The 71,238-nt window shown below is 37.3% G+C and overlaps 5 protein-coding genes across 8 annotated transcripts in view; 2 read left to right on the top strand and 3 right to left on the bottom strand.

Moving 5' to 3' along the window:
* Positions 1-16,983: 16,983 nt before the first annotated feature.
* On the top strand, positions 16,984-30,346 carry LOC21404392 (acetyl-CoA carboxylase 1). 4 transcript variants are annotated; one of them, XM_024171907.1, is made up of 32 exons: positions 16,984-17,302; positions 18,025-18,403; positions 18,782-18,988; positions 19,120-19,278; positions 19,397-19,489; positions 19,593-19,688; positions 19,905-20,078; positions 20,416-20,509; positions 20,618-20,805; positions 20,926-20,976; positions 21,096-21,135; positions 21,260-21,384; positions 21,486-21,602; positions 21,699-21,773; positions 21,858-21,914; positions 22,045-22,149; positions 22,529-22,615; positions 22,721-22,912; positions 22,986-23,174; positions 23,391-23,501; positions 23,607-23,675; positions 23,795-23,971; positions 24,077-24,154; positions 24,275-24,397; positions 24,911-25,180; positions 25,269-25,609; positions 25,938-26,175; positions 26,287-26,639; positions 26,729-26,942; positions 27,356-27,532; positions 27,631-29,784; positions 29,929-30,346. In XM_024171907.1, exons 2-32 carry the CDS (start codon positions 18,056-18,058, stop codon positions 29,983-29,985), a joined length of 6,759 nt encoding a protein of 2,252 aa, XP_024027675.1. In that variant the 5' UTR covers positions 16,984-17,302; positions 18,025-18,055; the 3' UTR covers positions 29,986-30,346. The 4 variants fall into 4 exon arrangements, with proteins under 4 accessions (XP_024027675.1, XP_024027672.1, XP_024027674.1 ...); XM_024171904.1 differs by having other exon boundaries at positions 23,589-23,675; XM_024171906.1 differs by having other exon boundaries at positions 17,924-18,403; positions 23,589-23,675.
* Positions 30,347-30,411: 65 nt separating this feature from the next.
* On the bottom strand, positions 30,412-33,430 carry LOC21404391 (uncharacterized protein At4g37920). The gene is made up of 6 exons (XM_010107579.2): positions 33,205-33,430; positions 32,143-32,555; positions 31,891-32,059; positions 31,436-31,680; positions 31,048-31,235; positions 30,412-30,887 (listed from the first exon to the last, which is right to left on the bottom strand). Exons 1-6 carry the CDS (start codon positions 33,359-33,361, stop codon positions 30,728-30,730), a joined length of 1,332 nt encoding a protein of 443 aa, XP_010105881.1. The 5' UTR covers positions 33,362-33,430; the 3' UTR covers positions 30,412-30,727.
* Positions 33,431-33,435: 5 nt separating this feature from the next.
* On the top strand, positions 33,436-35,779 carry LOC21404390 (pentatricopeptide repeat-containing protein At4g18520, chloroplastic). Its single transcript, XM_010107578.2, has one exon. The coding sequence runs from the start codon at positions 33,706-33,708 to the stop codon at positions 35,554-35,556; it is 1,851 nt and encodes a 616-aa protein (XP_010105880.1). The 5' UTR covers positions 33,436-33,705; the 3' UTR covers positions 35,557-35,779.
* A 1,032-nt stretch (positions 35,780-36,811) lies between these two features.
* On the bottom strand, positions 36,812-65,409 carry LOC21404389 (tRNA modification GTPase MnmE). Its single transcript, XM_010107577.2, has 9 exons — positions 64,924-65,409; positions 64,694-64,832; positions 64,369-64,490; positions 64,000-64,203; positions 38,751-38,810; positions 38,373-38,493; positions 38,017-38,135; positions 37,688-37,915; positions 36,812-37,136 (listed from the first exon to the last, which is right to left on the bottom strand). Exons 1-9 carry the CDS (start codon positions 65,386-65,388, stop codon positions 36,942-36,944), a joined length of 1,653 nt encoding a protein of 550 aa, XP_010105879.2. The 5' UTR covers positions 65,389-65,409; the 3' UTR covers positions 36,812-36,941.
* Positions 65,410-70,800: 5,391 nt separating this feature from the next.
* Positions 70,801-71,238, bottom strand: part of LOC21404388 (sulfate transporter 1.3) — a 7,681-nt gene continuing 7,243 nt past the window's right edge. The window contains exon 17 of the mRNA XM_024171866.1: positions 70,801-71,238. This exon is cut by the window's right edge and continues 77 nt beyond it. Within this exon, the coding sequence (XP_024027634.1) occupies positions 71,169-71,238 (70 nt within the window). The 3' untranslated portion in view covers positions 70,801-71,168.

The following is a 71,238-nucleotide window of genomic DNA, read 5'->3' as shown; positions in this document are numbered from 1 at the left end:
GAGGTCTGTTTTGCGCAGGCTGTAGCGTCCAAGCGCGCTGCAGCGCACGCTTGTGTCCGCCCACTCTTCCCGAATGTGTTTTAAGCCAATAGTTTTGTGATATCAAAATTGAGAGATATATTACAATCTCTCTAACAATATATATATATATATATTTCAATGTTGAATGTATCTCTTATCCTAAAAAATTGCTTCTATAAGTCTTATATATATATATATATTTAAATGTCAGTCTTATGTTCTTCAAACATGATTAGCACAGTAGCACTTATTTATTTATTTATTTTTCATATCTTGTTTCATTCATTTTTCTTCGATCTCAACCTTTGCTGCTTCCTCACTTAATACCATCGAGAATCGTTGTAATCATAGTTAATGTAATAAATAAAACGTTGCTCTATAAAATATTACTAGTATTTTCAAAGAAAGGCAATTAGATGTACATTGGCTTTATCTCTTTTAATTGGAAAGGAATGACCTAGCTTGATAAGCATAATGAATACTAGTTTAAGTAATTTTAAATACATGATATATATATATATATACACATATGTATATATGTACCCATGATGAAACATTTTTGTCTTCAATTATAAAGTGTCATAATATAATGTATTTTTCCTTCAGAAATTTAGAAAAGAATAATAGTATTACCAATAGTATTGGACAAGCTTTTATTGGATAGTTAAAGCATATCATGTGAAAGATAAATGTAAAGCTTTATTAGTTCGCTATATATATATATATATATATTTAAATTCTACAATATCCATTCTTGTTTGATAACTTCTTCATCAGGTTATAATTTGACCTTTTCAGTTAGGAAAACTTACTCAAACGGATAAACTCAAAAGTCATTCATGTTTCAAAACACCACAAGTTTAAGCATGCATATATACGAGGCAGAATATATAGATTGAGTGGAATATGGAGATATATAAGAGTGGCCGCGTATACTTTTTCTGCAATCTTCACTAATTGTACTAAAAATGTGTTACTAGATCTCCAACAAGGTCGAGAAGATTTGAGTGAATTACTTTGAAGGGTCAATGGCTTTTTGCAATTTGGCCAAATTATACTAGGGTCGACCGGGGACATAACTATTGGGATCGAATAGCATCAAGTGCTTTTTATACCTATTTTATTTATGCCCTCTCTTTTTATGTACAAATAAAAGAATGGTCCAAAGAGCTATAAAAAAGGGCACAAATATGTGTACATGTTTCTGTTCGATTGATTTATTATACTTTTTTTGGTTTTTGCCCGCCATTGTGTGTGCTCGGTTCACATGAGATATTCTCGTTTTCTTTTTCTTTCTTTCTTTTTATGTTTTTTAAACAACAACAGAAAACAAGCCGATGTTGAAGAATCTATCATCCATCTTGACTAACCAGTGGATCCATTATAGAATGTAAGGTTAATGCAATTAATTAGGGGTAGTTCCATTAATTTTTTTGATTAAAAAATGGAACGTTGGCACTGTCCATATAATATATATATATATATATATATATCTGTGAGATTGCACCATACAGAATAAAGAGTAAACAAAAAGGAGATTAAGTTTCTTATTAATGGGGATTATATGCAGCTCTACACATCATAATTTAAATCTAATATAAATCTAATTAACTCTAATATCACCTAGATTTAAATTCACGAATGCCATCTTACTTCCTCACCACACTTTCTGAAAACTCCGAGTTTGGTTTATTAAAAATGTTCTTCATTAGTTCAACTGAACATAAAAAATCTCTCGTTTCCTTATAAAACATATGATGGCATGTCTCCTCTTCACCCAGATTGAAGAGGGTTCATAAATAAATAAATCAATAAATAAATAGGAGAATACTTTTTTTAATATTCTGTCATTTTTTCTTTAAAGAAAAAAAGAAAGTGAGAGGAAAGATTAGCGTTGAGATTGGTTTTCTAGAGTGTTTCAAGACTAGTATTGAGTGCCAAAGAAGTATTTTGCACCTTCCCCTTTGTCAAAATGTGTACGTTCCTTTTTATATATATTTTTCTTCGATTTGTAAAAACCTGTACTTACAATTAAACCACCTTTTTCGATGAGCAAAAAATAAAAATTAACCACCTTTTCAAAGGTTTTAGTGAAAGTCACGACCTCGTTTTCATTTTTTTTTTCCTCAGGTACCAAACAGTAGTACTTTAGAATTAAGACTCTTTTCTAAATTCGATCCCATTAATTTAAAGACAATTTGCACAAGTTGGCATGTGTCAGAATCAAGCACCAATTAATTGACATCTACGCGTCAAGGCTTTATATTTGATTGCCACAAACAATTGCTTTTTTCCTTATTGTGCTCGACCAATCGTAGCTTTCAATTAAACAAATATCATGTGGCTGACTCGAGATATTCCTAAAAATAAAAATAATAATAAAAAGACTTTCCCAATGGGGTCAGGGCCAACTACTTCCTTGGACTACACTTAACTTCATGCATGCATGCTTTTTTTGTTTTGTTTTTTGTTTTTGTTTTTTTCCTTCCCATGCCCTACTTGCTGAATTGCTAAAAATTATATGAAGTTATGTGATATTTATGTACTATTTATGTTTCTGTGTTCAAATCATTTATAGAGAAACTGGCTTAGTTTGCCACTTGGTGTGGACTGTGGATTGCGATAAAAATTGTCCCATTTTAGTATGGAACTTACTAGACAGAGTTAGTAATGAAGGAGATATCTAATGCTTAGACACTAATTAACTGCAATCATCAGTGGAAGTATACTTTTAGGTACGATTAATGGGAGATAACAAGCCTTGCATTTTTGTATCCTGGAGCTTGCGGAATCCCCAATGACGGCGATACCATAATTCTTATATCTACACGCGCGTTTTGTATGGTAGGTTTATTTTATTATATATTATGTATAGTTATAGTTTTTAAGATCATGGATACAATGATGAACGATGAAAAGTAACTTTATACGTTTACGAGTAGTAGTAGTAGTAGTATGTTCATTTTTATGATATATAGAATCAATGTCCGTACGACGGCAGTACAGTCAGAATTACTGCATATACATCATGCATTATTATAATTGGGTTTGAAAATCTTGATACTGGTACAGTATATATCATATGTAGCTAACTATGGTATCACATGGTCTAATAAAATTAAAAAAGAGACGACCCTAGTAAATTAAGTATTAGTGAATAGTGACTAATGACAAAGGTTGAAAGATATATGATTAAGCATTAATGATTCTTCTTTCTATAAGCATTGTTGATAATTGATTAGTGGCATAAGCATTGTTGATAATTGATTAGTGGCCATGATGACTTATACTATCATGTTCAAATAAAAAAATAATAATTAGCATGGATAGTCCCTAACCTTTTTAGTAGGTGACAGTTTGGTCCTTTCCGTTTAATTTTATTAATTTTTTTAACATAGTTGATCATGTGCAAGACATGTGATCTTATAAAAGAGGGTATTTTGGTAAAATATCAAGGCAATGGTCTTTTTATTTTTATTTTAAAGGAAATGACAACAAAAAAAAAAAAAAAAAAAAAGGGTAAACTCATAAACTGAGAAGGAAAAAAAAAAAGGGAGAGTCCAAGGGTTGCCTTTAATTGGATTAGAGATGGGTCTCACATACCAAGTTGGAGAAATAAAGTGCTGAAGAAGAGAACTAAAATCCAAATCTTCATCTTCGTCCCAAAAAACAGATCATGACTTCTCTCTGAAACGCCGGCAATGACCTCCAGTTCACCCCTTATTGTCGGCGACCTCCGATTCATGACGGAAAGCATGATTTCTTCGCAATCGTTGACCCACGGAGGAGATCGGCGCAATTTCGTCAAGACCCGTCGCATGGCAAATTTCATCGCAATTCTCGTTGACCCGCAGAGGAGATTGGCGCGATTTCGTCAAGACCTATCCCTATGTGGCGGATTTCATAGCGATTCGTCATCGCTGTGGCGATTTTGACGTGATTTGCTACTACTGACGTCGCGGAGTTCATCGTGATTCGTGACCCCCGACCTCACAATGGTGGTTGCGACTTCCTCGCGACGTCTCAACTGAAATCACGACTTGCGGTGACGGAGGTCGCAACAACTGGGCGGCGAGTTTAGGTCCAAATCCCGGCGAGATCCAGCCAGTTTTCTTTTTTCTCATTTTTTTTTTAGTTTTTAATTATTATTGAGTTGATTTATGTGGGGCATATTTTTATAACTTTACTATAAAAGTGACATGTTTGAAGATCACTTGTATAAAACCATTTAAAATTTGACGGACTTAGACGGAAAGGACTTAATTGCACCAATTTAATGACGTTGGGGACCATTGTGCTAAAATTAAAAAAAAATAAGGATGAAATTGTCACTAACTAAAGAGATTAGGAACCATCTGTGCCAATTATCTTAAAGTAAAATATTAACTGCATGAGGAAGTACTATTTCTCCTTGGCTTTATAGGAGCAAACAAAAACCATGATGCCTATTGCCTTGCTAATGCTACCAGTTCATCATAGTGTTAGTAATAAGGAAACAAAAACTAATAAACTTTTTTTTTATCGGTGCCTTCCCGGCCCACACAAAAAAAGAAAAAAAAAATCACCTTATTGACGAATATTCACGCGTAGGGCTAATTTTTCTATGATATAGTTTGTTGATGAAACGCCTTCATATTTTAATTTCCTCTCTTTAATTCGATTGAGCAAAATAACCGGAATGATGCTTTAGGGTATTTCACAATTAACAACGATGAGTCCAATGAAAATGATAGAAAACTTACTCGAAGTGAAACATTGAGGAATCATCACATAATGTCCTAAATTCAAATGCTATAAGCAATTAATAAAAGTTTTAACCTTTTAGGTGGAGTAATCCATGCTACAACTTACAAACGATGGACCCATCCAACGATAGTTTTCAACTTTTATTTTTTTCCTTAAATATATTAATAATAATAATAATAATAATAATAAATTTCCAAAAGAATATGGACATAGGTTATGGTAGGCCTAGTGGGTCACAGCCAGTTCAGCCTCTACACCTAAGCACTCATATTGCAAGGTTAATCGTCAATGTCAACCACTGTTTTATTTGTTTAAAATTGTTTGTGTAGACACTAGAGCCTTCCCAATTGTTAGGATATGGTCCACCTTGTGGACAGCAACTTGTTATTGAGTCATGACCTTTCAGATTTTTGAGAGTTCTTTCACCGACTTCCCACGTCTCAAGCAATTTAAAGCACCAGTGTCCTCTTCTCTCTCTCTCTCTCTCTCTTCAGTGCCCACATTTTTGTTTTAGGTTAATGACAATTATAATATATTGTTTACCATAAAAAATGATAAATAACCTGATTCCGAGGTGAATTAGAGGAATACCGCCTTTAGAAAATTGATATTAGAATATACTATTTTTTCTAGAAACATTTAAGTTTGATTTACATATAACTAGATTTTAAAAATGGTACCCAACTTCATTTACAAGATCCCCAACTTATAGTCGGATTGAGAGGGATCAAGACAAGCCTTATTAATATGCGGGTACCGCCTTCCTCTCACAACCCATCTCACTATAATCGAGTTATAAAGCCATAATACATATGATAAAGTGGTTTTAAATTCACCTTCTAGGGCGAGCGAGGAACCCGTTTAGTTGGAGGATTCGTTTTCTGATTCGAATCATAGTTCATGGTTCGTTACAGTATTTTTTCTCACAAAAAACACACGTAAATTAAAAATAATTCTAATCTCATGATTTTAATCCATGAACCAAACGGGTTTTACCCATGTCGTTATTGGGTTGAGGCCAATAATTGTTGAGACCATAGTTAGTTTGATTCATAAATTTGAATAGATAATTGAAATACAAATCTAAATTTCTTATAAGAAAAGATTTGAATTGTAATTTAAAACCCACAAAACACACGGGTTACAAGTTCATGGACGAAAACCTAAAAGATTCATTTGTTTTCACAAGGTACGTTCGTTAGTCAACTTTGGGAAGACCTGTAAGCTTGACTTGATTGAGAAAGTGCTTTTAAATGATCTAGATTTGCGACTTGATTGAAGCTAAGTTCTTAGTTCATGATTCTAACTCAATCATTAGGCCCATCTAACAGTTATTATGCTTAACCCTCTTTTAAATAGTAAACACTAGAATATATTAATAATTACCATTAAAATCTACCACTTTTTTTTTCTTTTTTTTTTGCTTCATCTGATGTTTTGCCACGTGTAACAATAAGAATACATTGCCACTAGAATAACCCTCTTTTCAATAGTAAACACTGGAATATATTAATAATTACCATTAAAATCTACCACATTTTTTTTTGTTTGCTTCATCTGATGTTTTGCCACGTGTAACAATAAGAATACATTGCCACATACACAGTTGTATGTATACTATCTAATACTGGTGGGTACACAATATTTTTCTCGACACGTGTGTTCAGTGTTTGTATATGCAATATATATAAGCTTTGAAAATTGGAAATATTGTGGAAGAAGAGCAACCACATCAATAGTGTTGGCTTCACAGATGAGATGTGGGGCCATCATCAGGTTTGTTAGCTAGGAGGTATAAAAATTATGTTACAGGGGTCCATGTCTTATCTTGGGGGTGAGTATTTTGATATGATTGATTGATATATGTCCGCCAAGAAAGGGTTTTGGCCTGTAGGGCAAACGACAACAGTTTTGTGTAGCATAATTATGAGGAATTATTGCTTCTCTTCCTCAGAACAGATTAAAGTGCTTCAAATTTTATGATTATACAATAGGGCCCCATTACGTTTTGGACACTGGCCGGGGCCTAGCTGTGTGCGCAGGCTTAACTATAGTAAGGAGACAAGGTAAGGACTTTTTGCACATAGCATTCCACTTATAATTGTAAAGGACCACGTTTGCTGGTTTGGCGTGTTCTTATAGATAGGTGTTGTATAATTATAAGCATGAATAGTAATTCGATCCTTTGTCGTATTCCAGTGGATCCAGTAAACACCACGCATCATACACCATCTAAACTTAATTTCTTCTTCTTTTTCCTCCTTTTCATCTGTTGGGAAAAAAGAAACTGCATCTTAAGCAGCACATACTGATGACCACAGATGCTGATTGCACCACATTAAGGGATGATTGTTGCATGCCTCGTTCTCCTATATGTTAGAAGTTTGTTTCCTGGTGTTGACACTCAGTTCTAGTAAATAATAAGGTTGTGTTTAGCGCGAATAAATTTTTGGGTATCATTAACAAGAGTGTGGATGGTTTTTTATTCTTTGGTTTATTTTTTATTTATTATTTTTATTTTTCATATTTGGTCTTAGTAGATTCTAAAAGTTGGGGGCGTGAGGACACCCCTATCCTTATTTTTAATCAGCTAAAAAAATAGGATATTGTTGGTTGTCATCATATAACTAGGAGACGTGACCCTACTTATTATTGTTGAGTTCATGCAGAGATAAGAATGTGTTTATTTCTTTCTCTTCCTAGGATGCGTCAAGTGTTCGATTCTCCACAACCCCACTTTGGGACTCTTACCTGGTCAATGTGTTTGTGTTGAGTGTGTGGTGGCATGAGCCAAAATTTACCTATCTTTTAAGTAGAGTTGGATCAATTAATTTCTATTCCATCAGTGAACCCTGAGATTTCCAAAGCGATGAAGGAGATGGGGGCACATGGTACCAATATCCTCTATTTTTTTAGCGAAAAAAGGAGAGACTCTCTCACTTGTGAATTGGAGAAGAAAGGTTGATGAATAAAACCCCAAAAAATAGGGTTAATGAGACATATGGCTTAATTATGTTTGCGGAATTAAAATATGGCTGCAACTTGTAAATATTTTACATATGGCTTGAAAATATTTTACATATGGCTTGATGCATATGTATGATGACATTATTTACTTTGATGATGATATTGTTGATTTGAATTTATTGTAGAAATCAGTTTTAAAGAATATATAAAAATACGGTAGATATTTTATCCTACCATATGTGAGATCATATTAACCTTCTTTAAATGAATCAAATCCCTAAAATTATGACATTTCTTGCTCAATATCAAATACATTAGTATTGAAAAAGCACGATTTAAAATTTTCCCCTCCTCAGAGTCATTAACATACTAGCAACATAATTAAGATACTAGCAAGATTATAATTAAATATATATGATGAATATATCATTATAATAGAAGGATAAGAAGAATAATAATAATTAAGATATGGATACAAACGAATGCAATTTTTGTAGATTGTTATTATAATAATGGATATATCATTATACTAATGCAGATTGACATCACCTACACAAACGATATACAAATTTGAAACGATATACAAATTTGAAACCATATACAAATTTGAAAACAAACATTAAAAGGAACAAGATGATAAGCGTATGTATATGTATATGTATATATACATATAAGAAATTCACCTATGAGAAAAATATACAAATTAGTTACCAAAACTAAATACAGGATAAAGTCAATTCAAAGAGTATTTTTGGATTTTCAAGAATTATAGTTCAAAAAATAATCCATATAAGTAATATTTTTAGAACTCAGTCACATTTTAGTTCACCCCTAAAAAAAGAGTCAGATTGTGTAATTTTTACTTAAAAATAAGCACAATTTCATTTGCCTTAAGGGCTGGCCTTGAGGTAAACCAATATAGCAGGCCAGAGTCCAGTCTAGTTCATCATATAGGCCCACCACGGCTTTACATGGAATCATGATTCGGGTTCGTTTGGTTGGAGAATTCAAACCATGTGATTCGAATCATTTTCGATTTACGTGTATTTTTTGTGAGAGAAAATACTGTAGCAAACCACGAATCATGATTCGAATCAGGGAACGAATCCGTGCTAGAAACAGTTTCACTTTGAAAAGCTGAAAGCAATTTTTTTTTTTTTCTTTTTCCTCTTCAACTTTTTTTTTTCTTTTTTTCCCTCCTGTCTTCTATGGTGCATGCTAGCAATATTTTGTAGTTAAAATCTTTGAACAAGCAATTATAAAGGCTTTCCTCGCCCTCTAATTTAAGCCTTCACATATTCTTTGATCAATATTCAATGATGGTGTTTCTAACATTACTAAGATAGTGCCCGTTTTTTTACTTTTTTTTTTTCAATGATGCCGTCTGTCGCATTTTCAAGACGTCATCGTTTTAAGTATATTGTCGTTTTCTAATATCCTGTCGTGTTTGAGACATGTCGTTTGACGTTATTGTCGTTTTCTTAAAATGATTACCTTTTCGACTGTTTGTGGTGTTGATTTTATTATCGTGATTTCTCAAATGTCGATCCTTTTCGACTGCTAAATTGTTTTGTTTTTCAAGATATTGTTTCAATGTTATTATCTTTTTCTAGGTAGTTGTCGTTTTGCAGACATCGTACCATTGTTGTGCAACGTTGTTGTCGTTCTTACATCATTATTTTTTTACGGTTATTGTCGTTTATACTTTTTTCTTCTTCGTTTTAAAATTTTTTTTTTTCGTTCTTTATTGGACACAGTGGCGGAGGGAGGTGAGGCCAGGGGGCACGTGCCCCCCTGAATTTTTCATATTTGATTTTTAATATATATTTTCTCAAGATACTTTCATATATATACCCTCTTTATCAATAAAAATTTCAAATATATTTTCATAAAATCTAATTTCAAATTATTTTATTTCCTATTGTTCTTTTATCCTTTCCTATTAAATTTACGTTAAATGTACCTAATTGATTTTTTTTCTCTAATTTATTCGTATGAAAAAATGACCTACTAAAATATGCTTAGATATAATCTAAGCTATATAAAAAATGACCTACTAAAATATTTTTTTTCCTCAAAATGTGTCTTTAATTAAGATTTTTTTTTAAACAATTATCTCAATTACGATTTTCTCAAAAATAAATTTTCTACCATTGTTGAAGTAATATGTATTTATTTAAATGTGTCATATAAACTTAAAGATATTTATTCCCCTTTTGGCACTCGCAGCCACAATTTTCTCAAGTATTATGTACCTCCTAAATAGTTTTTTTATCTAATTACTTACTAAAATATTTATTACTCAAGTATGTTCAGCAGTCTATATATACTATTCATTTAAAAATATTAAGAGTCGATTTTATTAACATTTTTAGCGTTTTTAGTATATTCTCCTCCTCAATTAAGATCCTGGCTCCGCCACTTATTGAAAAAGAGAATTCTGTTCTTTTTTTTCCTTGATAAAGGATTTTCTTCCCCCTCCCTCCCTAATAATATGCCAGCTCCGAACTCTGCCAATAAAGAATACTCTTTTTCCTTTTCCCTTGTGGTTCTCAATTTATTTATTTATTTACTATTATTTTGCGTTTTTGTCTTCTAAATTTAAGGACAGAGGACCTTAAAATATAACCGGGTGGGGAATTAAAATATAACCAGGTGTGGAATTACACCACGGTTCTTTCCCCCCCCCCCCCCTCGAAATCACATTCTGGGCTACCAACCAAGTTCGCATTTCCTTCAACATTAAGTGAAGCCGGAAGAAATCTTGATAAAAACTTTTAAAAGTTTATTGCTCTTAATTTTTACCCTTTTTTTTTATTAATACTATTTTTATTCAAATAACTATATTAAAAAAATGTACTAATCTATACACTTTTAAAGGTAATAAGTTCAACAATTTTCTTCGAGCAACTGAGTTCTACTAAAAATTAAAGAAAAGTGCTCAATTTATTTTTAGAATGCATGAGTATAAATTTTAACCTATTACTCTTGATTAATACTCATTTAACTCATATAATATTTGACTAATAAAAGGATATTAATAATACTAAGCTAGGAATATTTGTTTTATTTTTCCTTAAAATTCGTGTCTATATAGTCCCAACCTTCTGTTTTCCCCTGAAGAATAAAAAACGAAGGAAGACATATTAGGTTGCTATAATCTTGGTGACTAAAGGTAAGACATTGGAAAATAATGAAAGATATCATGCAATATAGCTTTTTGGGTGTCGGGTGCATTTGGAATTCGCTCCAAAACGTTTTTGTTTTTTTTGTATGAAAATGAAAATAAAAATGTTTTCATTTTCATTTTGGAATCATTTCTAAAAATGCGTTTGGTAATTTTATTCTAAGATTGATTTTAGTTTAAAAAAAAAACTGAAATTGTGTTTGGTGGTTTAATTTTTAAAAATATATAATAATATTTAAAATTAAAATATATTAAATAAATAATAATATTAATATATTATTAGATCAACAAAAATCACAAACTCAAATCAAGATAATATCACAACCCAGGACCAAACGAACAAAAAACCTGCAAATCAGATATGATAACAAAAAAACTGCCAAAAACTTGCTCCCTCCATCTCTGCAAATTAGATTCGCTGCCGCCACCTCCACATCCCAGCTCTGGCGAGCCAGGCAAACTCGCTGCCAACTTCACGGCCAAGCTCTGGCGAGCCCAGGGAATCGCGCTGCCACCTCTGCGAGCGTGAATCTGTGAAAACTTGCACATCTCCGACTCGCGACAATCTTCAGTGGAGTACGAACCACTAGCTGTCGTCATCCACATCGGATTTGATGCAGATATTCGAGAGAGAACAGAGCGGAGGGAGGAGAGAGAGAGCACGGCGAGAGCCTTCACGGTGTGGATGATAATTGAGTCGAGTTCGCCGGTTCTCCTGTGCGATTTAGAGGAGGGAGAAGGAGCAAAAACAACAGCGACGAGATCGGCTTCTTTGTCTTCACTCGCGAGATCGGAGATCGGCGAGATCAAAAACTCTGACGAGAACCAGATATGAGTACTCCCAATCAATGTCTTCATCTTCCCTCGTGAGATCGGAGTCACGAGTCTGAGAACAACGTCCTGAGTTCGGGGAAGAGAGAGAAACGTGGGGAGAGGAGAGAGAGAGAGAGATCGGAGAAGAGAGCCAGAGCAAAAGAGAGAGATGTCTGAAGATTAGGGAAGAGAGAGAGAGGACCGTGGGGGATAGATGGGAAGAAGAGAGAAAGAGATCAGTCCGTTTTCATTTTTTATCCTCGAAGAGTTCACACTAGTCAAGGGCAGAAAAAAAATTCAAAGAGAAGAGAGAAAAGGAAAACGGAGAAAATGAAAACGGTCTTAATTCGTTTTCAGAAAAAGACAAAAACGTTTTTATTTTTAATTTTTAGAAAATTATTACACCAAACGCGTTTTATCTGTCCGTTTTCATTTTTTATCCTCAAAAAACATTTTTAAAAACGAAAACAAACGGGCACATAACTTTTATCCAGTCTGAATACATGGGCGGGGTCCTTTAGATGATTTCTGATTTATGATCATTCCAATTTCCAAGTTTGTGACAAACCAACTTGTAAAATGTGAAAAGAATGGAATAGATCGAGGAATATAAGGATCCGATTGCATATTCTTTAGTAGTATAGCAGTGTTCTTTTTTTTTTGGGTAGAATAATAGCAGTGTAGTTATACAATAGAAACAAATCAAACAGCGTGCTGATCTACCTACTATGCTATTCAACTAATAAATGACATATTTAGAAAAAATAAATAAAAAGGAAATGGACAAACAAAATGTCGTTTCCTTTCACTGTTAGCCAGGGACATCATGTAAACGACGTGGTCTTTTATTTTGTAGGAAAAAGAGTGTTAAGTGTTCATGAGTATCAGTCACTTTATCGTTTTTTGTATACCAAGTAAGGGACGACATGTCGTTTTAGGTGTGGATAAAAAAAGCGACATGTCGTTTTATGTGTGAACAAAAATGAATGGCCATTTCCTATTTTATGTTGTTGTTGTTGTGTTTTTTAAATCAAGCAATAAACGACATATAGGTTATAGATAGGATGTTCTCCTGATAAACGACATATCATATTATTCGAGTACGATTTTATATATCATGTATATCTACTTTTTTGTTTTGCGATAACCGTTGACGTTCATCTCTTGTTGAACGAAAAAGTGACAGATCTGTTTTAGGCCACGTCTTCTATTCTTCTTTTAGATTTTGCATGTCGAGCAAATGAGATATGGGTTTAGCCCAGAATTTGAAAAAAGTGTGCTTTGTACGGCATCTCCTTTTCTGTTCGGAAAGAAACTTTTTTTTTTTTTTTAAGAGAAAGTAACGTGTAAATTTTAAATTTTATGAAAAAAAAAGTAACGTGTTTTTATTTTATTTTATTTTTTTTACATAGTTCTTGTTCAACAATTAACGACATGTCATTTTTATTATAGGTTAAAACGACATAACATTCATTTTCAATATTTTTTATTAGTTGAACGTAAATCGGTTGGTAGCAGCATTAGCATTAACATTGTTTTCTTCACTCTCTATCTACTTATCTGAGGGAGTTATATATGTGTATATGTTTATATAATATATCAATCACACGGACATATTCCTGTATATATTGATTAAGAAATTTAGGTCTCGTTCATTTCACCGATTCGAGTTTAGAATTTAAATTTTGTTACAGTAAAAAATTCTTAAAAATAATCACATTTAATTTTTTTATTACAATCTAAAATTTTCACATAAAATCACATCTCAATTTAAATTAAAATTTTAACAAACTAAATAAGCTTTCAGTATAAGTCCAGGCGCACCGTGCAGTTTGAGCGTTAATGGTGCGTTCCAAGAAGGCATATTGGAGTTTACTAATCTCATTGCGCTCAATTAATATCATGCTTAGATCACGCCTACCAGTCAACAAAGGCTGGCTGCAAAAGGAGCAACAAAAAATATATAATGATTGGATATGTATGGCATGATCCTTCACCTCTTTTCAACGCTAAATGATTACCAAACACTATCGGACCAAGATTAAAGTAAATCTTAGTTAACTACAAGGCTCAAAATTAATAAAAGGAAAAAACAAAAAACAAAAACAAAAAAAACGTCATTGTGCTATTGTAGTCTTGAAAATGAAATGATGAAGAGAATTCCACCTTAAAGTCTTCCAATTTAAAAGTGGGTGACTACGTGTTGGTGTTAGGTAGCGCAGTACATATTCCTTTTGCAATTCCTTTTAAAATTACAAGCCATTTTAGACCGCACACGTCAAAGTTCAATAAATTGAGGGAGATTTTTGGAGTTGCTGGAGTCTCGAAACGGCTAATATCTACAGCCACGCATTCCTATACAAGTCCAATACAGTTTTATCTGACCCTTCTCTGGTCACAAGCTTTTTTGTTTGTTTTTGGCTCTCATTCCATTTTTCTTTTTCTTTTTTCCTTTTTGGGTACGTACGTAATTATAGCTTTGAGTAGTAGGATATCACACATGTTTGGAGAATTTTTGTAACAGAGTATGAAAAGAAAATTAAAAGTTGTTTAGTTGCAGGATTTAAATTATAATTTGAATTATAATTCATGATTTATTATAATATTTTTTCTTATAAAAAATATACATAAATTAAAAATAATTTAAATTACGTGATTCTAATCTATAAACTAAATTAAACACGATTTTAAACCCGTCTCCTAACAAAACTCTATAAAAATATGACTGGTTTTATAATTATTGGTAGATTTCTATACGGTACATCTGAATATATCAGTTAGCTGGATGGCAGATGCGCCAACTTTTTCTAACGCCATCTATCTGGTACTAAAAAGTTGAAAAAGGAAACGTATAAATTGACTCAAAACTCCTTACATATAACTTTTCGCCAAAGCACCATGCTCCAAACACGTGCCACTATTCTAATTTTAGTGGATGACAAAAATATGGTTGTCCAATGGAATTGTATGTTCATTAACTTGTACAGAACCCAAAATAGATTTTACTTTTCCTTTTTATTTGGAAGTTAGTTCTGAGCAGAAAGAACAAACTATGCATGTGTTACATGTTGATGCCAAGAATTGAATTGGTGCACAAAGCACTGTTTTGCTTCTTATTGGAGGTTAAATTTGAATAGTCTCTCACCTACCTCCTAAGATATTTTGGCAAGCCCTGTTGATCGTTGTATTTGAAAAACTGTTTTGATGTAGTGACAAAGAAGTGTATTTGCTGTAATTAGAAGTGTGGTTGCTTTGTTTTTGTTTTTGTTTTTGTTTTGAATGCTGATTATGAATCGAGCAAAAAAGGAGGTGAGATAAAATGATAAATGGAATGATCTTGTAGGCACCATTTTAACTGTAACTAACATCTTCACAAACAAAATTGGGAATAACAGGATCGAGGAAACATCTTGCTTTTGTTTGGCTAAAACGTTCTTCTAAATGGATGTGATTCCTTTAGGCAAAGACATTTGTCTTTCAAAGCAAGTATAAATCTTTTCACATATAAGGTTCGCTCTAACATGGTAAGTTTTTTTTCACCATTTGATTATTTTGATAGCCTGATCTATAAGTGATAATACTTTTATAATTCTCACTAATTATGCCGTTAAAATTTAATTAAACATCTAATAAGATCTTGCTCTAGTGGGGCAAAGCAATGTGTTATCGTAGAATTTTTCAAATTGTTTTTTCTTTTTAGATTAAAAAAGAACCCTGCTTGACAAAGGGTGCATTTTGCATATTCACTAACTTTTCATGTCAATAGAAATGGGAAGTATAGAATGAGATCAGAAAGCTATGAATCATTTTTGCTTAATTAAGGCTGTAAAGGCTATGTTATGTTTGGTAGCTCCAAAGTAGGACGGACATCTAAAACACAACCAACACATATAGAAGTTGCAAAAGAATGAGATTATAAATCATGATTTCTTAAACCATATATTGCTTCCTTTAAGGGCTCAAACTTGATCATCCAATCTAAGCATGACTATTAGATATTGGAAACAAAAAGGCTTTAATTATATGTATCTCCAAGTAGCATAAATTGATGATCTAAGCGAGTCTTCCATGATCCAATTTCCCCTACTAATTATAAATTTACAATAAAAGACAGACACTTAGACAACGAAAGAGATGGGCAAGGATGGCGTGGACATATTTCAATAAAATAAAATAAAAAGGATGGCGTGGACAGACCTAACTCCCAACCATAATCCGACTCCATCATGCCAAAATTAATACCACTAATCAAAATCCACCTATAAATGCATTGTTGGACTTTTTAAGAAACCAAAAACAAATAAATTTTTGTCCCTACTCTTTCCTTTTCCATTAATCACTAAAAACATTTGTTACCTTGTTTTTCGCTTATAGACACGAATATAAATGTAGGCCTAGTTTATTTTATCAATTCGAGTTTTTAATTCTAATTTTACTATAGTTAAAAACTCTTATAAAAAGTCACATTTAACTTTTTCTGCTACAGTTAAAAGCACTCACATAAAATCATATCTCAACTTGAATTAAAAACTCAAATCGACGCACTGAACGGGGTTGTAAATGTAAAAAAAAATTTACAGAGTAAGGTATGAAGAAAAGCTCTCTCATATCACATCAAAGTTATATTAAATTAAAAAATATAACAATCTAATAACGTCTATTTATTAATATGATATTTTTCATAAATATCCTAATACGTAAATTCATACTATTTGTTGAGAGTAAATCAATTTATATTTTTGTGTAACAATAAGTATGATGACAAGTGTATGAGAAAAAAACAAGAAGTATGACAATTTTGAAGGCAGCATTTATATATTGACCATCAAAATCGTGAGGGGAAGGGTTGGTGGACTACAGCACCCAACTCATAGTCAAGGCAAGGCCACAAACTTGGTTCCTTCATTATGTTATCAAAAGATAATGAAATGTTATCAAAAAGGATAAAAGAAAAATCAAAAGATACTGAAAATGATTACCATAAGGATAAAAAAATAAAAAATTAGATTACCCAAAATGGGAATTTAGGAAGAAAGCGAGTGGAAGTATGCTTTTAACGACAAAAAATAAAAAATAAAAATTTTGGCAATTACTAATTAGACCTCCTCTCCTCCCATGTTCTTTGAACAGTTTTTTTTTTTTTTTAAGAGAGAAAGGGACAAAATGAAGAGAGAGAGAGTGGGGTAGATGGCTGCTACTCCTAAAACTACAAACAGAAGCAAAAAAAAAAAAAAAAAAAAAAAAAAAAAAAAAAAAAAAAAAAGAGAGGACGGGGGTGGTGTGGAAGGAAGGAAGGGGGAAGGTGGTGGCACGTGCAAATCTCATTAAAGCCGTTAAAAACTTGGTCTTCTCTTATAACCAAAACTCACACCTACTTCTCTGCAATTCCTTAATAACTAAATAGAGCTTTCCCCTAAGATTTGTGTGCATGATCACATTCACGCTCTTCTCTTCCGGCTTTTGACTCGAAATGATTCATACCCACAATACCAGTTTGAAGGAATTCGATTAAGAAAGCCTTCTTAGATTTCAATTCCTTTTTTTTTAGATATATCTTCTTATCTCAAGGTATGTGACCCATTTCTAATTATTGGTCAAAGTCTTGTTTCTGCAATTCTATTGTGGGTAGTTTTGTTTAACTTCTGTTTTGGTGATTTGGGCATTTGTTTTTCTTGGATGTTAAGCGTTTCTCATAGCTTAGGGAACTTGTCTACTCATTGTTTGTATACTCATTGTTTGTACTAGTTTTGCACTTCTGAGTAGGATTGGAAATTCCTTTCTTTTATTTTCTTTTTTTGTAATCACCTTTTTTTTTTTGTTGTAAAGTTTTTATGATGATGGTGTAAACGGTACGTTTTGTTGATGCTGCTTTTGGGCAGTGGTGCCTTTTTCGTTGCTAACGATGCTTGTGTGATATTTTGCATCTGAGAACTTCACCTTGATGCTGCGTTTGGTTGTACTTTTATCAAAATTTGATTGAGAAGGAACTATATATATATATATATATATATATTAACAAGTTACACTTCTTTCCCCTGCTCCGGTAGTGATCACTAGAAAAGGTTTATGGTTAAGGAAGAGTTTATGACGGCATGGAATTATATTTTTGTGTCAACTATTATTATGTGAAACCAAACGCAACCTTAGTTCAATATTACAGCAACTTTTGTGTACTTATATGTGCAGCAGAAGTTTGTTGAAAAGTAGAATGAGTGAGGACCAAAAATTCTCCTCTCTCTCGTTCACTATTTAATCCCAGAGCTGTTGATCAAGCAATTCTTACATTGCAGTATTATTTTAGAAGCCCAAAAGAATTCGGCAATGGCTGGCATCGGGCATGGAAACGGATACATAAATGGGATAGCTTCGATCAGGCATCCTGCTGCTATATCTGAAGTTGATGAATTCTGCAATGCTCTTGGTGGCGAGAAGCCAATCCATAGTATTTTGATCGCAAACAATGGTATGGCAGCCGTAAAGTTTATGCGTAGTGTGAGAACGTGGGCTTATGAGACGTTTGGCACGGAGAAGGCAATCTTGTTGGTGGCCATGGCCACATCAGAGGACATGAGAATCAATGCGGAACACATTAGAATTGCTGATCAGTTTGTTGAAGTTCCTGGTGGGACTAACAATAATAATTATGCCAACGTACAGCTCATTGTTGAGGTGTGTTTACTAATATTTACACCTTGTACTTTCATGTTCTTCCTTTATTTCTGTCCAACGTGCAACTATATGGTTTACAACTGCAACTTTTTAGTCAAAATGAGAAGGAATGATTAGAAATATATTCCTAGTAAATTTTATAACAAATACGAAATCCTAGTATGAGAACCTATCAACCTAACATTATTAATTTTTCCGAGCATAATGACAAAATTGATTCCTGAAAATGGCAGGCATATCTTTACTGTCCTGATATGACTGACAATAGGTATCTTGTTTTAGCTCTATTCAAAGTCTGGTGGTTGTTAATTCGATTATGTACCATGACATTGTATTGTCCTTGTATCTCTTATTAGAATGCTGTTATTTGTTATCCAGATGGCAGAGATAACACATGTTGATGCAGTTTGGCCTGGTTGGGGCCATGCATCCGAGAACCCCGAGCTTCCTGATGCACTAAATGCAAGAGGAATAGTATTCTTAGGGCCGCCAGCTACGTCTATGGCTGCATTAGGAGATAAAATTGGTTCATCATTAATTGCTCAAGCAGCAGAAGTTCCCACCCTTCCATGGAGTGGCTCTCATGTAAGATTTGGTTCTAAAAAATAATGCCTGATTTTTCTTTTGATTTCTTTGGTGGGGCCATTCTGCATAAAACATTCTTACAATTTTAATCTTCCAGGTATTTCTGATAAAAAAAGATTTTAATCTTCCAGGTGAAAATTCCTCCAGAAAGTTGCGTTACAATCCCAGATGAAATATACAGGGAAGCATGTGTTTATACAACAGAAGAAGCAATTGCTAGTTGTCAAGTTGTTGGTTACCCTGCAATGATCAAGGCATCATGGGGTGGCGGCGGTAAAGGCATAAGAAAGGTTTGTTTTCTGCAGATGAATGTTGCACTTCTCTGGCAATTTATTTCTCAAACTAAACTTATCTAAAAAGCTAGGTTTAGTTAATCATGTTAAACATACTCCCATTTGAACTTTTCAGGTCCACAATGATGACGAAGTTAGGGCCCTGTTCAAGCAAGTTCAGGGTGAAGTTCCTGGTTCTCCAATATTTATAATGAAGGTCGCATCCCAGGTTGGGCCTCGCTGCATTTTCTGGATGATAAAACTTCTGGTGTTTATCTTTCTTATGCCATTTTGATAATTGACCTCTTATTTTCTTCAATATTCTTCTGTAGAGCCGACATCTCGAAGTCCAGTTGTTATGTGATCAATATGGAAATGTTGCAGCTTTGCATAGTCGTGATTGTAGTATTCAAAGACGACATCAGAAGGTATGCTCTTTTTTGAAGTGGGAAACTTGCATGGCGTGTTTTGGGAAACGACATTTCCTATCTTTATCTTTGCTATTATAGCTTCAAGGGCTATTGGGTACTGTTTTTTTTGGGCTCATTTTTGTATTTTCTTTTTCTGAAACTTGTAAGAGCATTGTATTTTCTACCAGAGGTATTTTGACTTGAGGATCTGATCTGCTCATCTATATTGTACAGATTATTGAAGAGGGTCCAATAACTGTAGCTCCTCTAGAGACGGTGAAAAAGTTGGAGCAGGCTGCTCGAAGGTTGGCTAAATGTGTTAACTATGTTGGAGCAGCTACTGTTGAGTATCTATACAGTATGGATACTGGCGACTACTATTTCTTAGAGCTCAACCCTCGATTACAGGTACACTAGAGTGACTTTCAAACTTAAAGTTTGTCCATGTATCCCTCAGTTTAGTTATTACTTGTTGAAATTGTAAGATAACCTTTGTCGAGTATGTCTCTGATCTTCTATTGTCAATCAAAGAAAAATGTGCTTGTCACATGTTGCTTTCCGAAACCTAGCAGTTTAGCTTTTTCTGCAACTTTTAAAAAGGAATAAGTAGCATATATAGTTTTGAGATAAAGGCAGCAACTAGCTGTGTTGGCTTCCATTGTTGGATATGATAGTATTTCATTTCTCTGACTAGCTATTTGTTGGGTGCAATGCAACTAAATGTTCTTGAATGAATTTGATCTAGGTGGAGCACCCTGTTACTGAGTGGATTGCTGAAGTAAATCTTCCAGCAGCCCAGGTTGCAGTTGGGATGGGCATCCCTCTCTGGCAAATTCCTGGTATATCTTGGCAAAATTATTGGCTTTATTTTTATTTTTATTTTTATTTTTTTATACACTATAAATTTTGGAATCTTATATTCTTTCTTAATTGACTGATTCAAACAGAAATAAGACGGTTTTATGGAAAGGAACATGGTGCTGGATATGATTCTTGGAGAAAGACCTCAATTCTTGCCACCCCATTCGATTTTGACAAGGCAGAATCTACTAGGCCAAAAGGTCATTGTGTTGCTGTGCGTGTAACAAGTGAGGACCCAGATGACGGTTTCAAACCTACTAGTGGGAAAGTACAGGTTAGTTATTCATATTCATCTACACTTTCTCTTGTCTTTTATCCTTTATTTATTTATTTATTTTTCAAGAAAAAGAGGAATTATTGTGAACTTATGTTGAATTACATCACCCATATACAGGAGTTGAGTTTTAAAAGCAAGCCAAATGTTTGGGCATACTTCTCTGTTAAGGTAACTCTAAATTGATTTTTAGTATTAAAGTCAAATTCTCTCTCCTAAAAGAAAGGAAAAAGAAAAGCCTAATACTTTGAATTCTTCAAATAAATTCTAATTACCATTTTGATTTGCAGTCTGGAGGAGGGATTCATGAATTCTCAGATTCTCAGTTCGGTGAGTGTTAACTACTGGAGCTCCTGCTAGTTCTTTGAATCTTTTAGCTGTCTAAATGTTATGACTACTTGTTGAAATCACCTTTGTGTAAGTACGTGCCTCTAAGTCTTTTATCGTTCTTCAGGACATGTTTTTGCATTTGGCGAGTCTAGAGCTCTGGCTATTGCAAATATGGTTCTTGGGCTGAAGGAAATTCAAATTCGAGGAGAAATCCGTACCAACGTTGACTACACAATTGATCTCTTACATGTAATATCCCCACTGATTCACAATACATTTTCTTTTAGTAAATGAAAATAAGAAAAAGAGTTGCAAGAACCCAACTAATACAAAAACAAATGTTAATGCAGGCTGTAGACTACAGAGAAAACAAAATCCATACTGGTTGGTTGGACAGCAGAATAGCCATGCGAGTGAGAGCAGAAAGGCCACCTTGGTATTTGTCAGTTGTTGCGGGGGCTTTATATGTAAGCAAATATTCCATCATAATTAGATGATCTTTCCATGTTTTATGTTTAAAGTCACCTGACTTTTTTTTTTTTTTTTTTGTAATGTCATTTCAGAAAGCGTCTGCTAGTAGCGCAGCAATGGTTTCGGATTATGTGGGTTATCTCGAAAAGGGGCAAATACCACCCAAGGTATTGTAGAACAAAACTCTGCACATAGATACAAGCTCATATATGTGTATATTATTTTCTCAAATTTTTCAACCTTGATTGCAGCACATATCCCTCGTCCACTCACAAGTGTCCTTGAACATTGAAGGAAGCAAATACACGGTATGTACTTAAATGATAGCAGTAAGCTATAAAACTTTTATTCTGAACTTGTCCAAGATTTTTGGGGATTCGCCATCGTCATGTTTATTGACTGACATACATTGCCAAAAATGTGGAAACCTGTTCCTAGATTGACGTGGTACGTGGGGGACCGGGAAGCTATAGATTGAGGATGAATGAGTCAGAGATTGAAGCTGAGATACATACCTTACGTGATGGAGGTTTACTGATGCAGGCAAGCACATTCTTTCAACGGAACTTCATTTGTCACTCGACTTTTACTTGTATATTACACTTCCTATTTGTTCTAGGACTGTTGAATGTCGGTATGAAGGATTGGACTTCTTCTTCTTCTTCCTTTTATTTTTATATTAAATTTAAATATCGGTCTTGCTATGAAGAAACAAATGGATTGTGATGTTAGATTGCTGTTCATTTTTCTCACCTTATTGCAATTAGCACTAGTAGGCCAAGGAGTTACTTTAGTACGGAGTCCAATTTTGTGTGCGTTTACCATAGCGAAGTTAATTCAGTCGGGTTGAAAATAAAGCTAGTCTTTATGCGTCCTACATTTTTAAGATTGTAACGGAAGTATATTTATCTGTTTTTTACAGTTGGATGGAAATAGTCACGTGATATATGCAGAGGAAGAAGCAGCTGGAACTCGCCTTCTCATTGATGGAAGGACATGCTTGCTTCAGGTGCCCCAGTTGACCTCTGCCACACCTTGTTTTTCCCTTTTATTTTCCTTTAAAAATCATCCGCTCGGCAGGATGGCACTAATTGTAAACCCTTTTTGCATGTAGAATGACCACGATCCATCTAAGCTTGTAGCAGAGACGCCATGCAAACTGCTTAGGTATTTGGTTTCTGATGGTTCTCATGTTGATGCTGACACACCATACGCTGAGGTTGAGGTTATGAAGATGTGTATGCCTCTACTTTCACCTGCTTCTGGAGTTATCCAATTTAGAATGTCCGAAGGTCAAGCTATGCAGGTAAATTATTTTCCAAATAGCATGTGTAGTTATTCATATTTTCATAAATGTTTAATGGTCATAATTTTTGTAGGCTGGTGAACTTATAGCAAGGCTCGATTTAGATGACCCTTCAGCTGTAAGAAAGGCAGAACCTTTCAATGGGAGCTTCCCTATCTTGGGGCTTCCAACTGCCATTTCCGGTAAAGTTCATCAGAAATGTGCTGCAAGTATAAATGCGACCCGGATGATTCTTGCAGGTTATGAGCATAACATTGATGAAGTGAGTATTCTATTTCTGTTTTTCCGCCATGAAGAATTAAGTATGAACTTGGAATGCTATTTTAAACTGCAAGCTATCGACATTAATAACTTAGTAGGGGTGGCACAACCTTGTAAACAATGAAATACGACTCTGGTTTTGGTAGATAATAATACCATCTCAAGTTTTGAATTAAACTTGTCTTATCAAAGAGCTTGACATGAAATCCGTCCTCAGGTAGTTCAAAACTTGCTCAATTGCCTTGATAGTCCTGAACTCCCTTTCCTTCAATGGCAAGAGTGCTTGTCTGTTCTTGCTACCCGTCTTCCCAAAGATCTAAAGAATGAGGTAAATTAAATGCACCAGCCCATCTTGATTCTATGCTTGAATAGTGGCTTGGTATTCATATTTCATCCTATGGTTTAATTTGATTAGTTGGAATCAAAATATAAGGAGTTCGAGGCAATTTCAAGCTCTCCAAATGTTGACTTCCCTGCCAAACTATTGCGGGGTATCCTTGAAGTAAGTGCATTTATTTCTCATTTGAGCTCAGTTTTTTCTCTTGTTTTTGTTTTTTGTTTTTTGTTTTTTTTTGGTTTTTTTTCCCTAAAGTAAAAAATGAGCATTTTTTTTTTTGGTAGGCTCACCTGTCCTCCTGTCCTGATAAAGAAAGAGGAGCCCAAGAAAGGCTTATTGAACCTTTAATGAGCCTTGCGAAGTCTTATGAGGGTGGAAGAGAAAGTCATGCACGCATTATTGTTCAGTCCCTTTTCGAAGAGTATTTGTCAATTGAAGAATTATTTAGTGACAACATTCGGGTAACTTGATTCAAATGGTACAAATATGAAGTTTTTCTTTTCTGTTTTGTCATTTTGCTTGTCAGATTCATTTGGGATACATTTTTTCTTTTTTCTTCTTTCCAGGCTGATGTAATAGAGCGTCTTAGACTTCAATATAAGAAAGATCTGTTGAAGATTGTGGACATCGTGCTTTCTCATCAGGTAATAAATTCATGACATGCTTAGTCGTGTTCCAGTTTTTTGAATCTTCTTATTTATTTATTTATTTCAAGTCTTAATGAAAGTATCTTACGTTAGAACTTTGTAATTTTTGGATTGCAGGGTGTCAAGAGTAAGAATAAGCTGATACTACGACTCATGGAACAACTGGTTTATCCCAACCCTGCTGCATATAGGGATAAACTAATTAGGTTCTCTGCACTTAACCATACAAATTATTCTGAGGTTTGCCATTAAACTGAATTACTCGAATTGAGATGAACATTTATAGTTCTCATATGTGATTATTATTATTCTCCATTTAGTTCTTTAAAAATCTAATGTTAACTCTGTCATGGAGGATAGTCTCTAATATTCTTACTAATTTTGGGATCACAGTCTTCTTGAGCCCGTTTGGGAAGTGTATTTGAACCATGATTTGGGTTTTGATTCAAATTCTTTGTGAGAGGAAAACACTGTAGCAGAATGTGTACCAAACAACTCCCTCGAGCCTGTTTGGGAAGTGTATTTGAACCATGATTTGGGTTTTGATTCAAATTCTTTGTGAGAGGAAAACACTGTAGCAGAATGTGTACCAAACAACCCCCTCATGTTCTCTTGCAGATATCATCTTTGTTTTGTTTTGTTTTTGTTTTGTTTTTTGTTTTTTGTTTTTTTGTTTTTTTCTTTTTCCCTTTCCCTACAAGCTATAGCCTTATTAATGTCACAAACAAGTTCTGATGTCGGTATCTTTTGCAGTTGGCACTGAAGGCAAGTCAGCTGCTAGAGCAAACCAAATTGAGTGAACTTCGTTCAAACATCGCGAGAAGTCTTTCAGAATTAGAGATGTTTACTGAGGATGGTGAAAGCATGGATACTCCCAAAAGGAAAAGTGCCATCAATGAACGAATGGAGGATCTTGTAAGTGCTCCTCTGGCAGTTGAAGATGCCCTTGTAGGTCTGTTTGATCATACTGATCACACCCTGCAGAGGCGGGTTGTGGAGACTTACGTTCGTAGATTATATCAGGTATCATGGACTGAACCCTTGTATTTTTATCTGTATTTTATTTTTATTTTTAAAGATAGTTCCACACTAACTTTATATGTTTCATCAGCCCTATCTGGTAAAGGGAAGTGTTAGAATGCAGTGGCACAGATCTGGCCTCATTGCCTCGTGGGAGTTCTTGGAAGAGCATATTGAGAGAAAATATGAGAGTCAAGTTGAAGCATCTGATAAACCGTTGGTTGAAAAACACAGTGAGAGAAAATGGGGAGTCATGGTGATAATCAAATCTCTCCAATTCTTACCAGCAATTATTAGTGCTGCACTGAGGGAAACAGCTCACGCCCTCAATGACACAACTCCAAATGAATCTCTTCAACCAGAAAGCTACGGGAATATGATGCATATTGCATTAGTTGGTATCAACAATCAGATGAGTCTACTCCAGGATAGGTATTGTATCCGCCATTTCTGTTTGTATTCAAAGATGGAACTGTGAGATAATCAAACGCTTGCCGTAACATTGGAGCTTTATAACCATATATACTGTAAAAACTTTATAATTTCATGGACTTGCAAATTATTCGAAAACACGAGTATTCCTGCTCATACTGATCTGAGTTCCTATAGAATCTAAATCCCAAGGAGTATCTCAACAATATAGAGTTTTCTACATTATCTTAAAAAATTTATCCCTAATATACGAGAATCTGATTGTTGATCAGACAGTAAACCTACGAGTGTAATGTTCTGACCAACATTGTCGTTTAATGCTTTGCAGTGGTGATGAAGATCAGGCCCAAGAGAGAATTAACAAGTTAGCAAAAATAGTTAAAGAGAAAGAAGTGGCCTCCAGTCTCCGCGGTGCAGGTGTTGGGGTGATTAGTTGTATCATACAGAGGGATGAAGGGCGGACCCCTATGAGGCACTCCTTTCATTGGTCTTCGGAAAAGCTCTATTATGAGGAAGAGCCTCTATTACGTCATTTGGAACCTCCACTGTCCATTTATCTTGAATTGGTTAGTTATTTCTAGCAAAAGTTGTTTTTTTTTTTTTTGTTTTTTTTTTTTTTAAGTGGATTGTTGAACTGAAGTTCATTGACATGAATTTTTCATTTTATTTATATCCAGGACAAGCTTAAAGGTTATGAGAACATTCGGTATACCCCATCCAGGGACCGTCAATGGCACTTGTACACTGTTGCAGACAAACCTCTACCAACACAAAGGATGTTTCTTAGAACACTCGTTAGACAGCCCACAACAAATGAAGGGTTTACTGCCTATCAAGGGCTAGACATGGAAGCGACACGTAACCAGTGGGCTCTTCCTTTTACTTCAAAGGGCATTTTGAGGTCCTTAATGACTGCAATGGAGGAATTAGAACTCAATGCACACAACACTACCCTCAAATCTGACCATGCTCATATGTACCTTTATATCCTACGTGAGCAACGAATAGAGGATCTTGTGCCTTACCCCAAGTAATTATCTCTATATTTTTCTTCTACCCCCTTGACTTGAATAAGACGGTGAATTTTTAAGTAACATACCTCTCAATATATTGTGGCAGGAGAGTTGATGTAGATGCAAGCCTAGAAGAAACTGCTGTTGAAGCGATTTTGGAAGAACTGGCATGCCAAATTCATGTATCAGTCGGTGTAAGGATGCACAGATTAGGTGTTTGTGAGTGGGAAGTGAAGCTTTGGATTGCATCTTCTGGACAGGCAAATGGTGCTTGGCGAGTTGTAGTAACAAACGTGACTGGTCATACATGCACTGTACATGTAAGTTTGTGTACTTCACATTTATGCAATGAAATGTTTCCACCTTGCAACATCTTTGAACTTGGTCTTTTATGAGGTACCTCTGCTTTCGGACAAACGTGATTCTGAGCCATAGCTGTTGTCACCTGATCATTTAGAAATGACTTAAAAAATTATGTGATTAGAGAGGTCTACACTAGTCAGTAGAAGAAAACTAGCGAGTAGCAATAAGAAAAAACAGAATCCCGCATTTCTTATTCTTTGATTTTGACGATGGTCCCAAATTAATTGGTATTCTGGCAGGCAACAAATACAGAATATACCCAATTGTGTCATATAGTAGATATTAGTAAACAGCCTATAGTAATATGATATTGTTATTCTGCCTAGATCCATGATGGATTATAATTGTAATATGTTTGCATAAAATTCAGATATACCGAGAACTTGAGGACACCAGCCAACACAAAGTGGTGTACAGTTCAATCTCTACACGGGGTCCTCTGCATGGTGTGCCAGTGAATGCACAGTATCAGCCTTTGGGAGGTCTTGACCGCAAACGTCTTGTGGCCAGGAAGAGCAACACCACTTACTGCTATGATTTTCCTCTGGTAAGCACTTTGCTAAAGATACTGGTGTCTCTCTCTCTCCCTCTCCCCCCTCTCTTTATCTTTCTATAAACATTGAAACATTTGGATGTTGCTTGTAGGCATTTGAGACGGCCTTGGAACAATCATGGGCATCTCAATTCCCCAGTATCAAAAAACCCAAAGACAAACCTATTCTCAAAGTCACGGAACTCATATTTGCTGACCAGAAAGGTACCTGGGGCACTCCTCTTGTTGCTGCAGAGCGTGCACCTGGTCTCAATGATGTTGGTATGGTTGCTTGGGTTATGGAGATGTCAACTCCCGAGTTCCGTTCTGGAAGGTCAATTTTGATTGTTTCGAATGATGTGACCTATAAAGCCGGGTCTTTTGGCCCAAGAGAGGATGCTTTCTTCCTTGCTGTAACTGATCTTGCTTGTGCGAAGAAACTGCCGTTGATTTACTTGGCAGCAAACTCTGGTGCCCGTCTCGGTGTAGCTGATGAAATCAAATCCTGTTTCAAAGTTGGTTGGTCTGATGAACTAAGCCCTGAGCGTGGTTTCCAGTATGTATATTTAACCCCTGAGGATTATGCTCGCATTGGATCGTCTGTGATAGCACACGAGTTAAAGCTAGCAAGTGGAGAAATCAGATGGGTTATAGATACAATTGTTGGGAAAGATGACGGTTTAGGGGTTGAGAACTTGTCAGGAAGTGGGGCCATTGCCAGTGCATATTCAAGGGCATATAAGGAAACCTTTACCTTGACTTATGTGACTGGAAGAACCGTTGGAATAGGTGCTTATCTTGCTCGACTAGGGATGCGGTGCATACAGAGGCTTGATCAGCCCATTATTCTAACTGGTTTCTCGGCTTTGAACAAACTTCTTGGGCGGGAGGTGTACAGCTCCCACATGCAACTTGGTGGACCTAAAATTATGGCAACTAATGGGGTCGTCCATCTGACAGTTTCTGATGATCTTGAAGGCATATCTGCTATTTTGAAATGGCTTAGCTATGTTCCTCCTTATGTAGGTGGTCCCCTTCCCATTTCACATTCCTTGGATCCTCCAGAAAGGCTTGTTGAGTACTTCCCTGAAAACTCTTGTGATCCCCGTGCTGCCATTTCTGGCGCTTTGGATGGCAATGGAAAGTGGTTGGGAGGTATTTTTGATAAGGATAGCTTTGTGGAGACACTAGAAGGCTGGGCAAGAACTGTTGTTACAGGAAGAGCGAAGCTCGGAGGAATACCTGTAGGAATAGTTGCTGTCGAGACACAGACAGTGATGCAAGTTATACCTGCTGATCCGGGTCAACTTGATTCCCACGAGAGGGTTGTTCCCCAGGCTGGACAAGTATGGTTTCCTGATTCAGCAACTAAGACAGCACAAGCACTGTTAGATTTCAACAGAGAAGAGCTCCCACTTTTCATTCTTGCCAACTGGAGAGGATTTTCAGGTGGGCAGAGGGACCTTTTTGAAGGGATCCTTCAGGCTGGTTCAACCATTGTTGAAAACCTCAGGACATACAACCAACCAGTGTTCGTATACATCCCCATGATGGGCGAGCTTCGTGGTGGGGCATGGGTGGTCGTTGACAGTCGAATTAATTCAGACCATATTGAAATGTACGCCGATCAAACTGCTAAGGGTAATGTCCTTGAGCCAGAAGGGATGATTGAGATCAAATTTAGGACGAGGGAGCTACTTGAGTGCATGGGCAGGCTTGACCAACAGCTGATCAATCTGAAGGCAAAACTTCAGGAAGCCAGGAGCAGTGGCACACACGGGCTGATTGAATCCCTACAACAGCAGATAAAAACCCGTGAAAAGCAGCTTTTGCCTGTGTACATTCAGATAGCCACAAAATTCGCAGAACTGCACGACACCTCCCTGAGGATGGCTGCTAAAGGTGTAATTAGAGAAGTTCTTGAGTGGGGCAACTCTCGGCCTTTCTTCTATAAGAGACTGCTGCGGAGAATTGCAGAGGAGTCGTTGATCAAGACAGTAAGAGAGGCTGCCGGAAACCAGCTGCCACATAAGTCCGCAAGGGACTTGATCATTAGTTGGTTTTCAGATTCCGTTGTTTCGAGAGGCAGAGAAGATGCTTGGTTGGATGATGAGGCTTTCTTTAGATGGAAGGGTGATCCACAGAATTACGAGGATAAACTAAAGGAACTGCGGGTCCAAAAGGTACTGCTTCAGTTATCAAACATTGGCACCTCAACTTCAGATTTGCAAGTTCTACCTCAAGGTCTTGCTGCCCTTCTAAGCAAGGTAAATCATCATCTCTTATTTTCAAGCATGTTTTCTTAAATAGAAAAGTGTAATGCAATTATTAACTAGTGAAATAACTAATATTGATTATTTAGCATTTTCTGCTTTGATTATGGATTTAATTTCTTTTGTAATCTGATGCAGGTGGACGCCAACAGCCGTTCACAATTGATTGAAGAACTACGGAAGGTGCTCAATTAGTTTGGTGAAACTGGTGCTTGCGCCTTGATAAACGTATTATTTTTTCTTCATCTTCCTCGCACTAGATTTTACAAGGGAAAGGCATTTTGCCTGCCATATGGATTATTGATTAGAAAACGCTTCGAGTCTTGGAAGCCGATGATCCTATATGGACTGGTTTCCGTCTCTCCCCAAAATGTAAATTTTATTTTTATTTTGTTCTTTTTTTGGGAGTAAAAATAAAGAGGTATATTTGTAATGTATGAGCGATTCAGTTACGAGAGTTCGAACCATGTAATTTGTTGATCATGCAAATTTCCTGTTGGTCAAGCATGAAGTTCTGCCTGTATCAGCTTCATGTGTGCCGGTATTTTATTCGTAATTACTTGATTAACCATAGACAAAATGGATTGACGATTTGGAATAACAATCTATCAATTATTCAGGTTTCATGTAGCTATTGGTCTATTGATAAGAAATATTAGCTTGAATCCGAAAGACCTATACATCAGAATACAAAAATCCAAGTAGATTACACTTCTACGTTTGGGTATCAACGATTCTAGTTGAAGCTTCATAGTTCATAGGATTCATGGTTCACAAGCTTCATTCTGCTCCGACTTTTTCAAGTTTGTCAGATAAACTTCACAACTAAGCAACTATTTCAAGGGCTGTTCATGTATAACTACTCCAAGCTTGGGTCTGAAATCATTTGCATTTGGAAGGAGAAATGCGAAATTATATGCAAGGTGCAAGATATCTCTCACATGAACTTGTTCTCGACCAGGGTCTTCAATTCCTCGAGTTTCTGAATGATCTTTGGATTCATCAGGTCTCTAGCTTCTCGAATGAGAGTGCCTTCACTGCTGGAATGATAAGCATCCACGATAATCTTAATCCAGGTGTGAAGCTTCTCTGGTGTCCTATAAGAACATCAAAAGGAAATACATATGTATAAAAGTAGAATCAAACAAGTGAAGAGCTTAGAAAAGATAGCTGTTTGTTCTATAACTTCGATATCATCAACATATAAAATTGGAACCTAGACTTAATAAGTTAAGTGCCGATACTCAAAAGACATACGTGTAGAGACAATCAACATCTTTTCCTTCAAGTTCTTCTCCTGGAGTAAAAGCGTCATTTAGCACGCTCAGTCTCTCATCAGGATCCACAATTGTGAGAATATATTTCAATATTCGAATTTCTTTTGGCATAAGCCTCTGGAGATTGCCTCTAGCAGTCAAGTATAAGTGATATAACACGTCTTTAACCTACCCAGAGGAGAAAAAAGAAAACAATTATTAGCAGTATTTCAACACAAGTAAATGAAATTTATTTAGGAAAATTCTAGGACCTCCTGTGATCACAAAAAGCTGAGTTAGGCAATTGTTTATCAAAATACAACAGATTTGATGGGCAAAGATTTTAATGTCAGATGGAGATGGGCTTCTTGAGCAAAGATATTGGCTACCTCGTCTTTCACCATGTTCGACTCCTTAGCAGCTGACCAAGCTTTCGTGAGCATCAACACCAATGCCGAGTCTAGTTGGTTTTTCTCAGCTAAATTGTCTATCTTCCTACAAGCAGCATCTAAAGAAGGAGAGCTGATGATATCTTGTAATTTCAACTCTGCAGTATTTAGTGCTTCAGCGCTTTCACTTGCAGCATCATAAGCTTGAACGGCAGCCAAGCATGTATTCCCAAGTTTTGCCAAAGCTAGTTGTACAGAAACAAACTAGTTTGTCGACTATGTAATAGTTCAAAAGAGATGCTGCATTTCTAAAATTGCCATTAAATTGGATCAACATAACCCCAATTGCATGGCACATATAGGCGAGTATGTGGTGTTGGTCTCCAATCAAAGGGACATCTTTAGCAAACTTCAAGCCATCACAAAAAAAAAAAAAAAAAAAGGTTCCAGCTCACCATTTTGCTCTGTTGGATTGTCGTAGTAGGATTCAGCTACAGTGTGAAGATGAACAAAAAATTCTTTTGTGAAATCTTTGCGACGCCTGGCAACAATTTCACTTATTTCTGAAGGTGCTCCTTTTATTACTTCAAGAAGTTCATTATGTCTCTGCACATCCTCATCAATCTACAGAAGAGAAGTTATATTCCTGCAGTAGAAAATCAGAGCAAATTCAAATGACAGAGGAAGCAAACAATAGCGAGATCCACCTCTTTTAGTTTCCGTCCAAGCCTAAGTAGTTTATGCTTCATCCCAGGATCATCCTCACTATCTGCTCGCTCCTGACACCTTTTATAGAAATGGGGCCGGATATTGTCCCATTCCTTGCTGAAAGCTAACAATCTTCGCCAATCAGTTGGAGTAGGCTTGTCAACCATGAAAACCCCAATTAGCTTGTCGCATACTTTGTTCATTTTTTGGTCATCCAAGGACCCAACATTATCTCTCTCATCTCTATTTTCACCATTTGTGCCAGATTTTTCACTCAAAGAGGGATCATCAGAATCTGACACCCTTTCTTTGCTATAATTACTCGGCGCTGCTGCTGTATCACCAACAACAGCAGCAAGAAGAAAGGATCGTGAACATCGCAGCTTAACAGGTTTAGCCAACAAATGACAGCCTAGCATTACACAACAGTTATTAGTTAGGTGAAAAAGACGTTCAACAAACTTCTGCAAATCTATAAGAAGGAAACTATAAGTATAGTGCAACAAATCAACTATTTCTCTGAGATATTTCAATTAAGATAAATAATCACGTTCCTTAGCTTCTCTCTCATGGTATATTTCTTTTTTTCCCTAAATTATAAAAAGTATTTCATATCATTCGATCCAAAGGCATACACATACTTTACCGCAGCATTTAACCAATAAAATAAATAAAACCTGAAATATCACTTATCACTCGATTCACCTGATTTAATTTCAATAGTTTTCTTTAACCTGATTATAAGTAAACAAAATATATGCATTAGTTCATGGAATTACCCTCAGCCAAAAACATAATCACTCTGAAATTAGCTCTTAACACCTATAGCAATTTTTCCAAGACCTCAGCTTTTCAGTTTTCTTTGAATATGTCTATTTAGATAAGCGCTCCTCAACCCCAAAATTTACAGACTAGAATAATATGTGTGTGTGCGCGCGCGCTATATACACTAGCAATACTTGGAAGAAAATGACAGAAAACAGAAATGAAGTTCAAATTCTGTAGTTATCAGATTAAAAAGCAAGTAGATATTTCTATACCGGAGATTTGTAGATAGATACCTTTGAAGGTTATAGGGGAGAAATAACCATTTGGAGCTGAATTCGAATTCGCAAAGCAAGAAAAAGAAGAAACGCGAACTCTGAAAGCAGTTTTAGGGGCTCCTATTGAGAAGGAACAACGCGACGACGGCCGGAGAGTCGCCGAAGAAACCTCCATGTTTTTCCACGTTTTTCTCAGTCACTTCTCTTCTACAAAATTCTCTCTCTCGGTTTTAACTTAAAAATGTTCCCACACTAAACTAATATGTATAGATCTGTTCGGTTCAGCGAGTTTTGTTTCGGTATGTTTTCCGCATTCTGCCAAAGAGATTGCGCCACGTAATATGTCGACCTTTGTTCTAATTCCGTACAAGGGCAAGACGGTCTTTTCAACCCCGTGTTTGTACCAGTATCAAAACTCAAATATTTATGTCCACCTAGAGCTTCTGAAGTTAGATAGTTTAATTGTTTTCTTCTTTCTGTTTACTTTTTTTCGTATAAATTTTTGTTCTGAAACGGGCAATGCTTTCTCCGACATTCTTGTCACCTCGTATAAGTTTCAATCTTTCTCAGCCACCACCTCTTTTTCCTCTTCAACGAAACAAATTAACGACAACAACTAACCATAAACAAGTGAACACAAAAAATTCTCGTTGCTTTTCTCGCGGAAACAATCCGTCTTCTTCAGACAATTTTCCGAGTTTCGAGGATTTCTCGAACTTCCTAGAAAATCCAGATTCTGAATCGCCAGCTGATCAGTCATTTAGCCAAAGCCTCTGTCCTTTTCTGCTTGCGTTTTGGCTCCGGTCGAGTCGAACTCTAAAAGATGTCAAAAGGGTCCATGCGATTGTTCTGAGGCGACTGAGAAACCCGGATGCTTATGTATATAACAACTTGATTTGTGTTTATTTTAGATTTGAGAAGTTAAATGAAGCCCGCAATGTGTTCGACAAAATGTCTCTTAGAAATGTTGTTACTTGGACTGCAGTTATTAATGGGTACCTGAGCTTTGGTTTTGATGATGAAGCGTTGAGCTTGTTTAGTGATTATGTCGAAAGCGGGGTTCGGCCTAACGGGAAGATGTTCGTGTGTGTCTTGAATCTCTGCAGTAAGAGGAAGGATTTTGAGCTTGGGAGACAAATTCATGCAGGTGTAGTGAAAGGCAGATGGAGTAACATGATTGTGGAAAGTTCCATTGTGAAATTCTATGCAAAATGCGGAGATATGTTGAGCGCTTTTCGTAAATTTGATCAGATGTTGAAGCGGGATGTAGTTTGTTGGACAACTATGATCACTGCTTGTTCCCAACAAGGGAAGGGAAAGGAGGCTTTTTCTCTTTTCTCCCGGATGTTAAACGAGGGATTTTCTCCGAATGAGTTTACAGTTTGTGGTGTCTTAAAGGCTTGCAGTGAAGAGAAGGAACTGAACTTTGGGAGACAACTACATGGAGCCATAGTTAAGAAAATGTACAAGAATGATGTTTTCATAGGAACTTCCCTAGTGGATATGTATGCAAAATGTGGGGAGATTTTAGACTCGAGAAATGTCTTCAACAAAATGAGGCATAGAAATACGGTCACATGGACATCTATTATAGCAGGATATGCTCGGAAGGGGCTCGGTCACGAGGCTTTAAAGCTTTTCCGAGTGATGAAGAAGCGGAATATATTGACAAATAACTTAACCATTGTAAGCATTCTCAGAGCCTGCGGTTTGATCAGAGAGTCGCTTATAGGGAGGGAAGTGCACGCACAGATAATCAAGAATTCTATAGAAACTAATCTGTACTTGGGTAGTACACTGGTGTGGTTCTACTGCAGATGTGATGAATACTCCAACGCCACAAAGGCCCTCCTACAAATGCCTCTTAGAGACGTTTTCTCATGGACAGCTCTAATTTCGGGTTGTGCACATCTGGGTCATGAAACCGAAGCTCTCGAATTTTTAAAAGACATGATGGAGGAAGGAGTGGAGCCCAACTCTTTTACTTACTCGTCAGCCTTAAAGGCGTGCGCTAGGCTGGAAGCCATTCTTCACGGGAGATTGATTCACTCCTCTGCAAACAAAACTTCTTCGATGTCCAATGTGTTTGTGGGCAGTGCGTTGATTTACATGTACGCGAAATGCGGATACGTGGCTGAGGCACTTCAGGTCTTTGACAGCATGCCAGAGAGGAATTTGGTCGCCTGGAAGTCTATGATCGTGGGGTATGCGAGGAACGGGCTATGCCGAGAGGCTTTGAGGCTCATGTATCGAATGCAAGCAGAAGGTTTTCAGGTCGATGATTACATCCTTACGACGGTTCTTACGGCATGCGGAGACATCGAGTTGGATATGAACCACTCATCCGCGTGTAGGTTGCAATCTAGTTGACAAATGATCAGCTTTAGCAGGCCTCCGTTCAGAATCTTCCTGCTAGGATGATCAATTCTTACAAGAATTCTTGACATATTATTATTAACTTTGCATTGTAATATAAGTGTAAAATTGTTTGTTCTAGTGGTGAATGGGAATCCATGATAGTCGTTTTTTTTTTCTTTTTCTTAATTCTTGTTAATCAATAGAGAGAGGAAGACAATTTTCTAGCGTCCAAAAAGACCAATCAAGAGTGTTACAATTATTAGAGGCACATGACACATTTTATTCAGATAGAAAAGGACGATAGCTCAGCACCAAAGAAATGCAAAAAAAAAAAAAAAAAAAGCTAAACTTTTAGAACAAGAGTTCCAAAAGCAACATAACATAGAATCAACTTGGAAGCAGCATTTAAAGTCGCCATTTTGTTTGGTCATTTCTTCATCTTGTGCTTGAGCTTTTCCTTCTCTCGTCTTTTGAGTTCTTGTTGTTTCTTCTTCTCCTCCTCTTTTTTCCTCCTCATCTCTTCTTGCGCCTGCCTGTTCTTCTCCTTCTCCTTCTCTTTCTTCTCTCTTTCCTTTTTCTTTTCTCTTTCCTTTTTCTTTTCTCTCTCTCTCTTTTCTTTCTCCTTCAATTCTTCCTTCGTCAATTTGCTTGCAATTGTGAAGCACATTCGGAGTTTCTTTATCTCAGTATGGAAAGAAGAAAGAAGAAGAAGAAGGAATATATACACATGTATAATGCGTTTTCTGTATTCTTCGTGTTGGATTTGAGTGAACAAAGATCCAAAGCCGTCTAGTGTATTGATTGCCGTCCCTTTTTCTTAGAGTCCTTTGCTTTACGTGTTGGCATTTCCTTTATTCTGTTTGCAGTATCACCATACGGCCTTTCATGCTCTGGTTATGTCTCTTTTGGTTTTCTTTTCCTTTAATTATTTAGTAGAATTATGAAATCATCGAAGGAACCAAGATTCAAAAAAAAAAAAAAAAACAAAAAAAAAAAAACAAACCATATAGCATATAAAAATAACTATGGATCTCACATGCCGGATGAACCTCACTACAATTCCATTATAAGCTAATCTTGCATCTTAGTTTGCACCATGTATGGTTAATATATATATTTTTGTAACACTAAAAAAAGTATTTGTGAATAATACTTATTTTTATTATTCAACATTTGTATCATTGTCACGTCAATAATTACCGCAAGTAATTATAAATTTATCATGACATTTGATAATTACATGATTAGTAGAATAATGATATGGCAGTAACACATATTTGCTGACATGAGTCACCAAGCATCTCAATATGGAACAAAAGAAAAACTGGAGTTTACAAAAGAAACAAAATTGTGGCTCTTTACGTTATATTATCACATTGGCATGCTATCAAAATTGATCATTTACCGATACAGAACTTGCTAAAAATGTTGGACAAGACTTCTTCAGAAATGTCTTCTCCACTTATCTGCCCAAGTGCCAAAGCCGCTTCTCTCAGATCTATTGTCCAAAAATCTAAAGGCATTTGATCTTCAATCGACAATTTTAACCTTACAAAAGCTTCCTTGGTTCGAACAAGCTGCTCACATTGTCTCTGAATATTCATCAACAACAATAACACAAATTTCAGTTACAACCAAAACAAAAGTTTGGAACGTTGTAAAATATGAACCAAAACTCAACACTCTTTGTCCTAAAACATCGGTCTGGATAATTGGATCCAAAATCGAGATCACGTGTAGAAGGTCTGTGATAAGCCTCCAATACGTTTTACGTATGCTAGGCGTGCCAAGCACGCGAGTTAAGCTGCTGAGGAGTGTTACAAGGGGCTGGGAGTTTGCTATCAGAATATTTTAGTCGTTATTGTAGTGTTTCATTCGCTGTTAGTACTCGAGGTTATGAGCCAAGGGTACAAGTGTCTTTTTCTGTCTTGTGTGTAATAAAAGAGGGGAGAGTGTGGTGGTGTGGATTCCGTAATTGGGAAAGTGTTGATCTAGGGGAGAGAAGCTGAACCTCTCAAAAGTTCAGCAACCTGTATCGGTGCTTGGAAGATTCCAGTATCAATACACTATCAATTCTACTCTGTTTCCTTCTCTTTTCTTGTGTTTGCTAAATTTCCTTAAGTGCTCTTAGCAGTCTGCTTACCTGGTTCACAGTCCATCTACGACCCCCTTTAAGGACTTTGTCGAGACCAACTAACTCCGATATTGCCATCTCCAGCTCTGGTATTCCTTGTCCAGTGACAGCACACATTAAAACATGCTTACTGAAAATGTTTCCATCAACGCCAATCTGTTCGATACTAGGGAAAGATTTAGCACAATCTATTTTGTTTATGACAAGGACCACTGGAGAGGAAGATCCTGTCAATTTCTGTAATGCAAAACAGAAAACAACATAAATGCATACTCTAGAAGGTAATAAGTTAAAAAGGGGTAGGTACGTTACTTAGTTTGGTTGCCAAATATACAAACCTTGTTGGATTGAATCCTGTTTAATAGTCTGGAGTCTTCTGAAGTCCACCCATCAAGAGCACTTACTGTCATTATAATCACATCGGCACCCAAAGCAGCCGCTTCAGACCTCTCCACGCCTGTAAAAATAAATGGTCAAGAAGACATTATGCAAATGGAGAGGAGTCCAATACAAACCTATATTAACGATAATCATAGGAAGTGATTGATTTTTGTTGGAACTCTAAAACTTCTTTAGATTAAAGAAAAGCTTTTGAGGAAAAGAAATTGCCGAGGTGAACTTGATTTCTTCTTCTTTGCGTTACGATCAAATACAAGTTTGACATGTCAAGATTATGCAAAGAGGATGGGTTTACCAATCTTCTCCACTATGTCATCAGTTTCCCTAATGCCTGCTGGAATGCCATTGACACTAACACTTGCCTCGACTACATCACGAGTGGTCCCAGCAATATTTGTTACGATTGCTCTATCACTCTGCACGCTAATAGAGAATTACGACATTCAATAAGATGTTACACTTTCAATAATTGTTAAAAAATAATAATAAATAATAATAAGAAAAACACTAGAACCACATCAAGCACAAACAAAAGCTCTCATTTTTATATCTTCCTTTTATAATATCAGATACAAAAGGTAATGAAAAAGGTAAACAAAGTAAGTATTGCAAGAAAACAAACAGTGGATTTCTTATTCTAAAATATACGAAGAAAAGCTTTTGCATAACATACTTTGCTCCATGCATTAAGAAGGCTTGACTTTCCAACATTAGGTCGACCCACAATTGCTATCTGCAGAATTTTCAACGAAGAGAACCACAAATCAGAAGCAAGAACAAAAAAAGACTGCAAACGGAATCCGAATGGAACGAATTTGAAAAGACACAATGAACCATGAAAAGAATGAAATAGTCAACAAGGAAAAACTATGTCATACATGTTGAATAAAATAGTCATTGTCGGCAGATCAAATCAATCTGATTTGATCGGATTTTACTGGAATAAATCAATCTAGAAGATTTTGAATTAATTTGAAATATTCAAATCTTCCCTTATTGGTTATCCAATTATTTAGGATTTTATTCAATAAAATCTGATTCGATTGTTAGGAAGATTTTCTTTATTCTGTTAGTCAGCCTACTTTGGCTGCCTATTTAAGTGTATTTCCGCCACAGTGAATAAAATAATTGCAGATTATCTCTTTCAAATCTAATTTCATGGTATCAGAGCCACTCTCTGAACCCTAATTTCTCTGCCAACCGTAATGCCAAAATACGGAATGGCAGGCGGGAAAGAAACCTCATCGTCCGAGGTTACCTCTGCTTCATCAGGCACTGTCATTCCGACTTCAACTAATGGATTTGAAGCCCCCTTTCAGCAAATCACGAGTCACAAATTCAATGGACAGAATTTTGTCCAATGGTCATATTCTGTGATGATGTTCATAGAAGGGAAAGGAAAAGAAGACTATCTCACCGGTGATGCTGCACAACCGAATGAGAAGGATCCCAAGTTTAAAACTTGAAAAACAGAAAATAGTGTGGTTAGGTCATGTCTGATCAATTCCATGAATAACGAGATGGGAAAAAACTTCATGTATTATCAAACAGCAAAAGAGATGTGGGATGCCGTGAAGCGAAGTTATTCCAACAAGGAGAACACTTCAGAAATTTTCAAACTCAAAGGTCTTCTGAATGATCTTCGCCAAGGAGAACTCAGCGTAACGGAATACTTCAACACTCTATCACGCTACCGGCAGCAACTGGATATCTTTGACGAAACAGCATGGCACTGTGCTGAGGATCACAAGCGGTATAAGGAAATTTAGGAAAGAGATCGAGTTTACAAGCTTTTGCTTGGTCTTAATAAAAACCTAGATGATGTTCGTGGAAGGATCTTAAGTACTAAGCCTCTACCAGATGTTTGTCTAGTTTTTTCAAATATAAAGCAGGAAGAGAGCCGAAAACGATTGATGTTAGGAACTCCTAATGATGATGCTGCAATCTCAAACTCCAATGATGCTGGAATCTCAACCACGGATGCCTCTGCTTTAGCCACCCGGGGACCACAATCCAACAGAGAAGGAACCGGCCTTGGTGTGATCATTGCAAGCGAACTGGACACGCCAAAGATACTTGCTTGAAAATCCATGGAAAACCAGCAAACTGGACTCCTCGAAAGCAGAATGAAGGAAGAGGCTTCCAAGTCTCCCAAGATAAACATGGAATGGATGCTCCCACACACAACAACAGCATTCAGACTCTTCGATTGCACTGAATAAGGAGCAGCTAGAGCAACTTTACCGTTTTCTCACTCCAACACCAGCACCATCTAAGCTAATTTCCAATGTAGGATTGTGCACCATGACACACAATGGTAACCATTCAGCATTGCTCTCTTCACTTCATACCTAGGAACCGTGGATCATTGATTCCAGTGCCTCTGACCACATGACAGGTTGTTCTAAACATTTTTCCTCCTCTACTCAGTGTTCTAGTACTGCTAAAATTAAGATTGCAGATGGATCTCTAGCTACTATTGCTGGAATAGGTTCAATACAAGTCTCAAAAAACCTTATTCTCCATTCCGTCCTACATGTTCTAGCCTTAAAATGCAATATGTTGTCCATTAGTAAACTCACACGTGACAATAACTATGTAGCTAATTTCCTTCCTTCCATGTGTCAATTTCAGGACCTATCATCGGGGAAGACGATTAGCAGTGCTAGAGCCTAGGAAACACATAAGAACTCTTGAATGCAAATGAAAAAGAGATGTAACTCCAGTTCCTTCGGAAATGGTAAGATCTTTGGTGCAAGAAGAAAGAGTTGATCCGTATCATCTTGACTTGGTTCTGATTTCTCTATTTTTTTTTTTAAGAATACCGAGTGAGAATTCAGAATCTAAGAGTTGACAAGCACTTGTGTCAGGAATGTCACCCGTTTCACTTTCTACTTATAGAGAAATAATGTTGTGGCATCATAGACTTGGCCACCCCAGTTTTTCATATTTGAAGTTTTTATTACCAACTCTATTTAGAAATAAAGATTCTATTTCATTTGCTTGTGATATTTGTCAACTTACTAAACATACTCGTGTTCCTTTCTCACCAAAGCCATATGCGCCCTCTATGCCTTTCTCCTTAATTCATAGTGATATATGGGGTCCATCAGGATAACAACCTTGAATGAAAAACGATGGTTCACATTTATTGATGACCATACACGAGTAACTTGGGTTTACTTGCTTAAAGAAAAATATAAAACTTGCCAAATTTTTCAAACCTTCCATAAAATGGTTCAAACTCAATTTCAGAAAAAAATTTCAATTTTAAGAACTGATAATGGTGGTGAATATTTCCAATCCATTTTGGGTAATTATCTTGACCATCATGGAATCGTTCACCAAAGTTCTTGTACTGATACACCACAACAAAATGGAGTTTCAAAAAGAAAATATTGACATCTATTGGAAGTGGCATGTGCCCTTATGTTCACTATGAATGTACCCAAATATCTGTGGGGTGATGCCATTTTAACCGCTGCCTTTCTCATCAATAGACTACCCAACCGCCCCTTCAAATTTAAATCCCCATTGTCTGTTCTTACAACTCAAGTTTCACACCTGAATATCCTCACCAATAACCTCCTCTCAAAACCTTTGGTTGCACTGCATTCGTCCATGTCCATTCCCAACACCGCTCCAAACTCGACCCCCGAGCCATAAATACTATATTCCTTGGCTATTCTCTAACAAAAAAGGGATATGATGTTTCTGCCCCAAAACAAAAAAATCCTTTGTTACCCAAGGTGTTACCTTCTTTGAAGAGATACCATATTTATTTCCACACTTCGCTTCAGGGGGAGAGTAGTGATAAAGAAGCTTATGTGAGGGAATGGGACACCACAATTGAAGAAACTTTGTTACCCACAGTTGAAGGAACTTCAACCCCACAATCAGCCACCATTGTCGAGATTCCAACTTCAGCCCAAACCGAAACAGAGCCTGAAGCTCCATAGCCATCTTCACAGCCACTACAACCATCTTCCCAGCCACTTTCACAGCCAACCCCGCAGCCATCTTCATTGCCAATTCCACAACCATCTCCTTCAGTTTCAAATCGGCAAGAACTGCAAATCTACTCTCGGAGGATAAATTTTCAAGGAAATAAACAACTCACAGGCACTACGGGCTGCCCTGAATCCAAACCTATGGTGGGTTATAGTCCTTCATCCTCAGGTAATCCCGAAACTCTCCATGATAGGCTAGATGATCCCATTGCTCTAAGAAAAGGTGTTAGGTCATGTACAAAGCACCCAATTTCCAAATTTGTGTCATATGATAACCTATCAACCTCGTTTCGTGCTTTCACAACAAACCTTTCTAGATTTGATGTTCCCAGGACGATTGAGGAAGCTCTAGTTGTGTCCCAGAATAGAAGTCTGTTGTGCTAGAAGAAATGCGTGCTCTTGAGAAAAATGAGACTTGGAGCCTAGTGGAACTACCACAAAACAAGAAAGTAGTGGGATGCAAGTGGGTGTTCACAATTAAAGTAAAACTAGATGGTTCAGTAGAGCGGTACAAAGCCCAATTGGTGGCAAAGGGCTTCATACAAACCTACAGGATAGACTACACAGAAACGTTTGCTCCAATTGCAAAGCTCAACACTGTTCGAGTTCTCTTGTCCTTAGCAGCAAATATGGATTGGCTTCTGTACCAACTTGATGTGAAGAATGCCTTCTTGAATGGAGAGTTAGAAGAAGAAGAATATATGAGTCTCCCACCTGGTTTCTATGAAGGTAAACGGGACAATACAGTGTGTAAGCTGAAGAAGTCGCTATATGGTCTAAAGCAATCACCCAGGACCTGGTTTGAAAGATTTTCCAAAGTAATCAAAGGTCATGGATAACAAGGACAATCAGATCATATTCTCTTCGTCAAACATTCAACAAACAACAAGGTTACAGTTTTGATTGTGTATGTGGACGACATAATATTGACTGGAGATGATTTCCAAGAGATGGAAGAAATAAAGAAGATTATGGCAAGGGAATTTGAGATCAAGGACCTGGGATTCTGTTAGGAAACCTAATTCTCACAGCTCAATATTCACACAGAAGAACAAGAATAGAAGGCAATCAGAGTAGATTTATTGATCATCACCAACACTAGCTCATAGAATTTTACAACCAAACGAAGAAAAACGTAAAGAAAGCTTAGGATTTATTGGAGTATTCGAGGACTCCGAAGAACTCCTAACTTTGATGGTATTCGAGAGACCACCGCTCTCCTTAATCTCAGTCTCCTAAAACTCTCAAAATCACAACATACCTCAAGTGAGCTACTCAGCCCTTTATTTATACTAATTCCTATTAACTCTACCAGCCCACTAACCAAACAAGTTCCCAAGTTAACGGATCCTAACATTACCCCCGCCCTAAAGAAACTCCTTGTCCTCAAGGTATTAAGTAATCGCAGCCGTGTGACTCCACTTCCTTCCAATCTTGATGAGCTTGGATCTTGGAATGTCGAACGGAATGATTCGTACAGAACTTGCTTCAAATGTTCTTGTTAACTTTATTTTTTCAACTACACTTTTGTTTGGAGCTGAAATTGAGAAACACTTTAAAGGCAGCGAAACTATGAAGCTCAGCCTCAAAATCATCCTTGAAGTAATGGAAGACCTTGTTGGTCAGCTCAAACAATTCATTTATAAGCGTTATCTTGTTGTTGTGCATGTTCCACCACGCCAGAGAATGCTGCCTTGTTGTTTGTCAGAACATCAATAATAGAGGGCAGCTGCAAGTGTACACTCTCCATTCCTTTGTCAACAGCCCCAGAATTGCTGCAAACAGAATCAAATTCATCATTAAAATACAAGAATGGACTCCACTGTTAACTTCTTTCACTGGTGCAGCAAACTCCGACTCTATAGTAACATCCTTAGAAAATTTTGATATCATTGATATCTTGTTTCCCATATCTTGAAGCCCCTCATTACTAGCACCAGATTGAAAACCAACTTCATTTTCAATGCCTTGGTCCACCTTGCCATCAAAATTCTTCATAGTCAAGTCTCATTCAACATTCATTTGATCCGAAACATCTGTTGTTTGAGCTGGAAGCAACCTGCTTGAACTGCCTACCACTTGCTCGTTATCGACTTCCAATTTTGTAATGACAACTCTCTCTGAAACCGAATTTGAAATCTCTTTCCCAGGTTTGGCAAGTACCTTGAATTGTCGTCTATAGTTGGCCATAATATCCTCTTGACGTTTCACCAAGAAACTCTCATGTAAGGCCTCATCGGATGACAATCTGAAATGCTTAAAGAGACGAGTCTTCAATTCATTCCAACTGTAGAATGGGCAACGAGCATCCTGCCATCGATACCAAGTCAAAGCATCACCTTTCATAGCCATTTCAGCAACATGGATTTTCTCACTGTTCGTCATTCGATAGAACAAACAGTATCATTCAGCTCTAAAGACCCACCCATCAGGGTCTTCTCCGACGAAAAATAGCATATCCATTCGTTGAAATTGTTGATCCGTTCGGCCCTCCCATAAGGTGTCGTGCCACCTTTCCCTCTCCCTACTCGAAACCCTTGGATTGATTCTGACTCCAAATCGAGAAGACCCAACTCGCTTTCTCAAATCATATTGTAAAACCCAATTTTCCTCACCCAACTCAGATCGCCTAGACCTAGCCCCAGTCATGCCAAAACTTGAAGATCCAGTCCATATTTGGCTATAATTGGCTCTAATCTTGCTGTAAATTTGAGGCCCAACCCAAACATCATTAGAATCAGTCTCAATCACATTAGAATCGCAAAACCCAGACCTAGGGCTGCCGAAATTTCGGGACCCATCCCTAATTTCACCGGAATCCTCCCAAATCAGGCCGAACTTGCGTGACCCAATCTGACTTCGACCACAATTAGCCTCAGATGAACCGGAATCGCGAGGCCCAATCCAAACCGGGTCGGAATCAGTCCCAGCCGCGACTGAATCAGGGCTGGGTTCCCTGTTCTAAGGGTACCCATGTCGTCCCAGCCCCAGAGCAAGCCTCTCCTCCTCTAACTCTGGCTCCCACTCCGGTTCGGGTCGCCGACCAAGCTCCGCCGCCCTCTCCCGACGGTTGCGACCTCCTTCCACCCTCCTCCCGTCGTCAACCAAACCCTCACGCTGCAGATCCGGACCACCCAGCCCCAGATCGCGAAGGATCTCGTGCTCCTCCATGAGACCCACGTCTCTCTGGCGTCGGAACTCCCTCTCGCGGCTTCGATGTTCACGAATCGACGCTTCCCGGCAAAGATCCGCCCAATTTGGCACCTCCACTCCGCCTAGGTTGTCGCGATTTGGGCTCTCCTCTCCCCGAGGCACACAATCTCGCCTCTCCCCGTCCCGTCGCTCGCTGTTGAGACTCAAATCGGCCACCCCGGCCATCGGCCGCGCCGCCAACAGTGCCTCCATCCTCCGCAGTGCCGCCTGCACGTCTTCCATCTGAGTCCGAACCTCCCCCAGTTCACCACGCAGCCCAGCCACTTCTTCTTGAATCTACGGAAGATTCTCAATCACCACCGCGTGGACCGCTTCCTGAACCACTGCCAGCCCCTTTTCCACCGTGGTCACCCTCTCTGGATCCGTTGGTTTAGGCGCCATGGATCGGAGCTCTGATACCAAATTGTTAGGAACTTGATTCTCACAGCTCAATATTCACACAGAATAACAAGAATAGAAGGCAATCAGTGTAGTTTTATTGATCATCACCAACATTAGCTCATAGAATTTACAACTAAACTAAGAAAAACGTAAAGAAAGCTTAGGATAGACTTGAGTATTCGAGGACTCCAGAGAACTCCTAACTTTGATGGTATTCGAGAGACCACCACTCTCCTTAATCTCAGTCTCCCAAAACTCTCAAAATCACAACATACCTCAAATGAGCTACTCAGCCCTTTATTTATACTAATTCCTACTAACTCTACCAGCCCACTAACCAAACAAGTTCCCAAGTTAACGGATCCTAACAGATTCATGAAATATTTCCTAGGAATGGAGGTTGCAAGGAGTAAAAAGGGAATCTCCATATCACAAAGGAAGTATACGATGGATTTATTAGAAGAGACAAGAATGCTCGGTTGCAAGCCCATAGACTCTCCGATTGAACCGAAAGGAAGGAAGAATTTGGTTGATGGAAATCCGGTAGATACAGGTAAATATCAAAGGCTTGTGGGAAGACTGATCTACCTCTCACATACTCGGTCGAACATAGCATTTGCAGTTAGTGTGGTCAGCCAATACATGCATTCACCGTGCCAAAGACATCTTGGATATAGTTTATCGTATATTAAGATATCTCAAGAAGAATCCTAGGCGAGGACTATTTTTTGGGAAAAACGAAGATAGGAAAGTAAAAATCTACACGGCTGCAGATTGGATAGGTTCTGAAAGAGATAGGAGGCCAACATCTGGATATTGCACTCAGCTTTGGGGAAATCTGGTGACTTGGCAGAGCAAAAAACAGGTTGTAGTTGCAAGGAGCAGTGCCGAGGCTGAATATAGGGCTATGGCTCATGGCATTTGTGAGGCAATCTGGATAAAGCGACTACTGGAAGAATTAAGAATTGATTGTGAGTTCCCTATGCAGCTCTATTGCGACAACAAAGCTACGATCAACATAGCATATAATCCAGTTCATCAAGACAGAACTAAACACATGGAGGTGGACATGCATTTCATCACAGAGAAAATTAAGAGTAGGATAATCAATGTGGGATATATTCCTACAAAGCAACAAGTGGCTGATATCCTCACAAAAAGGACTGCACGGGCCAACATTTGAAGCATTAGCAAGCAAGCTCGGACTTATAGACATCTACGTCCAAGCTTGAGGGGGAGTGTTGGCAGATCAAATCAATCTGATTTGATCGGATTCTACTGGAATAAATCAATCTAGAAGATTTTGAATTAATTTGAAATATTCAAATCTTCCGCTATTGGTTATCCAGTTGTTTAGGATTATATTTTATTCAATAAAATCTGATTTGATTGTTACAGCAAATCAACCACATTATTAGGAAGATTTTCTTTATTCTGTTTGTCAGCCTACTTTGGCTGCCTATTTAAGTGTATTTCCGCCACAGTGAATAAAATAGTTGCATATTATCTCTTTCAAATCTGCTTTCAATCATGTGGTCATTGTTTTGACCGAGTCTTTAGGACCTGTTTTTATTTATTCTGGTGTTATTTGGAGTTTGTTGCAGTACGTGGTAGTCGGGGCAGGCTACTCTTTAGGAGTTTGTTTTCCTTTATCCGTTGGTTAGTGCTTAGTAATTACGTGGAGACATGGTGTAGTAGTCAGAGTAGTGCACTTAATTGTTCCAATTCTTTTGCTTTTAGTCGTAGGTGTATTTGCCTATATATAGGCTATTCAATTAATAAAAGCGTACTGCAGACAAAACATTTTCCTCCCTCATGTTATTCTCTCAATTTTATTTCTTTCTTTCTTTACGTCTGTAACAGTGGTATTAGAGCCACTAAAAAAAAGTGAGTGAGGAAGTAAGGGAGTGAAAGAGTGGACAAAAAGAAAATAAGAGTGTACAAAAAGAAAAAAAAAAAAGGATAGAGACAGAGTGAGGTCACAGATCAGCATTTGAAGCATTGTGGGATATATTCCTACAAAGCAACAAGTGGCTGATATCCTCACAAAAGGACTGCATGGACCAACATTTGAAGCATTAGCAAGCAAGCTCAGACTCATAGACATCTACGTCCAAGCTTGAGGGGGAGTGTCGGCAGATCAAATCAATCTGATTTGAACGGATTCTACTGGAATAAATCAATCTAAAAGATTTTGAATTAATTTGAAATATTCAAATCTTGCCCTATTGGTTATCCAGTTTAGTGTAGAAAGTAGTCGACCTTTGTGTATTTAGTTAGGAAGTTATTATTTTCTTAGAATAGATTTCAGTTTCTATATTTTAGTTTATGTTTTTTTTTTTTAATTAGATTTTGTAGTTTCCCGTTTTCCTATTTTGGTGGAATTCCTGATTTACAGGGATTCTATTTTCCTTTTTCTGTGGATTAGTATGCCAGCCACCCTAGCCTATATATTAGGATGTAAATCATTATTTTCTGGAATAAGAAATCAGAATTATTCCCATTGATTTCTTCATGGTATCAGAGCTGGTCTCTGAACCCTAATCTGTTCCAAACACTTCTTTCCCTTGCCGTACTCTCATCATGACAAAATACGGCATGGCCTCACAATCTTCTTCCTCGGAAGTCACTACTAGATCCGAGCCTAATTCTTCAGCCCCTATCGTCCCCGATACTTCTTCTCATCTTGTCACAAATCATAAACGTCATGGCCATAATTTTCTTCAATGGTCACAGTCCGTTTTCATGTACATCTGCGGCAGAGGGAAAGATGGACATCTCACAGGCAAAATCTCGGCTCCAAAAACGACAGATCCTAAATATCGGGCCTGGAAAACTGATGATCACTTGGTTATGTCATGGCTAATAAATTCCATGACCACGGAAGTTGGAGAAAACTTTCTGCTCTATAGGACAGCCAAGGAGATATGGGAGGCTGCACGTGAAACATATTCCAGCACTAAGAATTCCTGAGTTATTTGAGGTTGAGACCAGATTATATGATCTACGACAAGAAGAATTGAGTGTTACTCAATATTTCAACACTCTCACACGCTGTTGGCTGCAATTGGACATGTACGAGATTTATTCTTGGAAATGCCTTGATGACTCTGCCTTGTATAGGAAGATTGTTGAACAAAAAAGAACCATCAGATTTCTTCTTGGCCTCAATAAAGACCTAGACGAAGTCAGGGGGTGAATCATGGGGATTAAACCTCTTCCAACTATTCGGGAGGCCTTTGTAGAAGTTCGTAGAGAGGAGAGCAGAAAGAAACTGATGATGACTGACAACCACACCACACCCGCTTCTGAAGGGTCAGCCTTGTACACTCACAATTCCTCTCAGAATAATAAACCTAGGAAAGGACGACCATGGTGCGACCATTGTAAGAAACTTGGTCATGTGAAGGAGACATGCTGGAAAATACATGGAAAACCTGTAGATTGGAAGCCATCTAGTGGACGATATGACAAGGAGAACCGTGCAAATGCTGCTGCCACAACAGAAATTAATGCAGAATTCAGTCCGTTCACCAAGGAGCAAATTGAGGCACTGCAGAAAATGCTTGGTCACGTTTCCAGTCCCGGGCAAGCACCACAATCCTCTGCCAAGCAACCTACCAGCTTTCTAGCACACCAAGGTATCCTATCCTATGCTTATATTGTCCAAAATAGTACACCAAAACCTTGGATAGTTGACTCAGGAGCCTCGGATCATATGACTGGAGACATCAACTTTCTCAGAAATTACAGTCCATGTATTAGTCACTCTGCAGTCCGAATATCTGATGGTTCATTCTCACCAGTAGCAGGAACCGGATCAGTCCAATTAACAAAGGATCTTCACCTTTACTCTGTCCTTTATGTTCCTAAATTAGACTGCAATCTACTCTCAATCAGCAAACTTACTCGTGACTTAAAATGTGACTAAATTCTATTCTAATTTTTGTGATTTTCAGGCAGTGGATTCAGGGAAGGTGATTGGCAGTGCTGAGATGCGTGGTGGCCTATATTTGCTCCAAGAAAATAATCTCCTTGGTAGACAAGTTCAGCCGTCAAGTTGTGTTTCTGAGTCTAGTTCAAATTCTGTCAATCTTGTTTCCAATTCTGTTTCAGTTGAGAGTCAAGTCATGTTATGGCATTGTCGCCTTGGTCGTTCAAATTTTGCGTACATCGAAAAGTTGTTTCCACATTTGTTTATCAATAAAAAATCCAATTTTTACCAATGTGAAATTTGCGAACTTGCAAAACATACTAGACATGTATATTCTAGTTTACAATACAAGCCTTCACATCCATTTTCTGTGATTCACAGTGATATTTGGGGACCCTCACGAGTAAAAAATATAAATGGGGCTCGATGGTTTGTGTCATTCATAGATGATCATACGAGAACAACTTAGACATTCCTTATAAAAGAAAAATCCAAAACAGCCACCATCTTTCAATCCCTTCATTCCATGATCTCTACTCAATTTCAAAGCAACATTCAAGTTCTTAAAACAGATAATGCCAAAGAGTATTTTAATTACATTCTTGGACCTTATCTTTCCAAGCATGGTATTATTCATATAAGCTCTTGTGTTGATACTCCTCAACAAAATGGGGTTACTGAGAGGAAGAATAGACATTTACTTGAGGTGGCCCGTGCCATTATGTTCTCTAATCATGTGCCTAAACACTTTTGGGGGGAAGCCATACTCACAGCCACATATCTCATCAATAGGATGCCTAGTCGAGTCCTAAAATTCCAAACTCCTCGTCATGTTCTCATGAAAACCTATCCACATATCCGCTCTTTTTCTTCCGACTTACCACTGAAGGTTTTTGGTTGTTCTTCCTTTGTTCATATCCACCAACAACACCGCACTAAACTTGATCCTAAGTCTCTCAAATGCATCTTCCTCAGTTACTCCTCTAATAAAAAAGGATACAAGTGTTACTCTCCAATCACTAGGAAAGTATACAACTCCATGGATGTCACATTTTTTTAGAACCAATCTTACTTTCCCAAATCCGAAATTCAGGGGGAGAATTCGAGGGAATATCATATTTGGGATCTTCTCCAAGACACTCAGGCCATTTTTCCTTCAACAGCCCCAAACACTTCCACTCAACCGACTCCACTTGAAGAACCAAACTCTGCCACTGAAACTGTCCCTGCCACTAAAATAGCCCCAATTGTCCCTACTCCACCTCAACTTGACACTAATGATCATGAACTTCGTGTCTATACCAGAAAGAGAAGACCAACCGAGCATATAGAGGACACTATGCAGACCCGTGACTGTCAAGAACCGGAACCAAGTCCTCCTGCATCTGATAATCACAATGGTATGGATTTCTTATCTCATGACTCTCTTGTGCCATTGGTTTATGACTCTAATCAACCAATTGCCCACAGGAAAGGTGTCCGAGGGTGCACTGGTCATCCAATCGAAAGATATGTAGCTTATGGGAAGTTGCTACCATCTTACAGGGCTTTTGTGTCCAACCTTGATAGTGTGCAGGTTCCTAACCCTATCCAAGAGGCTCTAAAGGTTCCAGCATGGAAACAAGCGGTTGAGGAAGAAATTCGGGCTCTAGAAAGTAATGACACATGGACCCTTACAGAATTACCTCATGGGAAAAATCCTGTAGGCTGCAAGTGGATATTCACGGTCAAGTACAAAGCAGATGGAAGTGTCGAAAGATTCAAAGCCAAACTTGTAGCAAAGGGCTTCACGCATTCATATGGGATAGACTACCAGGAAACTTTTGCACCCGTTGCCAAGCTCAATACTGTTCGGGTTCTACTCTCTCTTGCAGTGAATCAAGATTGGCCTCTATACCAACTTGATGTTAAAAATGCCTTCTAAAATGGGGACCTTGAAGAAGAAGTCTACATGACTATACCTCCGGGCTTGGAAAATAGTTCAAACAGTAGGTTGGTTTGTAAGTTGAAATCCTTATATGGCTTGAAACAATCTCCTCGTGCTTGGTTTGCCAGAACTGTGATTACAAATGGATACCATCATTGTCAAGCTGATCATACACTGTTTGTTAAATCCAATTCTGGAGGCAAGATAGCTATTCTCATAGTATATGTAGACGATATCATCTTGACAGGTGATGATTCAGAGGAAATTATTAGACTCAAAAAGATGCTTGCAACAGAATTTGAGATCAAGGATCTCGGGACTCTTAGATACTGTCTGGGAATGGAGGTGGCTCGGTCTAAGGAGGGAATTGTAATATCCCAAAGAAAGAACATCTTAGGCTTGTTAAGCGAAACTGGCTTTCTTGGGTGTAAACCTGCTGACACACCCATGGATCCCAACAAAAAGCCAAACAGAAATGAAGAAAGTAATCCAGTTGACAAGGGAAGATATCAGAGACTTGTGGACAAACTGATCTATTTATCACACACAAGACCTGATATTGCCTACTCAGTCAGTGTAGTGAGTCAGCACATGAATAATCCGAGTGAGGATCATTTGGAAGCAGTGAACAGAATTTTGAGATATTTGAAGATGACTCCTGGACATGGTTTGCTCTTCAAAAGATCTGAAAACCGTGAGGTTGAGATATACACAGATGCTAGCTGAGCAAGAGAATTAACTGATAGGAGGTCAACCACTGGTTACTGTTCATACGTCTAGGGATATCTCGTCACTTGGAGAAGCAAAAAGCAAGCGGTTGTCTCTCGGAGTAGTGCAGAATCAGAATATCGTGCTCTTGCACTAGGAATATGTGAAGGAATGTGGCTTCAAAGGCTATTAAGGGAGCTTAAGGTTGAGACGAAGGACACAGTCAAGATGTTTAGTGACAGTCATGCAGCTATTAGCATAGCCAAAAATCTTGTGCATCATGACAAAACAAAACACATAGAGATTAATCGACAGTTCATCTCAGAGAAGGTCAACAACGGGATTGTGCAACTAAGCTATGTTTCAACAAGACTTCAGATTGCTGACACTCTCACCAAAGCACTACCAAGGGTCAGCTTTGATGAATTGAACTCCAAGCTTGGTTTGTATAATATATACAACCCAACTTGAGGGGGAGTGTAGAAAGTAGTCGACCCTTGTGTATTTAGTTAGGAAGTTATTATTTTCTTAGAATAGATTTCAGTTTCTATATTTTAGTTTTTGTTTTTTTTTAATTAGATTTTGTAGTTTCCCGTTTTCCTATTTTGGTGGAATTCCTGATTTACAGGGATTCTATTTTCCTTTTTCTGTGGACTGGTATGCCAGCCACCCTAGCCTATATATTAGGATGTAAATCGTTATTTTCTGGAATAAGAAATCAGAATTATTCCCATTGATTTCTTCATTTAGGATTAGATTTTATTCAATAAAATCTAATTTGATTGTTACAGCAAATCAGCCACATTATTAGGAAGATTTTCTTTATTCTGTTAGTCAACCTATTTAAGTGTATTTCCGCTATAGTGAATAAAATAATTGCATATTATCTCTTTCAAATATGCTTTCAGTCATGTGGTCATTGTTTGACTGAGTCTTTAGGAACTATTTTTATTTATTCTGGTGTTATTTGGAGTTTGTTGCAGTAAGTGGTAGTCGTGGCAGGTGACACTTTAGGAGTCTGTTTTCCTTTATCCGTTGGTTAGTGCTTAGTAATTACGTGGAGTCATGGTGGTGGACTTAATTGTTCCTATTCTTTTGCTTTTAGTCGTTGGTGTATTTGCCTATATATAGGCTATTCAATTAATAGAAGCGTACTGCAGACAAACATTTTCCTCCCTCGTATTATTCTCTCAATTTTATTTCTTTCTTTCTTTACTTCTGTAACAGTGGTATCAGAACCACTAAAAAAAAAGTGAGTAAACCCACGTGAGGAAGTAAGGGAGTAAAAGAGAGTACCAAAAAAAAAAAGGATAGAGACAGAGTGAGGTCACGAACCAGCATTTGAAGCATTGTGGGATATATTCCTACAAAGCAACAAGTGGCTGATACTCTCACAAAAGGACTACACAGACCAACATTTGAAGCATTAGCAAGCAAGCTCGGACTCATAGACATCTACGTCCAAGCTTGAGGGGGAGTGTCGGAAGATCAAATCAGTTTGATTTGAATGGATTTACTGGAATAAATCAATCTAAAAGATTTTGAATTAATTTGAAATAGTCAAATCTTGCCCTATTGGTTATCCAGTTGTTTAGGATTTAGATTTTATTCAATAAAATCCGATTTGATTGTTACAGCAAATCAGCCACATTATTACGAAGATTTTCTTTATTCTGTTAGTCAGCCTATTTAAGTGTATTTCCGCCACAGTGGATAAAATAATTACAGATTATCTCTTTCAAATCTGCTTTCAGTCATGTGCTCATTGTTTGACCGAGTCTTTAGGAACTGGTTTTATTTATTCTTGTGTTATTTGGAGTTTGTTGCAGTAAGTGGTAGTTGTGGCAAGCTACTCTTTAAGAGTCTGTTTTCCTTTATCCATTGGTTAGTGCTTAGTAATTACGTTGAGTCATGGTGTAGTGGACTTAATTGTTCCTATTCTTTTGCTTTTAGTCGTTGGTGTATTTGCCTATATATAGGTTGTTCAATTAATAGAAGCGTACTGCAACAAAACATTTTCCTCCTTCATGTTATTCACTCAATTTTATTTATTTCTTTCTTTACTTCTGTAACAGTGGTGTGGTATCAGAGCCACACAAAAAAAGTGAGTAAACCCACGTGAGGAAGTAAGGGAGTGAATGAGTGTACAAAAAAAAGGATAGAGACAGAGTGAGGTCACGGTCAAAAAGGAAAAAGGGCGAGTGAAATAGAGTGGTAGCAGTAGTTTTTTATTTCACTTGCTTTCTTTTTTGCAGAAAAAAATGGCTTGAGAAACAACATTTGTACAGCCGGCAATTCCCCGCTTTGATGGTCACTATGATAATTGGAGTATGCTGATGGAGAACTTATTGAGGTCCAAGGAGTATTGGCAAGTTGTTGAGTCTGGAGTACTAGAACCAGCAGCCGGAGTAGCGTTGTCAGAGACGCAGAGAGCGGAGTTGGAAGCATTGAAGCTGAAGGACCTTAAGGCCAAAAACTACGTTTTCCAAGCCATTGATCGAGCAACTTTAGATTCTTAGCAAAGACACTTCTAAGCAGATTTGGGACTCCATGAAGAAGAAGCACCAAGGGAACGCAAAGGCACAGTGGGTGCAGCTTCAAAGACTTCGGACTGAATTTGAGACTTTGCACATGAAGTCGGGAGAGTCGGTTACGGATTTCTTCTCAAGAACGATGACAATTGCTAACAAGATGCGAATCCACGGCGAGAAGATGGAGGACGTCACCATTGTTGAGAAAATTCTTCGATCAATGACGCTGAAATTTAATTTTATTGTTTGTTCTATAAAAGAATCCAAAGATGTTGATACGCTTTCACTTGACGAATTACAAAGTTCTTTGTTGGTTCATGAGCAGAAAGTTGCTCAGCAGGAGAATGAAGAACAAGCTTTGAAGGCAGCAGCCAATCCCAAAGGTCTTGGCCGTGGAAAAGGAAAATGGAAGGACAAAAACGCACACCACAAAGCAGATGGAGATCATGCAAGTGACTCCAAGTCGAAAGGAAAAGGTAGTGACAAGTTAAATGTCGAATGTTTTCGATGTCACAAGTATGGCCATTACAAGTCTGAATGCATGACTAATCTCAACAGAGATCATGGTGCGAAGGCAAATTTTGCAAAGAAAGAAGAAGTTTCTCTCTTGATGGCTTGTCATGCGAAAGAAGATGTTCATCAAAACTTATGGTACTTAGATACCGACTGCAACAACCATGTGTGGAGACAAGTCTGTTTTTTCATAATTGGATGAATCGTTCCGCAACACTATGACGTTTGGCGACAAATCTTCAGTTTCTATCATGGGCAAAGGCAACGTTAAGATCCACACCAAGGAGAACTCTACACATATTATTTCTAACGTTTTCTTTGTACTAGATTTGAAAACTAATTTGCTTAGCATTGGCTAGCTCCAAGAGAAAGGATATGAGATCTCTATCAAAGATGGAGTTTGCCGCATTCAAGATGAAAAATTAGGCTTGATTGCTCAAGTCAACATTACGACAAACCGGATGTTCCCGTTGTATCTTGATAGCACTACTCAATCATGCTTCTCTGCAAGGGTGAAGGATAAGGCATGGTTGTGGCATTTTCACTACGGACATCTAAATTTTGGTGGTCTCAGAACGCTGCAGCAGAAGAATATGGTGACGGGTCTTTCACAAATTCAAAGTCCTTCTCAAGTTTGTGAAGAGTGTGTTGTTGGCAAACAACATCGAGATCAATTTCCGAAAGGAAAATCATGGAGAGCAAAGAAGGTGTTGGAACTGATTCATTCAGACTTATGCGGACCCATCAATCCAACTTCGAATGGCGGTAAACGTTATTTTATAACGTTCATTAATGATTATAGTTGGAAAACTTGGGTTTATTTTTTGCAGGAAAAGTCCGAAACTTTTTCAGCTTTCAAAAGTTTCAAGGCGCTAGTTGAAAAGGAAGTGGGGATGCCTATAAAGATTCTTCGCAATGATCATGGTGGAGAATACAACTCAAAAGAATTTGTAAATTTCTGTGAGGAGCATGGAATTGAAAAGCAACTTACAACAACTTATACGCCGCAGCAGAATGGTGTTTCGGAGAGAAAGAACCGTACTATTCTGAACATGGTGCGGACTATTTTGATGACAAGCAGGATTTCTAGAAGTTTTTGGCCAGAAGCAGTAAATTGGAGCATTCACGTATTGAACAGAAGTCCCACTCTAGCTGTTCAAAACGTGACACCCAAAGAAGCTTGGAGTGGACGCAGACCAAGTGTCGAGCATTTCAGAATCTTCGGTTGCATAGCCTATGCGCACATTCCAGATTAGAAGAGGAGCAAGCTTGACAACAAAGGTGAAAAATGCACTTTTCTTGGTGTTAGTAAGCAGTCAAAAGCGTACAAATTGTACAATCCTGTTACCAAGAAAATTGTCATTAGTCGCGACATGATTTTCGATGAAGAATGGTTTTGGATTTGGGATGAAAACAATGTCGAACATATACAAGTTGATTTTGATGGAGAAAATGAAGATAGACAGCAGCAGCCCGTAGAAAATGAGCAACAACCACCAGTCACTCAAAGTATTCTAGCAGTTGAAGCAAACGATGAGCAGCAACCTCAGCGAGTTAGAAGAAGACCTGCATGGATCGAGGATTATGAGGTAACTGGGGTTGATCAGTTCGATGACATACTTACACATTTTTCTCTATTTTCATATTGTGATCCTATAGCTTTCGAAGATGCTGTCAAAGAATCGAAGTGGCAAAAGGCTATGGATGCTGAAATTGCTGCCATTGAAAGAAACAACACTTGGGAGTTGACAGAGCTTCTAAAAGGGTAAAAAACACTTGGGAGTTGACAGAGCTTCTAAAAGGGTAAAAAACCATTGGTGTAAAGTGGGTATACAAGACGAAGCTCAAGGAAAATAGAGAAGTCGATAAGTATAAGGCACACTTAGTCGCTAAAGGCTACAAGCAAGAGTTTGGCATCAACTACAAAGAGGTCTTCGCTCCAGTTGCAAGGCATGATACAATCATATTGGTGATCGCATTAGCAGCTCAAAACTCATGGCCTATCTTCCAGTTGGACATGAAATCGGCATTTTTACATGGCAATTTGGAAGAACAGGTATTTATTGATCAACCTCCCGGTTATGTGAAGCTTGGAAATGAGCATAAGGTATATAAATTGAAAAAAGCACTATATGGACTAAAGCAAGCTCTAAGAGCGCGTGGTATAGTAGTATAGATGCTTATTTTTCTAAGGAGGGTCTTCAAAAATGTCCATATGAGCATACACATTTTACAAAAATTGGAGATGGAGGAAAGATGCTTATTGTGTGCTTATATGTTGATGATTTGATTTATACTAGAAATGATAGTGCCATGTTTGAAAATTTTAAGCAGTCTATGATGCTTGAATTTGATATGTCTGATCTTGGAAAGATGCATTATTTTCTTGGGATAGAAGTTGTTCAATCTGCTGGTGGAATTTTTATTTCACAAAGGAAATATGTGCAAGAAATTTTAGACAGGTTCCAAATGAAGAACTGCAACCCTACTAGTACACCAACCGATGCTGACTTAAAGCTAGTAAAAGATTATGAAGGAAAGAAGGTTGACAACACTATGTACAAGCAGATTGCCGGAAGCTTAATGTATTTAACTGCAACAAGACCTGATATAATGCACGCTATAAGTCTCATTAGCAGATACATGGAAAATCCTACAGAGATGCATCTTGTTGCTGCAAAGAGAATTTTTCGGTACTTGCAAGGTACAACTGATTTTGGGCTGTTCTACCAGAATGGAGAAAACGGAGATTTGTTTGGCATTAATGACAGTGACTATGCCAGAGATCCAGATGATAGGAGAAGCACATCAGAATATGTTTTTATGTTGGGCTCAGGAGCTGTTTCGTGGTCTTCAAAAAAGCAAGCAATTGTCACTTTGTCAAGAACTGAACCAGTTTGTTGCTGCAACAACTTGTGCCTGTCAAGCTATTTGGCTCAATAAAATTCATTAAGAGCTGCATTTAAAGCAAGAAGGAGCCATTGCAATTTATTGTGACAACATTTCAACAATAAAGCTCTCCAAAAATCCTGTCTTACATGGAAGAAGCAAGCATATAGATGTGAAGTTTCATTTCCTACGAGACCTGACAAAGGAAGGAGTTATTGATCTCATCTACTGCAGAAGTGAAGATCAAGTTACTGACATTTTTACCAAGCCTCTCAAGTTGGCTAGATTTCAGACGTTAAGGAAGCTGCTTGGTGTTTGCACCCTGAAGAACCCATTAAACTGAAAGTTTCCAAATGTTCAGTTTAAGGGAGGGATTGTTGAATAAAATAGTCATGTGGTCATTGTTTGACCGAGTCTTTAGGAACTGTTTTTATCTATTTTGGTGTTATTTGGAGTTTGTTGCAGTAAGTGGTAGTCGTGGCAGGCTACTCTTTAGGAGTCTGTTTTCCTTTATCCGTTGGTTAGTGCTTAGTAATTACGTGGAGTCATGGTGTAGTGGTCAGAGTAGTGGACTTAATTGTTCCAATTCTTTTGCTTTTAGTCATTGGTGTACTTGTCGGCAGATCAAATTAATTTGATCGGGTAAATCAATCTGGAAGATTTTGAATATTCAAATTTTACCTTATCTACTTCTATTGGTTATCCCGGATTGTTAGGATTAGAGATTTAGTCAATAAAATCTGATTTGATTATTAAAAATCAAATCAGATTCCTATTAGGATATCTTCTTTTATTCGGGTAAGCTAGTTCCTTGGCTGCCTATTTAAATGTATTTCTGCTACAATGAATAATATCGCAGATAATTTTCTTTTCAAGTCTGCTTTCATGGTATCAGAGCCACTCTCTGAACCTTAATACTCTTTGCCAACCGTGATGACAAAATACGGAATGGCCGGCGGGAAAGAAACCTCATCATCAGAGATTACCTCTGCCTCATCAGGGACTGCTAATCCGATTCAGATCAGCGGATTTGAAGCCCCATTTCAGCAAATCACGAGTCACAAATTTAATGGCCAGAATTTCGTCCAATGGTCATATTCGGTAATGATGTTCATAGAAGGAAAAGGAAAAGAAGACTATCTTACCGGTGATGCTGCACAACCGGATGAGAAAGATCCCAAGTTTAAAACATGGAAAACAGAAAACAGCATGGTTTGATCATGGCTGATTAACTCCATGAATGCTGAGATGGGAGAAAACTTTATGTATTACAAAACAGCAAAAGAGATGTGGGACGCAGTGAAGAGAAGTTATTCTAACAGGGAGAATACTTCAGAGATTTTCAGGCTCAAAGGAATTCTGAACGATCTTCGCCAAGGAGAACTCAGTGTAACCAAATATTTTCATTCTTTATCACGTCATTGGCAGCAACTTGATATTCTTGACGAAACTACATGGCATTGTGCCGAGGATCATAAGCGGTACAAGGAAATTCTAGAGAGAGATAGGGTTTACAAGTTCTTACTTGGCCTGAATAAAACCCTAGATGATGTTCGTGGAAGGATCTTAAGCACATAGCCCCTGCCAGATGTTCGTGTAGTTTTTTCAGAAGTGAAGCAAGAAGAGAGCCGGAAAAAATTAATGCTAGGAACCCCCAATGATGCCATGATTCCAACGTTTAATGATGCTAGAAATTCAACATTGGACACTTCTGCCCTAGCCGCCCGAGGACCACAATCCAACAATGAGAATCAACAAAGAAGAAATCGGCCTTGGTGTGATCATTGCAGGAAATCCGGACATACCAAAGATACTTGCTGGAAAATTCATGGGAAACCAGCAAACTGGACCCCTCGGAAGCAGAATGAAGGAAGAGGCTTTCAAGCCACCCAAGACAAGCATGGAATGGAAGCCTCTACACAACAACAGGCTGCAGAATCATCAATTTCATTGACCAAGGAGCAGCTAGAGCAACTTTATCGTCTTCTCACTCCAACACCTACATCATCTAAGCCAATTTCTAATGTAGGGTTATGCACCACAACACATAATGGTAACCATTCAGCCTTGATCTCATCACTTCATACCCAGGAACCGTGGATCATTAATTCCGGTGCCTCTGACCATATGACAGGTTGTTTCAAACACTTCTCTTCCTACACTCAATGCTCTAGTAATGCTAAAATTAAGATTGCCGATGGGTCTCTAGCTACTATTACTGGAATAGGTTCAGTACAAATCTCAAAAAAATCTTATTCTTCATTATGTCCTACATGTTCCAGCTTTAAAGTGCAATTTGCTGTCCATTAGTAAACTCACTCATGACAATAACTGTGTGGCTAATTTTCACTCTTCTATGTGCCAATTTCAGGACCTATCATCGGGGAAGACGATTGGCAGTGCTAGAGCCTATGAGGGACTTTATTTTCTTGACAAATCTGAGAGTCGACAAGCACATGTGCCTGGAGTATCATTTGTTTCGGTTTCCAATGATAAAGAAATAATGTTGTGGCATCATAGACTTGGCCACCCTAATTTTTCCTATTTAAAGTGTTTGTTACCAGACCTATTCAAGAATAAAAATACTATTTCATTTGATTGTGATATTTGTCAATTTGCGAAGCATACACGTATACCTTTTTCACCAAAACCATATGCACCCTCTATGCCTTTCTCCTTGATTCACAGCGATATATGGGGCCCTTCTAGAGTAACAACCTTGAATGGAAAACGATGGTTCATCACATTTATTGATTACCATACACGGGTAACATGGGTTTATTTGCTTAAGGACAAATCGGACACCACCCAAATCTTCCAAACCTTCCACAAAATGGTTCAAACTCAATTTCAAAGAAAGATTTTGGTTTTGAGGGTGGTGAATATTTCCAGTCCACTTTGGGTAATTATCTTGGCCAACATGGAATCATTCACCAAAGTTCTTGTACTGAAACACCACAGCAGAATGGAATCTCAGAAAGAAAGAATCGACATTTATTGGAAGTGGCTCGTGTCCTCATGTTCACTATGAATGTACCCAAATATCTGTGGGGTGATGCCATTTTAACCGCAACATTTCTCATCAATAGATTACCAAGCCGCCCTCTCAAGTTTCAAACCCCATTATTCGTTCTTACAACCCAAGTCCCACACTTCAATATCCTCACAAATAACCTCCCTCTAAAAACCTTTGGTTGTACTGCATTTGTCCATGTCCATTCCCAACATCGTTCCAAACTTGAACCCCGAGCCATAAAAACCATCTTCCTTGGATATTCTCCAACAAAAAAGGGGTATCGCTATTTTTGCCCCCAAACAAAAAAATCCTTTATTACCCGAGATGTTACCTTCTTTGAAGAGGTCTCTTATTATCCCCACACTTCGCTTCAGGGGGAAAGTAATGATAAAGAAGCTTATGTGTGGGAATGGGATGTCCCAGCCACAGTTGAAGAAACTCCACCATTATCTTTGGCCCCATATTCAGCCCCGATTGTCAAGACTCCAGTTTCAGCACAAACCGAAACTGAAGTTGAAGCTCCTCAGCCACAGTCATCCCAGCCGTGTTTACAGCCACTCCAACAGTCACAACCACAGCCGAAATTGCAAGTCTACTCTCGGAGGAAGAACTTTCAAGAAAATAAACAACTCATAGGCACGGTGGACTGCCCTGAATCCGAACCTATGGTGGGTTCTAATCCTTCATCCCCAGGTAATCCCGAAACTCTCCTTGATAGACTAGATGATCCTATTGCTCTAAGGAAAGGTGTTAGGACGTACAAAACATCCGATTTCCAAATTTGTGTCATATGATAATCTATCACCCTCCTTTCGTGCGTTCACAACAAATCTTTCTAGAATTGATATTCCCAGGACGATTGACAAAGCTCTAGCTGTCCCAGAATGGAAGAATGCGGTCCTAGAAGAGATGCGTGCCCTTAAGAAGAACAATACTTGGAGCATGGTAGAACTACCGCAAGATAAGAGAGTAGTGGGATGTAAGTGGGTGTTCACAGTGAAAGTAAAGCCTGATGGTTCAGTAGAGCGGTACAAAGCCTGATTGGTAGCAAAAGGCTTCACACAAACCTACGGGATAGACTACACAGAGACGTTTGCTCCAGTTGCAAAGCTCAACACTGTCCGGGTTCTCTTATCTTTAGCAGCAAATATGGATTGGCCTCTTTATCAACTTGATGTAAAGAATGCTTTTTTGAATGGAGTGCTAAAAGAAGAAGTATATATGAGTCTTCCACCCGGTTTCTATAAGAGCAAACGGGACAATACAGTGTGTAAGTTGAATAAGTCTCTATATGGTATAAAACAGTCACCGAGGGCGTGGTTTGAAAGATTCTCTAAAGTAATCAAAGGTCATGGGTATGTGCAAGGACAATCAGATCACACTCTCTTTGTCAAACACTCTACAAACAGCAAGGTTACGATTTTGATTGTGTATGTGGACGACATAATTTTGACTGGAGATGACTTTCAAGAGATACAGGAGATTAAGAAGATTATGGCAAGGGAATTCGAGATCAAGGACCTAGGATTCATGAAATATTTCCTAGGAATGGAGGTTGCAAGAAGTAAAAATGGGATCTCTATATCACAAAGAAAGTACACGATGGATTTATTAGAAAAGACAGGAATGCTCGGTTGCAAGCCTGTAGACACCCCTATTGAACCGAGAGGGAGGAGGAATGTAGGTGATGGAAATCAAGTGGACGCGAGTAGATATCAGAGACTTGTGGGAAGACTGATCTATCTCTCACACACTAGACCGGACATAGCTTTTGCGGTCAGTGTGGTAAGCCAATATATGCATTCACCACGCCAAAAACACCTTGATATAGTCTATCGAATATTAAGATATGAGAGGACTATTCTTCCGGAAGAACGAAGATAGGAAAGTAAAAATCTACACAGATGCAGATTGGGCAGGCTCTGAAGAAGATAGGAGGTCAACATCAGGGTATTGTACTCAGCTTTGGGGAAACCTAGTGACTTGGCGTAGCAAGAAACAGGCAGTAGTTGCAAGAAGCAGTGCTGAGGCTGAATATAGAGCTATGGCTCAAGGCATTTGTGAGGCAATATGGATAAAACGACTACTGGGAGAATTAAGAATTGATGGTGAGTTTCCTATGCAGCTCTATTGCGATAATAAGGCTACGATTAGCATAGCACATAACCCAGTTCATCATGACAGAACTAAACATGTGGAGGTGGATAGACATTTTATTACAGAAAAGATCGAGAGTGGAATAATAAGTGTTGGATACATCCCTACAAAGCAACAAGTGGCAGATATTCTAACCAAAGGACTGCACGGACCAGCATTTGAAGAGTTAGTAAGCAAGCTCGGACTCATAGACATTTACGTCCAAGCTTGAGGGGGAGTGTCGGCAGATCAAATTAATTTGATCGGGGAAATCAAAGTGGAAGATTTTGAATATTCAAATTTTACCTTATCTACTTCTATTGGTTATACCGGATTGTTAGGATTAGAGATTTAGTCAATAAAATCTGATTTGATTATTAAAAATCAAATCAGATTCCTATTAGGATATCTTCTTTTATTCGGGTAAGCTAGTTCCTTGGCTGCCTATTTAAATGTATTTCTGCTACAATGATAATATCGCAGATAATTTTCTTTTCAAGTCTGCTTTCAGTACTTGCCTATATATAGGCTGTTCAATTAATGGAAGCGTACTGCAGACAAAACATTTTCCTCCCTCGTGTTATTCTCTCAATTTTATTTCTTTCTTTCTTTACTTCTGTAACAATACAACATGCCTAAATGTTGGATTTACTGAAAACCATACCTGCAACCCAGATTGCAAAAGCTTGTCATAGTTGGCCGTCTCCAATGCCTGCTCAACATCTCGTGACATAGAAGTTATTTTACTCACAACTAGCTCAACATCTAGAGGTGGCATCTCATCTTCAAAATCTAAACGGGCATCAATCTCAGTAAGTAACTCGATGCACTGCATTCTAAGTGATTTTACCAAGGAAGAGAAGCCACCCTGCCAAAGAGCAAAATAAAAGTGTTTCCAGGGCAGATTATATAACTTATTAAGTGGCAATAGCGCTTACATCTATACAAATAGCAACCGGATAAAATACAGTCAAATGGAATTTTAATTATTGCAGTCTGCAGAATGTCATTGCTAGTTCCATTTACATTTTACCTGAATTCCAGCAAGTGCTGCATCTGCGGCCGCCACCGTCTTGGCCGAGATTAACTTTCCAACATTTTCGGCCTGTGAGAGGTCCAAGCGCCCATTGAGAAAGGCACGGAGAGTGAACTCACCTGACAAGACAAAACGGAAAAAAAAAAAAAAAAAAAAAAAAAAAAAAAAAAAAAAAAAAGAGTTGACAAATGTAAATTTAACCAGAGCCTACATCAATCCTACCACTTAAATGATTCTAGAACAAGAAGAAAACATGTGTCAAAAGTCAAAAACTCAATCGTATTTGATATTAACAAAACCAATGTTGTTTGTGAAAACAAACCTGGTTCGGCTGAGCTGGCCCCAGCTCCTAAGCAAGCTCTGAGAACACGATTCAGACAGACTTCACTCCCATGGCACTGGATCTCAACCACATCCTCACGCGTATAAGACCTCGGAGACAACATTGGTACAGCTAAAACCTAACGAAAAAAAAGAACAAAAAAAAAAGTTCATAAACAAGAAACAAATTCACACCAAAAGGGAAAAAAATAACAAATATTTAGCACACACCTCATCGACGACATTGCCGTGAGAGTCGACGACAACGCCGTACTCGACGACGTGGGAGGTGGGCCGCCATGGACGAAAGCCGCTCCTCCGCTTCTTTCGCTTCGCCGGGACGAACACGCGTCCGACGATGGCCACCGCGGAGGGGCCCGACAACCGCACGATCCCCACGGCGCCGGGGGGACCTCCGGTGGGGGTCACGATGGCGGCGATGGTGGTGGCGCTCTCAGCGGCCGACACGTGGGCGGACAGCCGGTCGTCCTGATTGAGGACCAAAGCGTGGCCTCTGGGAGAGAGATGGGGATTTGCTTTGGAGGAGAGTTTGAGAGAGGGAGGGAGGAGGGGAGAGAGTTTCGGGGAAGTGAGGTTGTTGGAGAGGAGAGGGAGAAGCAGAGCTATTGCGGCCGGGGGTGGTGGGCGGTGAAGGTGGGTGAGAAGATGGCGGATTGTTGTTGGGAAGAGCGCCATGGAAGGAAGCTTATATGCTTCTAACGGTGAAGTGGGAAGTGGAAAAAACCAGACCCACTGTCTGGATTAAAATCCTACCGCGAAGTGGTAATCCGAGTTTGATGTCGTTTAACTAGTAAAAACGACATGTAAGTCTTGCATTTGGCACAACGACATGTTTGTTTGTTGCCGTATTCCAGGGTGATGTTTTCTACTGTAGACGTCTAGTCCGTAGAGTTGACATGCCTCGTTCTTTTCGTTGATTCGAGTTTAGAATTCGAGTTTTACTACAGTAAAAATCTCTCAGAAATAGTTACATCTAATTCTTTTGCTATAGTAAAAAAGCTCTCACACAATATTACATCTCAACTTGAATTAAAAACTCAAATTAGCGAACCGAACGAGACTTCACATAGTTAAATACTTGAACCGACAATATTGTCGTCTAAACTTTTCTGTTTTTTGAAATTTAAAAACTAATTGGACAACTTTTTGGAGTTTAAATCTGAAAGTGAAAAAAAAAAAACAATGCCTTAAAAAATAAATAAATAAAACGACACCGACGTGTCGTCCTTCACTAGGTCCGTTCACTTCGCTGATTCGAGTTTATAATTCGAGTTGAGATGTGATTTTGTGTAAGAGCTTTTTACTGTAGCAAAAAAGTTAGATGTGACTGTTTCTGAGAGCTTTTTACTGTAGCAAAACTCAAATTCTAAACTCGAATCGGCGAAATGAACAGTAAAATTAGTTGTTCCTAACTTAAATGGATAAATTGATATGTTAGTTGTCAAACCTTGAGTCGTTATTTCTTCTGATGTTTTCTGCCATGATGGCACTCTTTAAGGCCCCATTCATTCTTAATTTTTATTAAAGTGTTTTCTCTAATAAAAATTTAAAATTAATTTATAATATTTTTTATCATATAAATTAATTTTTTAATTCGAGTTTTTGATTTAAACGAGTAAAACGAACTAAGCCTAATACGCAAAGTCGTAAAACTACATTTTTACTGCTGATTAAGAATTTTCGGTCATCAAAACCTAAAATGGCAGCAAATGGTACAGTATATTTTTTCCACAAATAAACCAACATGTCGTTTCATTGATGTTGAACACATTAATGGCGTGAAATTTCCATAAAAATAATGGTGTAAAATTTTTCTATCGTTTTTCTTGTTGTTGGTTTCTTTAAGTTTCTTGTTTTAAAATATATAAACACATAAAAAAAAAAGTCTGATGTCAATTGGAAAACGGCCAAGTCAAAATTTGTTGTCGTTTATGTGCTAAAGGACATGCCGTTTATTTTATAGAAGATGATTTCCTTAGAAATGACACGCCTTTCTTTTTTTTTTTAGACAAAGGGATTTCAGTACAAATGACCCATTTTGAAAGTTTTTTTCAACAAATGACTAAAATTTTGTAAAATTACAAAAATGACGGTTTTTATTAACTTATTGATCAATCACTGACTACTTAGTAACTAGTTAACTTATCGGTCCATTACTGATTGACTTTAGTTTATTATTGATTAACTCGATGATTTTGTATTATTAATCAATATTAATTATTAATTAATTAAAATTAATTAGTAATTAATCAATTAATAAACAAATTATAGAGTTATTAATGACAAACCATTGATTAATTATGTATCAAACTCCTAAAAAACGGCCACTTTCATAAAATAAGAAAATATTCGACCATTTTCATAAAATAACAAGGGCTGGCTATTTTATGAGAAAATGTGGTAAAAAAGACAATTTAGCTAATTTTTCTTAAACAAATTTGGCACGTGTTTTGATAAAATTTTGTTATGGTAAAATGGAAATACGTTTTGACGTCTTGTTCAATCTTTTCTGGAAAATGTTTGCCGTAGTCATTAGAAAATGTTGGTGTTCTTAGACGACAAAACGACATGTCTCGTTTTTTTGGTATTCAATCGAGGAACGGAGGAACGATAATATACTGGTGGACGTTTAAACTTAGTATCGTCAAATAAGAAAACATGAGGAGTCGGTTTTTTGGTAATTTTACTGTTGTTAAATTCGTAAAACAACGCGTTTGTTGTTCTTTAGGATTCTTGTCAATGTTGTTTTTCCATCTAATGTTCGACAAATTTGAAACTGACCTATTAAAGGAGTCTAGACTAGGTCTTTTCTAAATTATTTACTCGTAAAATTTTACAACAGATAACTGACTTGTAATTTGGTATCTTAATCAAGCCAAAATCAAAAGAAAAACACGAGTAATATACTGTTTTGATTACCTAAAACCATATTCTTTGGCTTGCTCTGAAAACAACCTAATCCAATAACCTAACCTTTTTTGTTATGAAAGACAAAATAGCCGTGACACACATTCTCCCTCCTACTGAGAATAATGATAATGATAAACAAAGAATAATGACACACGTGCCCCAAAAGTCCAATAGACAAAGAATAATGATAATTTGCATTGCTGAGTCGGATTCTCATTCACATTCTTAAATCCAACTTGCAACTTTTTTTTTTTTAAAGAAAATTAATAGACCATCGTGACATAGAATTCAATTTGTCACAACAAAAAAGTCAGGTAATTAGTGAGCTTATAAGTCTTTAGATCCTCTCTTCTTGCAAATAGGTTCTACTACTCAATGAATTTGTAACAATTGGCATCGCGTCGAAATCGAACAAGTATTATGATTGATTATAGTAATGATGTGGGAGGATTTACTCATAACAATCATTTCTTTTTCATTTGTATCAGCTTTTGTCTTAATTTATCAACTTGGTTTTATTTTGTTGTTCATTTTCATTATTAGTTTAATAGTTTCGCTGTCAATCCTTACTAACCATTGTAATTGGTAGACTTCAACTTTGAAGTGTTGAATGTGTAGTTGGGTTTCTCTCTAATTTTAAGGGTCCTTTTTAGTAATAGATTCTACATTTTCGTTCTATTTTTTTAAACATGGTCATGTGAATGTTGTTATAAATGGGGGCCAACTCGTAATAGAATATTATTTACACATTTTACCATAGGCAAATCTCGTTTAAAATTTGAATATAATCTTTAAGATCCCCGAGAAGACATCACATTTCTTGTTATCGGATAACAGAAGTCAGAAAGTATTATTCCTGGCAGATAATTCTTCGCCTGCCCGAAAGAATCTTATGTAAGCTAAAGCAGAGAGTGAAGAATACGAACCTTATTCTAAAAAAGCAAATTAACACTCCTTTTCATGTCGTGATATTATAATGGAAGACCTTTACAATAATTGGAACGATGTCTACATGAATCTAGCTTCATTTCTCAACTACATTCACCCAAACCTGTAAAAAGAACCAAACCCTTTTCTTCTTTTTCCTCCTACGTCATTATAAAACCAATCTCTCTCGAAAGGCTTTTTATTGCACTATTAGTTTATGTATGTAAATTACAGAGAAATACGCGTCACTTGCTTAAAAGAAGCTTCAAAGTGCTTTTTATATACCAAAGAAGTTGAATTACGAGCTATAAATGCAATTCATTAAACAAAGCACAAAAAGGAGAGATATATTTATATTAAGTGCTTATCCAAGACTCAAAATTTCCACCTGATCAGAAGACACTTTTAAGGTAAGCTAGCTGGACCAAAACATTATCTCTTCTTTTTTTTTTTTTGGGTCTTTTTATTGGTTGTTTATAGCTCAAATGTTTTCTGATTAGGATTCCACTAACCACTTTACCATTTTTTAAAAAACTTAACTCCCCCAAAATTCAACCACAACCTCCTGACTGACAAAAATGATCCCTTACTCTTCCATTCAAACTCTGCCTTCTTCTCTTGCCTTGTTTATTATCATCAAAACCAAGGCATTTTTCGTTTCTTCTATACTGATTCTGATGAAAAGGAAGCCATATAGACTCTTCTATTATTTGGTTAAGCAAATCAATGATATCTCTATCTCTCTTCTCTTGCAGAGGAACTTCTGGTAAGGAAATTTAATTTGATTGATATTAGCTAGTGTAATGGTATGAATTTGTTCAGTCACTTTTTTTTTTCTTTTTATGTGATGTTTTTTGTGTATAATGATGTGATTTTGGCACTCTTATGAGGATCGAGACTCGTTTAAATTGGTATATATATGTCAGTGCCTAAAACAATTGAGAAAAAGAAAAGTGGGTTGTTTGATGGGAACAGGAAAAGATGGATTCTTATTATGCTGCTGATTAATATCCAACAAATTATTGCAGGTAAATGGTTTCTGGCGAACCATATAATAAGGGACAACATATAATTAAGTGTACGTCGTTTCTTTCTTTCACGATAATTCTTTTTGAACTTTCATTTTTCATCTGAATATTGCTGCTTACACTGACGAAATTCTTAATTCAAATCGAACGATGAAAAAATAGCACACTGATTAAATAACAATGTTATGTCAAGTGCCAACTGATATTGTTCATATATTAGCGATTGTGCTATGTTTAGTAACACTAAATCTTGCCGTACATTCAGTAGAAAAAGGAGTATGGAATTTTACAACTGTAGTTTTGTTTTGTTTTGGCGTTTTTTTTCCTTTATTTATTGTTTTCTTTTTTCAGTTCCATATGTGTTTGTTGATCACCATTTCTGATATCTTCACCTATGCATAACATTTTTTTTTTTGCTTTGAAATTCCCTCATCTGAAGCATCCTAATTTTTAGGGAAAATTCCTCAAGAAAAAAAGGGAAAAAAAAAAAAGAAATACCACTTAAAATAGTAAAAAATACTGTTTTTATTACTCCAGTAAAAAATATACAATAGCCATTCAATTATTAAAGAGAAAAAAAGCAGCAATGGCACCTAAATATTTAGAATAAGGAAGAAATTGATAATATACCTTTGAGAGTATATGAGTCTGGACCTTTATTCTTTAATTACTCTTGACAAATACCTTTTTGTTAGTGTAATTATTTAATTAAAAAAGTTACGAATCAAGAATAAAGAATAAAAATCTCGACTTATACATTTTTAAAGAGTATTTGTCAAGATTACCCTTAAAATAACATAAATAATAAGCCTGCACAAAACCTTGAAAACCATACTCTTTCTAAATTTTAAGAAAAGAGATTTTTGGATGCACAATTGTTACCCAGTGGGTCTACTAATTGGCTACAATCGTTAGTTGCTTGCATGATGAGATAGATATTCTGTTGTAGTCTCCCTTTGACGAACGAGTCAACTCTGTATATTTGTATATATTTTGTCATCTCATCACTTCATAATGTTCATTGTTTTACATTGACATTTAATATTATTGCATTTTACGACGTTTCTTTTGGACTAAACCATGGTAATGTTTTATGCATAGGAACAATCACGTCATGTCAATGGTTAACTCAAACGCCATATTAAACTTTACTTGTTAAAAAAAAAAAACATGAATATATAGATAATGTAAACTTGAACACAATCTCAACCAGCTCCACAACTTCTCCAAAAGAAAACTTTAAAATGCATTTATATAGTGAATGAAAACAAAATTCCAGAACGTTATAAGGGCATGATAGTTCCAAAGGTTACAGTCAAGAACTGTTTGTTTCTACAGACAATTTTTAAGTTAAATCCACATCCTTGTAGCTTTATATATGGAGTGCACAATTGTACACCCTTTTATGCTCTTATTTTCTCCTTTGCGGATGAAGTCACGGTCACCCGGGTGCTCCACTAACCACTTTAATTTCTGATGGCTCCCTCCACCACATAGAATTGCTCAGCTTTAGTTCTTGTCCTTTCCTTTTCAATTTCAACATGTCACTTTTAATGAGAAGCATACAACCTGAGTTTCCTTTTCCTTTTCCTAGACTTCTTCCACTAATTTTTTTGGAGAACAGGCTGCGACTGCGTCGGCAACCGTGAGAAAGATTTTG

The sequence above is a fragment of the Morus notabilis genome, unplaced genomic scaffold (assembly GCF_000414095.1).
Source record: "Morus notabilis unplaced genomic scaffold, ASM41409v2 Scaffold206, whole genome shotgun sequence".
Lineage (NCBI taxonomy): Eukaryota > Viridiplantae > Streptophyta > Magnoliopsida > Rosales > Moraceae > Morus > Morus notabilis.
Note: the sequence above shows the minus strand (reverse complement) of the source record. Positions and strands in the feature narration are given on the sequence as shown.

What these genes read in the sequence shown, in the direction of transcription:
- LOC21404392 (XM_024171904.1), top strand. Translation starts at nt 18,056, where the DNA reads ATGGCTGGCATCGGGCATGGAAACGGATACATAAATGGGATAGCTTCG. An exon ending in AGCTCAACCCTCGATTACAG is followed by an intron (nt 20,079 to 20,415) that starts GTACACTAGAGT and finishes AATTTGATCTAG; the next exon opens with GTGGAGCACCCTGTTACTGA. An exon ending in TTGAAGGAAGCAAATACACG is followed by an intron (nt 21,915 to 22,044) that starts GTATGTACTTAA and finishes ACCTGTTCCTAG; the next exon opens with ATTGACGTGGTACGTGGGGG.
- LOC21404391 (XM_010107579.2), bottom strand. Translation starts at nt 33,361, where the DNA reads ATGGAGGTTTCTTCGGCGACTCTCCGGCCGTCGTCGCGTTGTTCCTTC. An exon ending in TTGGACGGAAACTAAAAGAG is followed by an intron (nt 32,060 to 32,142) that starts GTGGATCTCGCT and finishes TCTCTTCTGTAG; the next exon opens with ATTGATGAGGATGTGCAGAG. An exon ending in GATGTTGATTGTCTCTACAC is followed by an intron (nt 30,888 to 31,047) that starts GTATGTCTTTTG and finishes ATGTTCTTATAG; the next exon opens with GACACCAGAGAAGCTTCACA.
- LOC21404390 (XM_010107578.2), top strand. Translation starts at nt 33,706, where the DNA reads ATGCTTTCTCCGACATTCTTGTCACCTCGTATAAGTTTCAATCTTTCT.
- LOC21404389 (XM_010107577.2), bottom strand. Translation starts at nt 65,388, where the DNA reads ATGGCGCTCTTCCCAACAACAATCCGCCATCTTCTCACCCACCTTCAC. An exon ending in CAGCACTTGCTGGAATTCAG is followed by an intron (nt 64,204 to 64,368) that starts GTAAAATGTAAA and finishes GCTCTTTGGCAG; the next exon opens with GGTGGCTTCTCTTCCTTGGT. An exon ending in GTAGATGGACTGTGAACCAG is followed by an intron (nt 37,137 to 37,687) that starts GTAAGCAGACTG and finishes ATGAATATTCAG; the next exon opens with AGACAATGTGAGCAGCTTGT.